Source organism: Mirounga angustirostris, unplaced genomic scaffold (assembly GCF_029215605.1).
Source record: "Mirounga angustirostris isolate CCGP_5_RB_7025 unplaced genomic scaffold, mMirAng1.0.hap1 SCAF_12, whole genome shotgun sequence".
In the NCBI taxonomy this organism is placed as follows: Eukaryota; Metazoa; Chordata; class Mammalia; order Carnivora; family Phocidae; genus Mirounga; species Mirounga angustirostris.
This window is the reverse complement of record NW_026991720.1, coordinates 61797801-61869889: the sequence shown is the minus strand read 5'-3', so window position 1 is coordinate 61869889 and position 72089 is coordinate 61797801. Positions and strand designations below refer to the sequence as shown.

General features: G+C 36.1%; 1 pseudogene; it reads left to right on the top strand.

Annotated features, from left to right (window-relative positions):
- Window positions 1-16846: 16846 nt before the first annotated feature.
- On the top strand, window positions 16847-43081 carry LOC123835795 (large ribosomal subunit protein uL30-like; annotated as a pseudogene).
- Window positions 43082-72089: the final 29008 nt, after the last annotated feature.

Below are 72089 nucleotides of genomic sequence, written 5' to 3'. Positions count from 1 at the left end.
CTTTTCATGCTAACTCTTCAAACACAATTTTTATATGGAGAATAAAACAACTAGAGAAGATGGTTCAAAACTTTTTTTTTTTAAGGTTTTATTTATTTGTCAGAGAGAGAGAGAGAGAGCGCACAAGCAGGGGGAGTAACAGGCAGAGAGAGAAGCAGGCTCCCCGCTGAGCAAGGAGCCCGATGCGAGACACCCATCACAGGACCCGGGAATCATGACCCGAGCCGCAGGCAGACACTTAACCAACTGAGCCACCCAGGCGTCCCTCAAAACTGCTCTCTAACCTTGGAAAAAAGTAATAAACACCTCTGCTCTGGAAATCCCCCCAAAATTAATCTAAATAAATATACTAGAGTTGTCACTGACAATTGTATAGTACTTAATTTCCTCCTAATCAACCAAAGGGGAATTTATATAGCTATAGCTAATACCTTTTGTTTTTCCTTTATAAATACTACAGGACAAATAGAACAGTGTGTAACTAAATAAAACCAAGTTACCTTACTATCTAAGGCAGAACCAAATGGACTCTGGGATGTATTCTCAGTATCTGGGTTTCATAATCTAGCAACTTGACTTCAAAACCTATTTAAAAAACTAATATTTTATTTTTATTTATTTTTAATTAATTAATTAATTTATTTATTTTTGCTTTTGAGGTAAGCCTGTATTGCTTTAATCTTTCCTGTTAGAACAGCTTTTAATGCATCTCAAAGATTTTGGATCATGTGTTTCCATTTTTGTCTCCATGTATTTTTGAATTTCCTTTTTAATTTCTTGGCTGACCCATTCATTGTTTAGTAGCATGTTATTTAGCCTCCACGTATTTGTTTTCTTCCAGATATTTTCTTATGATTGATTTCACAGAACTTAAATAGTTCAAAATTGTATGAAACCACACTAGACTCTGAATAGCCAAAGCGATCTTGAAAAAGAGGAACAAAGCTAGAGATATCACAATCCCAGATTTCAAGATATATTACAAAGTTGTAGTAATCACAACAATATGGTACTTGCACAAAAATAGACACAGAGATCAATAGAATAGAATAGAGAGCCCAGAAATACACCCAGATTTTAAGGTCAATTAATCTATTATAAAGAAGTCAAGAATATACAATGGAAAAAAGACAATCTCTTCAACTAAGAGTCTTGGGAAAATGAGACTGCTACATGCAAAATAATGAAACTGGACCCTTTCTTACATCACATACAAAAATAAACTCAAAGCGGATTAAAGACCTAAAGTGAGATGTGAAGCCATAAAAACCCTAGAAGAAAACACAGGCAGTAATTTCTTTGACATCAGTCACAAAAACATTTTTCTAGATAGGTCTCCTCAGGCAAGGGAAACAAAAGCAAAAATAAACTATTAGGAGTATATCAAAATAAAAAGCTTTTGCATAGCAAAGGAAACCATCAACAAAACAAAAAGGCAACCAAAGGGATGGGAGAAGATATTTGCAAATGACATACCTGATAAAGGCTTAATATCCAAGATATATAAAGAACTCATACAACACCAAAAAACCCACAAATAATCTGAATAAAAATGGACAGAGGACCTAAAATGGTATTTTTCCAAAGAAGACATACAGATGACCAACAGACACATGAAAAGACGCTCAACGTCACTAATCATAAGGAAAATGCAAATTAAAACCACAACGAGGTATCATTTAAACCTGTTCAGAATGGCTAAAATCAAAATCACAAGAAATAACAAGTGTTGGTGAGGATGTGGAGAAAAAGTAAACTCTCGTGCTACATGGGTGGGAACACAAATTGGTACAGCCATGTGGGAGACATTATGGAGGTTCCTCAAAAAATTAAAAAGAGAATTGCCATATGATCCAATAATCTACTAGGTATTCACCCAAAGTAAATGAAAATGCTAATTCAAAAAGATACATGTAACTACTGCAACACTATTTACAATAGCCCAATATGGAAACAACCTAAGTGTCCATCAAGAGATGAATAAATAAAGAAGTGGCAGATATGTAGGTGTGTGTGTGTGTGTGTGTGTGTGTGTAGACATCCATACCCACACACCACACACTGGAATATTACTCACCCATAAAAAAGAACGAGATCTTGCCATTTGCAACAATATGGATGGACCTAGAGGGTATAATGTTAAGTGAAATAAGTGACACAGAAAAGACTTTCTTGCACAGACTATCAAGAATATTTAATAAGCATGAGAAATTGCCCTCTCCTAGCATAATAGGTCATTCTGGGCTCAAATTTTTTATTTTATTTTATTTTATTTTTAAAGATTTTATTTATTTGACAGAGAGAGAGACAGCAAGAAAGGGAACACAAGCAGGGGGAGTGGGAGAGGGAGAAGCAGGCTTCCTGCAGAGCAGGGAGCCCGATGCGGGGCTCGATCCCTGGACCCTGGGGTCATGACCTGAGCCGAAGACAGATGCTTAATGACTGAGCCACACAGGTGCCCCTCTGGGCTCAAATTTAAATTGTAATGTGGCATATTTGATATACCAAAATAACTGCACTTCAAAATTCCTAGCTTTATCACAAGTTAAATAACTTTTTGTTTGCTCTCAAAAATGTAATCTTCTCAATTAAACACATATGAACTACCAAGAAAAGGCATGGAGTTCCCATTAAGCATTCATGATGTTAATCTGCATTATGTGTTTTCATTTTGTTCAAAGTTGTTATAGTTATAACTCAGGTAAACTGGGTTATGATTTTGAATAAACAGATGGCTGGTAAAAAGGTTATTTCATTTCCCTATCTCTAATTATAAAACATAAAAAGCACGCACCTCTAACATGAAAAATATATACCTTTATTTTATTGAAGGAACAAGGGGATTCTTGGATCAATGATTTTCTATCTATTCATCCCACTGGGATGATTCCAGTTAGTTTTGCTCTTTATTAACTCCACCTTCGCTTGAACTGAATTTTTTCCTCTTGCATATAAAGTAATAAATAATACTTATGAGTACTGTTAATGTAAGATTATCAACATTTTTATGTTTGCTTTTAGTTAGAACAGGACCATATTTTTTATTATTTATTTTTGTTTTATATTTTAATATATATTTCTGTTTGTTTTGTATAATTAAAAGCTAATTGCTAGAAACAGTTAAGTCCAGGCCCTACCTAAATAACTTGACTATTTAATAAAAGCTATGGGAAAAAAACCCAAAAGTAAAATGTAGTTTGTCTAGGCTAGATACATATTCTCAATTTTAATATTCTCTTTTACTCCTAACTTTCTAACAGGCTAAGAATTATATAATATTTTGAATAACAGAGACCATCAAAAGTGCCCATTCATAGAATACTTCAGGCTTATACAATGAGTATATAATGTAACAGTTCTCTCACTTACATAGTCAATGAATCTGAGCTTCAGATTTAGTTCACTGCATTTCCCATTCTGTGCAATGAAACAGAAAGGACCCAGACACCACTAGAATCTCTTACCTTAACCTATTAGTCACTTGTGTGACTCCAGGCCTACACTGGCTAACACGATGGCCACCGAGCACATGAAATGCAGCTACTCTGAAATGAGATGCACTGTTGAAGTACAAAACACACAATGGATTGTGAAGACTTAGAATGGGAAGCAAAAGTGAAATACCTCATTTGTAATTTTAATATTGATTACATCCTGAAACATTTGGGATTTATTAGTGAAATGGAATAGTTTATTAAAATTAATTTTACCTGCCTCTTTTTACTTTCGCATTAGCTACTAGAAAATTAAAAATGATGTATGTCACTTACATTTGAGGCTTGCATTATATTTCAAATTAACAATGCTGCTTTAGAGGATTCTCATTCACGTTTCTGTTCTTCGCTTGCCCTTTATAAGAACTATGATAGTCCTGCCTGCAACCTTGGTTTCTAAGCACAATTATGGTTCTCCACTTTGTTCCCCTTTCAATATTTCCATCCTATATTTTCCCCAATTATCCTCTGTTCATGGTGTTGTATCCATAGCTAAGTCTGAAACTCCACTAAAACTGGGAATGGGGTTGTGTCTGTTCCCTTACAGTCTTGCAAAATGCAGTATACTCACAGCCTGTAAGGGCATTTAAGATGCTAGCTTGCTGATTATTGCCACAGTTAACTAAAAAACAAATCCGGGCACCTGGGTGGCTCAGTCAGTTAGGCGTCTGCCTTCGGCTCAGGTCATGATCCCAGGGTTCTGGGATGGAGCCCCGCATCAGGCTCCCTGCTCAACGAGGAGTCTGCTTCTCTCTCTCTCTCTCTCTACGTTTCCCCCTGCTCATGCTCTCTCTCTACCTCATTATCTCTCTCAAATAAATAAATCTTTTAAAAATAAAAAGACAAATCCTCAACACCAAGAATTTTACAGTTAAAATAACCAGTCAGCCTTTGCGTTAGAATAAAGTATCCTCAGTAGATGGTTTTAAAATGCCACAAGAGTTTTTTCCACCTTATCCAAAGTTAGAAATTCACACACTTAAAAGGAAACAAAAGCAGCAAATGAAAACTAGTTTTCTGGGCCATTTTAGGAACTGAACATTTTCCTAACTCATTAAAGTCTAGTAAAAATGTACTTACAGTTTTGTATTTAAAAGCTATCTAAAATGATTTAGAAACACTATGTATAAATACTACAGAATTTATCACACTGATATGAGAGGGTTTTTTGTTGCTGTTGTTTTGTTTTTTTAGTTTGCCTTCTCTTTTGATTTACAATTGCCTCTTAGGATAACAAGAACCAGGTATACATAATCACAGGGGGAAAACACTATCATCAAAAAAAAAAAAAAAAAAGACTTTTAAAAGACCAGCAGGGGGCGCCTGGGTGGCTCAATTGGTTAAGCGACTGCCTTCGGCTCAGGTCATGATCCTGGAGTCCCGGAATCGAGTCCCGCATCGGGCTCCCTGCTTGGCGGGAGCCTGCTTCTCCCTCTGACCCTCCCCCCTCTCATGTGCTCTCTCATTCTCTCTCTCTCAAATAAATAAATAAAATCTTAAAAAAAAAAAAAAAAGACCAGCAGGGTCCTAATAAAATGATTCTGTTCTGTGGCAAAATAAAGTTGTTTTTTTTTAATCCCCATCAGACACAATTAACCCAGGGTCTTTTATGACACCCACTTACAATGGAGGATCCACAAGTGCAATGCTATTTCTATAAGGACAGTGCTATATCACCCACTCTATGTGGCCATATGGGGTTAGAGCACAAATAAAATGTCTAGTCATTATATTTCAGACACTGGTAAAAAAAAAAGCTATCATATGCATACATACATTTAATTTTCTCCTTTTGTGCCACATCTCGAATTTTTTTCACTGGGGTGATATTGTGCAGAATATCGACTTAGTAAGTGGTTTGAAGAAAAAAATAGAGGTAATTCTAAAAAAAAATTTAAGTTCACTTTATCCAAGGAAATTCCTAAAAAAGAATCTTGTGGAAGAAATTAGTCTATCAGATTTTAATGACTACTGCATAATACTTGGGCTATAACTTGCAACTCATTCAAGATTTAGTCACAATTTGGCACGAATGCATACTAATTTATTAATGAGATTAGACTGTTTCTCCTCTGTTTTGATATTCTCGAACTCTTAAAAATATGTAAACCACAATATCACTAATTGTTTTTGAAGAAAAACTAATTTGCATGTGACAGCAAAAGTGTCTTAAGGAGACAGGGTCAACTTATTCTCCAAGAAAGAAATGATAACATGAAGCCCAGCAGAAGCTAATATACCACATAGCCAATAAGCGTAAGTTTCAGGGTCCCTTCATTTCCATGTCCCTTTCAAAAGCCTGAATGTAATATAGTAGTAATTTTGAATACTTTTTCTTAAAAATAGTCTTGAAATTACTTTAGCCTCAGACCCTATGAAATCAAGAACCACTCCAGATTCTATGTTAAATCACTTTTCCCCCCCAGAAAACATAAAGCAATCGAATTCCTAACACTAACAAAGCTACTACCCAAGACTGCTATATAATTTTGTGGGACCCAGTACAAAATGAGAATGTGGATTCCTCTGTTAAAAAATTAAGAAGTTTAAAAGAGCCACAGGAGGGTATGAAAACAGAGGTGGAGTCTTAAATAACTGTAAAAGTCACACTTCCATAAAGCCAGCCCTGGAAATCATGGATTCTGCATAGGTATGTGGTAGATGGGGTAACAGTGGCCAGAAAAAGCTACCGAACAGAAGAGAAAAGGAAAAAAAGTCCAGTACACTGTACCCGCTATACCATTATTTGAAAAGAAAGCCAAGGTTACTTCTGATACTTAACCTTTTTGGAGCTTATACCATCTCTGACATTTCAGAGTCTATGGCATCCTCAAAAATGTTGTCGGACCTCTCCTTCCACATCATTTTTCAAGTAGTTGCAGACTAATGTATGTACATATAATAAAACAAATTATTTGAAAAAGGAATACTGCAAGCTCCAAATTTCATTAGATTCGAAAAACATTTCCAGAATATAATAATAAACCTAACAGGATAAGATTTTAAGAAAAAAGGAATTAATATTTGTTAAAAATATACACATGGGTGATTAATACAGACAATCACCATGAGTCTTGCAATCTTTCTTTTTGTTTGGCAATCATAAATTAAAAAGTGTCAAGCAAAATGCAATTCCCCATACTACAAATGCATATGCACAATTTGCACACACACCATGTATAAAAATATGTAATCTTTTTTGCATGACCCATTTTTCTTTTTTTTAAAAAGATTTTATTTATTTATTTGAGAGAGAGAATGAGAGCGAGCATGAGAGGGGGAGGGTCAGAGGGAGAAGCAGACCCCCCGCTGAGCAGGGAGCCCGATGCGGGACTCTATCCCGGGACTCCAGGATCATGACCTGAGCCGAAGGCAGTTGCTTAACCAACTGAGCCACCCAGGCGCCCATGCCTTGTCATTTTTCTATCCTATATTGGATTGATGACAATGCTACTTGTAGACAATAATGTATATCTAAAATATTACTCCATTTGTTGAATAAAACTCATACAGGTATGCTGATAGGAAAGGATGAACAGCTCTTAAAACAATTTCATCAAGCTCAGGATGTTAATTCTACCTTTTTATCCAAAACAGAGTAAGAAATACTATATTTTCAATGAATTATCTAAATTTTATCAGTAGCCAGTTTCAACAATTTATCCTGTAACTAAATTTACATCTTTAAGTGAGGGGATTCCAAATTTTGTATGAGTTGCAGTTATGACTCATCTTGAAATATGACACGTTATAATATAACTAGAGCGCAATTTACTTGTGCCTTCTGCAACTCTGCACTCAAGTCCAACTACACTCTGAATGGTTTATACCTGGTTCAACCAGAGCAGCCACTAGCAACACATGTAGATATCATGACAATGTCAAATCACCATAAAAGTTTCTAATCTGTATTTATCTTGCTGTAAACAGTAACAGTTTTCTGTCAACCACTATTCTATGGGTATTTTCTCAGTGCACCCTTCCTAGTATCCAGTATCTGTGCAACAAAAATCCTATACTAAATAGATGCTCATATACTAGCTAGTGGCATACTACACCAAAAGCAAAGGAGCGGAATAAATGCAGGATGTGGAGCAAAGTGTTCTAAAGCAGTATCTGTAGATAGAGAAAAACCATTGTGAAGACTAGCAATCGAGCTTTTCAAAAAATGTCAGATCCTTGGGTGAAAGGAGCAATCTTAATAGTGGTCTGCTTGCTTTTCTAGTTCACTCCAATTCTGTTAAATATTAGACATTCATAGGGTTAATATTAATGTCTGCTATTTTAACATTTGATAAACGTTATAAACTTAGTAGACCATCTGGCCACTTTGCACTCAAACCTTTTTTACTTCTTGGCTTTTTGGAGCCAAAGCCCGGGTTTCTCCTTAATAACCAACAATGTTACAGTTTTCTCCTGGTGCTTCTGATTGTCTTAAAGTTATAAATGTAAAGTAGAATGGAACATGGATGACACATTTAGAAGAAACGGAAGGATTTCTAAACAAAGATATTAAATGGTTTGTTCACAGAAATGTGTTTGTCCACTCTAAGTCCCTCAGGGCCCCCTCAGTCCAATACATAGCCCTGAGGCACCTCCGGAAAAGAAAGAAAAATCCCAGGCTTCAGGCGGTTCCTGATAACGCCAGCTACCCCAGCTGCACTAGTAATACAGATTAATAATCCCATTTAATTAGAGTTTAAATTCAAAATGTACTGGAGATATTAATGTAGAAGGAATACAAGATCTGGAAGTAGGAAGGCATTCTTTGGGGATGAAATTATCAGTTTCATATTAATTGACATAGTGTTTTACTATCTTCAAAACAGCAACTAATAAAATAAAAACTTAATAACTGAGAGCATATTGCAACACTCAAGAAAATCCTTTAAGAGATCTGATACTGAGAATTAATGTGTAATTTGATGTTCCATTAATTCATAGTATTGAAATACAAGCTGTAGTATATTGAAAATAATCTGTTCATCAGAACGACTAATGCTCCAATTCTCCAATGTGCCAGAACAGGAAAAACAATCCTTTGTGAAGCTAGTTCTCTAAGAGAAGGCACTGTCCTCAATTTTTCTCGCTTAGGCTGTTGATACTGGTAAATGCTCGGGCATATAATTAATTAGGAGGACTTGCCCTCAGTATCAGATCCATACCTGGGCTCATTTACATGTTTTTTTCTTTCTCTTCTACCCATGCTAGCTTAACCTACTGAGTAATGACATCTTTTAACCTATTAAGTTATGATTAGTATTTTCTATTATGAATTAGAGATATATTTTTCTGGTTTCAACAGAAATACATGCACATTGTGTGATATTTGGGAAAAAATATAAAAAATGAATCTCAAGGGGTGTCTGGGTGACTCAGTTGTTAAGCGTTTGCCTTCGGCTCAGGTCATGATCCCAGGGTCCTGGGTTCCAGCCCTGCATTGGGTTCCCTGCTCCACAGGGAGTCTGCTTCTCCCTCTCCCTCTCCCACTCCCCCTGCTTGTGTTCCCTCTCTTGCTGTCTCTCTCTGTCAAATAAATAAATCTTTAAAAAAATAAAATAAAAAATGAGTCTCATTTCTTTGTGTCTTCCTCAATTTCTTTCATATTTTATAGTTTTCTGAGTACAGATTCTTTGCCTCTTTGGTTAGATTTATTCCTAGGTATCTTATGGTTTTGGGTGCAATTGTAAGTGGGATCGACTCCTTAATTTCTCTTTCTTCTGTCTTGTTGGTGTATGGAACTGGAGGGTATTATGCTGAGTGAAATAAGTCAATCAGAGAAAGACATGTATCATATGATCTCACTGATACGAGGAATTCTTAATCTCAGGACACAAACTGAGGGTTGCTGGAGTGGTGGGGGGTGGGAGGGATGGGGTGGCTGGATGATGGACATTGGGGAGGGCATGTGCTATGGTGAGTGCTGTGAATTGTGTAAGACTGTTGAATCACAGACCTGTACCTCTGAAACAAATCATACATTATATGTTAAAAAAAAAAAAAAAGAAGAAGATAGCAGGAAGGGAAGAATGAAGGGGGGAAATCGGAGGGGGAGACGAACCATGAGAGACTATGGACTCTGAGAAACAAACTGAGGGTTCTAGAGGGGAGGGCGGTGGGAGGATGGGTTAGCCTGGTGATGGGTATTAAGGAGGGCACGTACTGAGAGCACTGGGTGTTATACGCAAACAATGAATCATGGAACACTACAGCAAAAACTAATGATGTAATGTATGGTGATTAACATAACATAATAAAATAAAACAAATGAATCTCAAATAATTTAATCTCTTAGAGATAATGACTTTGCATTTTAGTATAGTTTTTACATAATTTAAATCAATATTGAATTTGTTTTATCTCCAATTCTAATTTCCACTTCTCCTTTCCAACAAAAGCAAACTATAACATACTTTCTGCACCGTACATAATACTAAGTATTTTGCAAGGTCATCTTAAACAAATGTCCCTCAACAAAACTATAGATCTCCCCTCCCATATTCTTGAAATATAAAAACAAATGTGACAGACTCTATTTAAGTATATATCTATTTTTATTGATTTGACTTTATTAATTTATTGGAATGTGGTAGGCTCTTTTGAGCTAAATAATTAGCACTCAAAAACTTCCCCCACTGATGTCATTTGCTATTGCTTCTCTTCTGATTTCTTCAAGAATTCCAAGACCTACGTAACTTTTCTTAGATCTCTCATTGTTTTCCTTAAGTTGTTCTACTTTTGCTACTGGAAAGACTCTGCATTCATAACATTACTGATCCTCAACATTATTGACCAAATTATAGTAAAACCAATTTGGATTCTAATATGTCAGCCTTTTCCTATTTATTTCCCACACATGCCTCAGATTATTCATTTTAATTTTTTTTTATTTTTGTTTTGAATTTCAGGAGGAGATCGTTGAATGAATCATACTCTTCAGTTTATGCTATGCATATTATTGGTTGATATGAAACCCCTCACATTTTTCCTCTAAACTTCCAGTTTTAGATCTCAATCCCCTGTCACCATCTACCATAACCATTTAATGTTTATTATGTGTACCTTGATAAATATTTGTCTTTGAAAACATGTGTTACTTGATGCATATCAGAATTTTTTATTTATTAAAAAAAAAAGTGTGCAACGATTTCTTACTATTTTCTTCCCTCCACTCACAACTGAGTTTCAAAAATCAATTCATAAAACCAAGGTACATCTAGTTCTTTACAACACTCTATGCAGTTATTTCTATCCCTTCATACATATCCATCCTTTGGGTGATGGATCCCTATTCTGTCTAACTGTTTCTGATAGCACAAGCAGTGCTATAACCGAATACATTTATACAAGCTCCCTGGTGGGTCTATTAAGCTCTCTAACCTCTAAACAGAGTAACATTGCTGGGTTATAAGATTTTGGCATGTTAAATTTTATGAAATGCTGTCTGATTCCTTTCCAGGGGGCCTATATTAGTTTACATATAACCAAAAGTGCATAAAGACTCCCTACTTCCTAACTAATCTAAGAACTCAATTTTCTAATGTTTAAAAATCTACTCAGCATAAAGTATACCAGGTATTTTAAACTGCAATTCTTTCATTACTGATGACCTTGCATTAGCCTGTTTATACATATGTTCATATATTTTATATACTTTGCTCATTTTTCTTTTGGGTTTCCGCCTTTATCTTTTTTGTGTCAAGTAGTTCCCTCGGTACTTCTGGACATTTGTCTCTTGTCTTTCTCAGCTTGGCCTGCTACAACAAAATACCACAGGCTGGGTGGCTTAAACCACAGACGTTTCTTTCTCATAACTGGTCTACTTGAATGCTATTAAGCTGATCAAAAACATTTCTAAAATTTCTAATTCCTACAGAAAATAATTTTCAAAAGTATGTTCTTCCTCCAAATGTTCAAGCTGACTCAAAGTTTGTCTATGGTTGAAGTTTTCTGTTCATTCTTCATCAAATGAGGAGAGCTCTACTGATGCCCAGTCATTACTAATAAGTAGGGTGTGTGGTCTGACCTTGGTCTTCTGTTTTTTTTGACATCAAATAACTGAATCCACTTTCCTGGGCCAAATCTCAGTGAACAGAGAACTTGGAAGAAGTCTTTGTTAGCCTCAGATGGGACTGTCACAGGCTTATTCAACTACCACTTTGCTTTTTAACAACATATGAGATACATGAAAAACTATAGTACTTAATATGAACTGCTACTATTTTACCTCTTTGATCATACTTTATCTACAAATATGGTCGAGTAGTTTATGTTTCATCCCATTCTCTGCCTACTGACAACTGTTTTCTAGAACTTTAATTACAAATGAGTATAAAAGACGGTATGGAGACAGGGGCAGAATGAGGACAGTAGCCCTACTGCTGTTTAAAAAAGCCGCACCATAAGGCAACCAAATTGGTAAAGAAGTAAAACTCGAATTATTTGCAGATGGCATAATACTATACAGAGAAAATGCTGAGCACTTCACCATGAAACTATTAGAAATAATAAATTTAGTTAAGTTGCAGCATACAAAATTAATATGCAAAACTTTGTTACATTTCTATACCTAACAACAAAGTAACAAAAAGAGAAAGAAAACAAGTCCATTTACAATTGCACCAAAAAGAATAAAATACCTAAGAACTAAAGAAAATGGAAGACTTGTATGCTGACAACTATATGACACTAATGAGTAAATTGAAAATGACACAAACAAATGGAAAAATATTCTATGCTCATGGATTGGGAGAATATTGTTAAAATGTATATATTACCCAAAACAATCTACAGATTTAATGGAATGCCTATCAAAATCCCAATAGCATGTTTCACAGAACTAGAATAAACCTAGTTTGTATGGAACCATAAAAGACCCTGACTAGCCAAAGCAATCTTGAGCAAAAACAACAAAGCTGCAAGTATCACAATACCAAATTTCAAGATATACTACAAAGCTGTAATAATCAAAGCAGTATGATACTGACACGAAAACAGACACACAGATCCAACAGAACAAAACAGAGCCCAGAAATAAACTCATACCCATATGGTCAATTAATCTACAACAAAGAAGGCAAGAAGACACATGGGGGAAAGACAATCTCTTTGATAAATGGTGCTGGGAAAACTGGACAGAAGCATGCAAAAGAATGAAAGTGGACCACATTCTTATATCATACACAAAAATAAACTCAAAGTGGATTAAAGATCTAAATGTGAGACCTGAAACCATAAAACTCCTAGTAAAAAATACAGGCAGTAGCCTGACATTAGCCTTAGCAACATTTTTCTAGATATGTCTTCTCAGGCAAGAGAAACAAAATCAGAAATAAACAATTGCAAATACACCAAAATAAAAAGCTTTTGTGCAGCGAAAGAAACCACAAACAAAATGAAAATGCATTCTACTGAAAAGGGGAAGATATCTGCAAATGATACAACTGATGAGAAGTTAATATCCAAAACAAACAAACTCAACACACAAAAAAAGAATTTAAAAATTATGTCCAGGTAAAATATGGGCAGAGAGGGGCACCTGGGTGGCTAAGTCGGTTAAGTGTCTGCCTTCGGCTCAGGTCATGATCCCAGGGTCCTGGGATCAAGCCCCACATTGGGCTCCCTGCTCCGTGGAGAGCCTGCTTCTCCCTCTCCCTCTGCCTGCTGCTCTGCCTGCTTGTGTGCATGCGCTCTCTCACTCTGTCAAATAAATAAATAAAATCTCAAAAAAAAAAAAAATGGGCAGACAACCTGAACAGACATGTTTCTAAAGAAAATGTAGAGATGGCCAACAAACACACAAAACCATGCTAGCCATACTACTTAAAACAGCTCCACTAATCATAAGGAAAAAGCAAATCAAAACCACAATGAGATATTACCTTAGATCTGTCAGAATGGCTAGAATCACAAAAACAATAACAAGGGCTGGCAAGGACACAGAGAAAAAGGAACCCTCATGCACTGTTGGTGGGAATATAAATTGGTGCAGCCACTGTGAAAAAGAGTATCTAGATTCCTCAAAAAATTAAAAATTGAAACTACTACATGGTCCAGGAATTCTACTATTGGGTATTTACCCCTCCCCCCAAAAGAACCCAAAATGCTAATTTGAAAAGACATATACACCCCTATGTTTACTGCAGCATTACTTACAATAGCCAAGATATGGAAGCAACCTGAGATTTCATCGTTAGATGAACGGATAGAGAAGATGTTGTATACACACACACATACACACACAAACAGAATACACACACACACACACCACACAATGGAATACCACTAAGGCATAAAACAGAATGAGATCTTGCCATTTGCAAAAACATGGATGCATCTAGAGGATATTATGCAAAGTGAAAGAAGTCAGAGAAAGACAAACACCATATAATTTCATTTACATGTGGTATCTAAAAAACAAACAATATAGGCAGAAACAGACCCATGAATAGAGTGAACAAACTGGTGGTTGCCAAAGGGGAGGAGAATGGAGAGATGGGCACAATGGGTGCACAGGAGTGGGAGATACAGGCTCCCAGTTATGTAATGAATCAGACATGAAGATAAAAGGTACAGCAGAGGGAATATAGTCAGTGGTACTGTAATAGCGTTGTATGGTGACAGATGGGAACTACACTTGTGTTGAGAACATAATGTATACACTTATCAAATCACTCTGGTGTATACCTAAAACTAATACAACACTGTATGCCAACTACACTTCAATTAAAAAAAATTACTAAGAAAGTAGACAGATGGTTGTCCATCATTTTCTTCTGTCAAAACTTTCATTTCTGAACTGGGAGTAGAGGAAAGAGAAAAGTACATATGATCTTCCTTCACACCAAGATGCATGTTCTATTTCATGCAGTATGGTGTGAGTAGACTTGGCTTATGTTCCAATTTTAGTTAGAAAAGCCTTTCAATTAGAAATTTTTCTACACTCTATTAATAGCTCTTTATTTTTCATCCTTTTTCTTTTTTTTTAATTTTTATTTATTTATTTGAGAGAGAGAATGAGATAGAAAGAGCATGAGAGGGGGGAGGGTCAGGGGGAGAAGCAGACTCCCTGCCGAGCAGGGAGCCCGATGCAGGACTCGATCCTGGGACTCCAGGATCATGACCTGAGCCGAAGGCGGTCGCTTAACCAACTGAGCAACCCAGGCACCCGCTTTTTCTTTTTCTATATGTATATTTTTGAGAGAGAGAGAGAGAGAGCAGGGGGAGGGGCAGATGGAGAGGGAAAGAGAGAATACCAAGCACGCTCCACACCCAGTGCAGAGCCAGATGTGGGGCTCAATTCCACGATCCTGAGATCATGACCTGAGCCAAAATCAGGAGTTGGACACTTAACCAACTGAGTCACCCAGGTGCCCCTCTTTTTCTATATTTTTATCTTAAGTCTTTAGTGTGAAGCTGGAGAAGGCTAAGAAATAATTGATAGGTGTAGCCCCATTTTAATTAATACTTAACAGCCTATGCTTTATTCATTCTTCTCCAACTAGACATAAGTTCCTTAGACCACAACCTAGTGCAAAATAATGCACATAGGCTACCTCATTTTATTGCACTTACCTTTATTGCACTTAACAGATAATACCTCCTTTTTTAAAAAATTGCAGTTCTGAACCCTGCATCCATCAAGTGCCCTGGTGCCATTCTACCAATGGCGTTAGCTCACTTCATGCCTCTGTCCCATTTTGGTAATTCTCACAATATTTTAAACTGTTCAGTTATTATCTTATTTGTTACAGTGCTATGTGATCAGTGATCTTTAATGTTATTACTGTAATGGTTTGGGGATACCACAAACTGTACCCACATGTGACAGTCAACTTAACGGACAACTGTTGTGTGTGATCTGCCTGTTCTACCAACTGACCATTCCCCATCTCTCTCCCTCTCCTTAGGCCCCCATTCCCTGAAACAACAATATTGAAATGAGGCCAATTAATACTACTACAACGGCTTCTAAGTGTTCAAGTAAAAGAGTCACGTGTTTCTCACTTTAATCAAAAGCTAGAAAGGATTAAGCTTAATGAGGCAGGCATGCCAAAAGCTAGACCTCCTGTACCAGTCCATGTGTGAATACAAAAGTTCTTTTTTTAAAATTTTATTTATTTGAGATAGAGGGAGAGAGGGAGAGAGAGAGATCGCACAAGTGGGGGGAGAGGCAGAGGGAGAGGGAGAAGCAGGGTCCCCACTGAGCAGGGAGCCCAATATGAGACTTGAACCCAGAACCCTGAGATCATGACCTGAGCCAAAGGCAGATGCTTAACCGACTGAGCCAGCCAGGCACCCTAAAAGAAAAGTTCTTGAAGGAAAAGTGCTACTCCAGTGAATACACTAAGAAAATAAAACAGCCTCATTGCTGATACGGAGAAAGTTTCGGTGGTCTGGATAGAAGATCAAACCAGCCTCAACATTCTCTTAACCCAAAGCTTAATCCAGAGCAAGGCCCTAATTCTCTAATACTGTGAAGGCTGACGGAGGTGAGGAAGCTGAAGAAAAGTTTGAAGCTAGCAGACATTGGTTCATGAGGTTTAAGGAAAAAGTCCACCACTGTAACATAAAAGTGCAAGGTGAAGTAGCAAAGGCTGATGGAGAAGCTGCAGCAAGCTGACCAGAAGATCTAACCAAGATAATAAGTGAAGGTGCTACACTAAACAACAGATTTTCAGTGTAGATGAAACAACTTTATATTGGAAGAAGATGCCATTTAGGAATTTCATTGCTGGAAAGGAAAAGTCAATGCCTGGCTTCAAAGCTTCAGAGGACAAGCTGACTCTCTTGTTAGGGGTTAACGCAGCTAACTGTGACTTTAAGTTGAAGCTAAAGCTCACCATTCAAGACAAAGCTCACCATTAAGACTTATTCTTAATCTACTCTGCCTGTGTTCTAGAAGTGCAACAACAAAGCCTGGATGATAGCACATCTGTTTACAACATGGCTTACTGAATATTTTAAATTCACTGCTGAAAACTACTGCTGAAACAAAAAAGATTTCTTTCAAAATATGATAACTCACTGACAATGCACCTAGTCACCCAAGAGCTCTGACAGTGATGTACATTGACAGCAATGTTGTCTTCATGCCTGCTAAAACAGTATCTATTCTGCAGCCCATGTCTTGAGGAGTAATTTCAACTTTCAGGTCTTATGATTTAAGAAACACCTTTCATAAGGCTATAGCTGCCACAGATACTCATTCCTCTGATGGATCTGGTCAGGTAAAGTTAAAACTTTCTGGAGAGAATTTCCATTCCAGACATCATTAAGAACACTTGTGATGCACGGGAAGAAGTCAAAATATCAACATTAACAGGAGTTTGGAAGAGGTGATTCTGATCCTCATGGATGACTTTGAGCGGTTTAAGACTTCAGTGGAGGAAATAACTGCAGATATGGTAGAAATAGTAAGTGAACTAGAATTAGAAGTGAGGCCTGAAGATGTGACTAAACTGTTGCAATCTCATGATAAAATGTGAACAGATGAGAAGTTGCCTCTTACACAGGAACAAACAAAGTGGGTTCTTGAGATGGAATCTACTCCTGGTGAAGATGCTGTGACGATGGCTGAAATGACAAAAGGATTTAGGGTATTCCGTAAACTTGGTTAATAAAAGAGCAGCAGGGTTTGAGAGGACTGACTCCAATTTTGAAAGAACTTCTACCCTGGGTAAAATGCTATCAAACAGCACTGCCTGCTACAGAAAAATCATCTGTGAAGGTGAGAGTCAACTGATAGAGCAAACTTCACTGTTGTCTTTCTTTTTTATTTTACTTGCTACAGCCATCCCAACCTTCAGCTACCACAACCCTGATCAGTCAGCAACCTTCAACATCAACCCTCCATGAGCAAAGGAATACAACTTGCTGAAAGCTCAGATGATGGTTAGCATTTTTTAGCAATATTTTAAGATTATGGTATGCACACTTTTTTTAGACATGACATTGGACTTTTAATGGACAATGGTATAGTGTAAACAAAACTCCGATATGTACCAGCAAACAAAAAATTAATTTGACCCATTTCATTGCATTTTTACTTTATTGTAGTAGTCTGGAACTGAACCCACAGTATCTCCCAGGTATGCCTGTACTCCTCAAAGCAATTGGTCTAGAGTTATACATGTTACAGGCATTTCCAAATTAGGCAAAAACAAAAATTTCTATCTAAAGCATAAGAAAAAAAGGAGGGAATTAAAATGAATTCAGAGAAAAAAAAATGAATTCAGAGAAAAAAAAATGAATTCAGAGTACAGTTGAAGTTATAGAGCTTGCTTTTAAATTCTCAGGCTCTTACAGATAGTGCTGTTTTATTAGACTGAGTTGGTGTGGTTTATAAATGGGGCTATGATTTCTACACCTGTTCTCTTGAGAGCCATAAAGCCATTATTTTTAATCAAGTATTTATATAATTCCTCTTTGAGCTTGGGGTCTAAACGAATGGTTGTCTATGATGATGAAACGAAACTGACTTTGCTCTACCAGAAAATGTATAACCGACCAAACACTAAAGTACAAAAACTGCACGATGATGAAAAAAAAAAGCATCAATGGTAAACAAAATAGCAACACTAAAAGCTCCCATGCTGTGGTCTCAGAAAAGTTTTATTTCCTAGGAGTTCTTAACTCTGGAGTGAAGATATAATTTTATATGCTTTGGATTATTCGAAATGTCCACAAAATCCTTTTGTTGCTAGAAAACACTTCTAGAGCATAGATCACCTGGTCATGGCTCCTGTTTTTGTGAAACTCTTTAAACCAGCTCACCTTAAAAGGAGATACTTTGAGAAACAAGGCACAAGCGCTATGCAGGAACACCAAAGCCAAGTGCAATCAAAAAAAAATCAAGAGTTCTTTATTCAGTCTGAGAAAATTTCTACAGACACAACTGAAATATGTCACTGTCAAAGAGTTGGTGTTCCAACTATCACTGCTTATCATAGCCATGCATGGTTACATAGAATGTAAGGACCAATGACTTTTCTTTAATCACTATGTAAAATTTCTTCTTTTACACTTAATCTTTTACAAGAGAATAAAGGAATTCAGTTTTTCTGACTTTCCAAAAATTTGGCATGTACTACTTTTTTCAAGTTGCAACATAGATAATAAATAGCACAAGTTTCAGCCTAACTGATTTGCTTCACTGGTAGACCATAAAAAAAAAGACAAGTAATGAAAATATGTATAGAGATTATATTAAGTACAAAATGAATGGTATATCTAATTAAAATAACTTTGGGTATAATAAATAAAAGAGAGCAAGAAGATGACAGAAGGGAACTGACACTGGTAGAAAGAGCTATCTTCAAAGCATAGTGCAGTGTTTTACTCTAATAATTTTACACTAATAATTCTATAAATTAATATGTATTATTCTCATTTTAGAGATAACTACAAAAAGATTCAAAGAGAGTAAGGGAGGGGTGCCTGGGTGGTTCAGATGGTTAAGCAGTCAGCCTTTGGCTCAGGTCCTGTGATAGAGCCCCACGTTGGGCTCCCTGCTCAGCAGCGAGTCTGCGTCTCCCTCTCCCTCTGCCTCTGCCCCTCTTCATGCTCTCTCTCTCTGTCTCAGATGAATAAAAAAATCTTTATTTTTTTTTTAAGATTTTTATTTATTTACTTGACAGAGAGAGACACAGCGAGAGAGGGAACACAAGCAGGGGGAGTGGGAGAGGGAGAAGCAGGCCTCTCGTCGAGCAGGGAGCCCAATGTGGGGCTCGATCCCAGGACCCCGGGATCATGACCCGAGCCGAAGGCAGACGCCCAACAACTGAGCCATCCAGGCGCCCCTAAATAAAATCTTAAAAAAAAAAAAATCAAAGAAGGTAAGGGAATGGTTTAAGGTCATATGTATTGCCTGGAGCTGTCTGCCCTGGAGTCTATACAATTTATTATGGAAGACACATCAATCCTATATGGCAAGGGAAGCAGCGTGTTTACTCACTAAGAGATTAATTGCAGAGGGCCTTAAAAATTGAACAATAAAAATTTGGCATTCATCATAAGAAAATAGAGATCCAGCAATTTAGAGAAAAGAATAAAATGAATCAGTATTTAAAAAAATAGAAATATAGCCAAACATTGAATTACCATGGTAAAGGAACAGAGGGTAACAAATGAAGAAGCTGTTTTAGTCATTAGATGGTATACAATAAGGATTAGAATGACAATAGGGGGGAGAATGCCCTATTTGTGATTAAACAAAGCCTATAAAGATGTATTCCCTATTGGCTTGCTTAATCATCTCCATTGCCCCAATCATCTTGATGAGAAAAGGGCTGTTCTGCCCAATGTTGGACACTGGAAGAACTGAAGCCAAGTCTTTACCTCCCTTCCCACCATCGATGCTGGTGGGAGAAGCAGTTGAAGAGGAACTGGATGTCTGTCAGTGGAGATGCACAAGCTTCTATCAGAGTAGCTGGAATATTACACCCATGGTTACTTTACTTCTACTATCAACAGTCTTAGAGGTGGGAGGGCCTTTAAAACAACTAGTATACAAATTACTTCTAGTACATGCTCACTCAGCCTCTTTTTGAGCACTTCCAGCTGTGATTCTCATTTTGTGGTGGGGTCACTTCCATGGTTAGGATGGTCTCTCACAGTTCATGCTCAAATAAATGGCAACAAAAAAAAGGAAAGGTCATGCCAAGCAAATATACTGTTTGGACCTTGTCTGGATCCAGATTGGAAAAAACCGATTGTAAATAGACATTTTTGAGATGACTGGGGAAAATTATGAGTTTAATATTTTTAAATTATTTTATGTTAAATGGTGTTATGATATGGGGCTATATTTTAAAAAGTCCTCTGGGATGGATATATACTAAGGAATCAATATTTATAGGTACGAAAATATAATCTCTGAGGTTCTCTTTAAAATACTCACATATGTACAAGGTGTTGGGAAGAACTATGGACTTTTCTGCCCTTTGTTATTTGAAAATTTCCAGATGTTAAAAAAAGGGACCTAACAATAGTGTGTGTGTATGAATACATATTAATGAAGACCAGGTGCACACTGATTAATCTCACTTATACAGATAGATCCAAAGCATTACTGAGTGTGCTGTTTGGACGTGTTTGTCTAAATTTGGAAGGTAGCTCTCCAGAATATTTTCAATGACTGACTGTATGTCCTGGAATTCTACATGATTTTTAAACTTCACTTCTGTCTCCCTTTTATCACATTTCAACAATGTATATGTTTTTATTTTACAATCACAGGATACATAAAAAGAAATGTATAAAAAAATGCATGAAGGGTTCTTTTATTAAACATAGTACTGAAAGTCCTGGTCACAACAATCAGACAAGAAATAAAAGGCATCTAAACTGGTAGGGAAGAAGTAAACTGTCACTATTTGCAGATGACATGACATTATAGAAAACCCTAGAGTCTTCACCATAAAACTACTAAATCTAATAAATTTGAATAAAGTTCCAGGACAGATATACAGAATATGTTTCATTTCTATACACTAAAAAAAGTTAAGAAAACAATGTCATTTACAACTGCACAACAAAGAATAAAATACCTAGGAATAAATTTAACCAAGGGAACTCTATGGTCAACTAATCTTCGACAAAGCAGGAAAGAATATCCAATGGAAAAAAGTCTCTTCAACAAATGGTGTTGGGAAAACTGGACGGCAACACGCAGAAGAATAAAAGTGGACCACTTTCTTACACCACACACAAAAAGACTCAAAATGGATGAAAGACCTTAATGTGAGACAGGAAACCATCAAAATCCTAGAGGAGAACAAAGGCAGCAACCTCTTTGACCTCGGTCATAGCAACTTCTTACTAGACACATCACCACAGGCAAGGGAAGCAAAAGCAAAAATGAACTATCAGGACCTCATCAAGATAAAAAGCTTCCTGCACAGCAAAGGAAACAATCAATAAAACCAAAATGCAGATTATGGAATGCAACAAGATATTTACAAACAACACATCTGAAAAAAGGTTAGTATCCAAAACTACCAAAGAACTTACCAAACTCAACACCCAAAAAACAAATAACCTAGTTGAGAAATGTGTAGACGTGAATAGACACACTTTTCCAAAAAAGACATCCAGATGCCTAACAGACACATGAAAAGTGCTCAACATCACTCATCATCAAGGAAATACAAATCAAAACCACAAAGAGATGCCATCTCACACCTGTCAGGATGACTAAAATTAACAACACAAGAAAACAACAGGTATTGGCAAAAGCAAACTATATGGTCTGCAGAGAAAGGGGAAACTTCTTGCACTGTTGGTGGGAATGCAAACTGGTACAGCCACTCTGGAGAACAGTATGGAGGTTCCTCAAAATGTTAAAAATAGAACTAAGTGGAACACCTGGGTGGCTCAGATGGTTGAGCCTCCAACTCTTGGTTTCAGCTCAGGTCATGGTCTCAGGGTCATGGGATCAAGCCCTGCACTGGGCTCCATGCTCCGAGCTCTGTGCTCAGCAGGGATTCTTCTCTCCCTCTCCCTCTGTTCCTCCCCCTGCTCACATGCACTCTAAAATAAATAAATAAATCTTAAAAAAAAAAAAAAGATAGAACTATCCTGGGATCCAGCAATTGAACGACTAGGCATTTACTCAAAGGATACAAAAATACAGATTTGAAGGGGGTACACACACCCTGATGTTTATAGCAGCATTATCGACAATAGCCAAATGATGGAGAGAGCCCAAATGTTCCACTGACTGATAAATGGATAAAGCAGATGTTGTGTGTGTGTGTGGTATATAATATATACCACACACACACACATATATATATATAAAATAGAATATTAACTCAGCCATCAAAAAGAATGAAATCTTGACATCTGCAGTAACATGAATGGAGCTAGAGTGTATTACACTAAGTGAAATAAGTCAGTCAGAGAAAGACAAATACCATATGATCTCACTCATATGTGGAATTTAAGAAAGGAAACCAGAAAAATATATGGGAAGGGGGGAAAGTCAAAAAGGACAGAGGAAAAGGAGCCGTAAGAGACTCTTAACAATAGAGAACAAACTGAGGGTTGATGGAGGGAGGGGAGTGGGGGATGGGCTATATGGGGGATGGGTATTAAGGAGGGCACTTGTTATGATGAGCACTGGATGTTGTATGTAAGTAATGAATCACTGAATTCTACTCCAGAAACCAATACTGCACTGTATGTTAACTACCTAAAATTTAAATTTAAAAAATTTAACCAAGGAGATAAAAGCCCTACCCTAAAAACTGTAATATACTGTTAAAAACAAATTGAAGACACAAGCAGATGGAAAGATATTCCATGCTCCTGGTTTCAAGGAATATCATTAAATGTCCACACTACCCAAAGCGATCTACAGATTCAATGCAATTCCTTTCAAAATATCAATAGTATATTTCACAAAACTACCATAAATAATCCTGAAAGTTGTATGAAACCAAAAAGATCCTAAATAGCCACAGCAATCTTGAGAAAGAAAAACAAAGATGTAGGTATCACAATTCCAGATTTCAAGCTATACTACAAAGCTATAGTAATCAAAACAGTACTGTACTAACCAAAAACAGATCAACGGAACAGAATAGAGGCCTAGAAATAAACCTATGCTTATATGGTCAATTAATCTATGACAAAGGAGGCAAGAAGATAAAGTGGAAAAAGCTCTCTTCAATAAATGGTGCTGAAAAAGCTGGATGGCTACATGCAGAACAATGAAAGTGAACTATTGTCTTACACCATCCACAAAAATAAACGCAATGAATTAAAGACCAAATTGTGAGACGTGAAGTCATACAGTTCCTAAAAGAAAACACAAGCATTAATCTTTTGCACATGGACCTTAGCAATATTGTTTGGGTCTGTCTCCTCAGGTAAGGGAAACAAAAGCAAAAATAAACTACTGGAATTATATCGAACTAAAAAGTTTTTGCACAGTGAAAGAAACCATCAACAAAACCAAAAGACAATCTACTGAATGGGAGAAGATATTTGCAAATGGTATATCCAATAAAGGGTTAATATCCAAAATATATAAGAAATTCCTACAACTCAACATAAAAAATAATAATAATCTGATTTAAAAATAGGCAGAGGACCTGAACAAACAGGTTTCCACAGAAGAGAAACAAATGGCTAACAGACACATAAAAAGACGTTCAACATTACTAATCATCAGGAAAATGCAAATTGAAACCACTATGAGATATCACCTTAGTCCTATCAGAATGGTTAGTATCGGAAACACAAGAAATAACAAGTGCTGGTGAGGATGTGGAGAAAAAGGAACCCTCAGGCACTGTTGTGGAAATGCAAGTTGGTGCAGCCATCCTGCAAAACAGTATGGAAGTTGTTCATAAAATTAACATTTGAAAAACCATATGATCCAGAAATTCCATTGCTGTGTATTTACCACCCCCCAAAATGAAAACACTAATTTGAAGAAATATACAGCCCTGTGTTTACTGCAGCACTATTTTCAATAGCCAAGATACGAAAGCAACCTAAATGTCCACTGATAGAAGAATAAAGAACTGGTATATACACATACAATATTACTCATCCATAAAAAACAATGAGATTTTTGCCATTTGTAACAACATGGATAGACCTAAAGGGTATTATGCTAAGGGAAATAAATCAGACAAAGAGAAATACCATGTGATTTCACTTACATGTGGAATCTAGAAAACAAAATGAACATACACTAACGTAAATAGAGAGAAATGCATTAAAAGTTAATTTTTAAGCTTATTTTGCCATATTTGCCTTGTTGGCTACAGCACATTAAAAAAAAAACCTTTAATAATTAATGGCCATTTTTCAATGAAAAAAATTTTATCGGAAACCTCAATTACAATGGAGTCAGGAGGCCAGCAGGGAGAGCATTCACCCCCTACCATTCCTAGCCAATTGCAGACCCAAAAAAGAAAAGATGGGCCTTGCATTTGGATACTACTTTACTATTCCAGCAGGAGGAAGAAAGGCTTTCCTCCACCCCCTGGCAACAGTCCAGCCAATGAAAGACTATCACAACTCAGCCAATGAAGAGCCATTACATTTTGAGCTCCCAGTTTACTTCAGGGGACTTCTTGTGTATAACAACCTTCCCAACTTCCTCCTTTCCTCTATAAAGGAACTTTCCTTTGTTCTGTGGTCTTGTATATGATTTTGCCTTAGCTTGCTTCTCCTAAACTACAGTTCTCTGCTGTTGCTGAATAAACCCATTTTTTGCTAGTGAAATAACCAGTAGTCTTATTTTCAGGTTAACAGAAAAGGCACAGATCAGGAAAGAATTCCCAACTACACCTTTCACACAATCTCATTTGCTACCTGATTACTGACATTTTCTAGTGATACTTTAGTCATGCCTACTGGTATTCAGTTTAGGTGCAAAGAGAATGTATGTCATCGCTGTAAAGCTAGTTGTTTTACCTGTCACAGAAAAATGCGAAATGATACTGTCTGTATATGAATCAAAAAAGAGCAAAGTTTCCCAAACGATCATTTAGAAGGAATTTACTTGGAAACATTGTTTATAGGCATGTTAAAAAAAAAAGAAAAGAAAGAAAAGAAAAGAAAAGAGAAGAGAAAGAAAGAAAGAAAGAGAAAGAAAGAAAGAAAGAAAGAAAGAAAGAGAAAGAAAGAAAGAAAGAAAGAAAGAAAGAAAGAAAGAAAGAAAGAAAGAAAGAAAGAAAGAAAGAAAGAGAAAGAAAAAGAAAGAAAGAAAGAAAGAAAGAAAGAAAGAAAGAAAGAAAGAAAGAAAGAAAGAAAGAAAGAAAGGAAGAAAGAAAGAAAGAAAGAGGGTTTTTGGCTTCCAATAATCTTCTGGAGATTTGTTCTAATTTCACTTACACAATTTTCATTCAGTTTCCCTTTCTATTCAGTATCTGGCCAGAGTGAAGACTTCAACATTTGCAGATAATTGGTTTTTCTGAAGTGTAAGGCTGGGTAATACGTTTCCTTCTCCCTGATAACAGTGTTCTTACAGCCACTCTCCTTGGCTATTTTGTTACTCCTAAGTTGTTTCTCAGTAAATGAGGAATAAATATTTTCCTTTGTTCTCAGTTTTCTTCCAGTATATTTTACTTTTCTTCTTTTTTCTGTTAAAGCCATTATTATATTCCTAAAGGCTTGGGATCTTTACTTACTAGTTTGCCAGACATTTTAAGCTACTGATGATCTGAGCCTACCAACATAAAAAATTCAAGTCCATCAGTAGTGTTAAGACAGTACAATGGGTAATAACTTTGTATAATAAATGAAGTCTGCTATCCTCTCTTGGGACAAATATGCTACTAATTCATAGTAGGAGAACTGCAAAAATGTTTCTCCCATGAGCTGTTGCATTTTTAGTCTCTAGGTTATATTGTTGAGGAGGCTGACAGAAGGACAGGGAGAAGAGGGTGTCATCTTTAGTTCCAGAAAAGTCAAATTACATGACTACAATGAATCACATGGATGAAGCTGAGCTCACTGGTAACTAGCACCAATTATGAAACCAAACTTACCCAATGCTCTTTATCATTCAAATATTGCTTTTGAGGGTCAAGTACTATTGTGACCTTTATTTTTCTAGTTCTTCAAAAGTATGCCAGCCCAATTTTTATTTTTTTGAAGACAATGTCATTTGATATTTTATTTCAGTTACCATGTCTACACTTTTTACATAAAAGAAAAAAGGCATTCTGGGGCAGAACAGAATTGCAAAGCTAAATATTTTATTTCAGTAGAGACTCAGGAAAAAGCCATGATACTTACTTCCTTTTTACTTTATTTTTTTCCACTTAAAATACTGTGAGCCACAGAGCTATGAGTTCTTCTACATTAAAGTGAAATAAAACATCTGATAATGAACGAAAATGTCTACAAAATGGCAACAAGGCTTCCTCACATTCTTAATATATTCTTCTGTCCCTCAGTGATGAGGTATGAATGCTTAAAATTTGACTTCCTGAGGAGACAAGTGAAAAACCTAGAGACACATAAGGAGCAAAATTCCAGGAAATATTATCAAAGCTTCCACATACTTTCCACTTTAAAACAACACAATCTTTACTTTATATACCCTTGTCACTAACATGTCATAGACTAGAACCTGTCTGGAGACAAAACAATGAGAAAATTACATATCTCAGAGTCTGAATTTAGGCTGTAGCAAAAGTAAAACAAAATCCAACATAAAGATCCTTTTGTACTATACAGTACAGGTCCAAATTTCTACATTAAGGAAAGCTGGTCTTATAATTAATAATTTACAGTCAATTGTGTTATGGCTTCTGCCCTGATGTTTTCTTTTGAGAGATTCAAAAGAAGAAAAGTATAGTATCCATTTATTTAAAAAAAAAAAAAAAAGTTTAAAAAAAATTTTTTTTTGAGAGGGAGAAAGCATGTGCAAGCCAGGGGGATGGGCAGAGGGAGAGAGTGAGGGAGAGAGAGAATCTTAAGCAGGCTCCACACTTAGCATACGGCCTGACCCGGGGCTCTATCTTATGGCCCTGAGATCATGACCTGAGCCAAAATCAAGAGTCAGATGCTCAATTGACTGAGCCACCCAGGCGCTTCACAGTATCCTTCCTTGCATATAATTTCACAAATACAGACCTCTCACAACTAAGTATGGCTGACTTTTTGAATTCCCTTAATGCTGTCCACATTTCTGGGAAATGGAACTTCTAGATACACGATGAACATCAGGTGAAAAATTCTCCTTGATAAATTGTAAAAATTCATTTCTTCTATCACAAACACAATTCTAATTCCTTACCCAGATTTATAATTAGATATACCTTAGAATCATTACTCTTCATGAAATTTTCCCAAATAAATGTAGCTGATTGAAATTTCTTCTTAAAATTATGATTGAATGTTTACTTATTTAAAAACAAAACACTTCTAAGCTTTTCTTTTTTAAGATGCTTTCTCTGATCTTCCAAATTAATATTAATAATTTATTTTGAGGCAGAACACAAGAAACACTCAAGTAAATGAAGTTTTTAGGTTGCTTTTGGGGTCTTGCGGGGGTGGTGCGTTGTTTTTTTGTTTGTTTTTTTGTTGTTGTTTTTGTTTTTACAAAACAAATAGAAATTAATCAGTTTATCTTTCTTCCTTTTTTGCTTTGACTCGAGACAAAATCTTTTCCAGTGTAAAGTACATAGCCAATTCTAACCACGGTTTTAAAGTCATATGTAAATTTCCAGTTAAGAAATAACTTTTTTTTAAAGATTTTATTTATTTATTTGACAGAGAGATAGAGAGCACAAGTAGGCAGAGTGGCAGGCAGAGGGAGAGGGAGAAGCAGGCTCTCACTGAGCAGGGAGCCCAATGTGGGGCTCCATCCCAGGAACCTGGGATCATGACCTGAGTTGAAGGCAGACGCTTAACCAACTGAGCCACCCAGGCACCCCAAGAAATAACTTTTTAAAATGGAATTCTCAATGGTAACTCCACCACTGACTTTTCATCCAAGTTCTCCATCACTCTGATATTTTTCTTGCTGGATCATTCACACACTTTGCATTAACATTCGCTAAAATAAAACAGTAAACTATCTTCCAATTACTATGTAAGAATAAAATGACTCAAATGTGCTCTAATGGAGTATATTATTTAGTCATTTTAAAGGATTTCCCCTAATTTAGGTATATGTCATGATCAGCAAGAAACAAAATATTATATTACCTTTAACTTGAGCCAAACATTCAAACAACATTTGCAAAACAAATTAATAAGCTTCCGGGGCACCTGGGTGGCTCAGTCATTAAGCGTCTGCCTTCGGCTCAGGTCAGGATCCCAGGGTCCTGGGATTAAGCCCCGCATCGGGCTCCCTGCTTGGCGGGAAGCCTGCTTCTCCCTCTCCCTGCTTGTGTTCCCTCTCTCGCTGTCTCTCTCTCTGCCAAATAAATAAGTAAAATCTTTAAAATAAATTAATAAGCTTTTTTCTTCCAACTTTTGATTTTATTTTCTTGACGCCAGTGAGATTTAAGAGTTAGAAAATGAGCAGAAAATATTCAGTCAGGAGCATGTTATGTCATAAGAAGTTGTCAAAGAGTAGTTCATATTTTGGGTAAGAGAAAAGTAACTCATAATTAATGTCTGAACAACTCTAAAAGCAGTACATGTTCATAACTTACTCTTTTTAAGAAGATACAACCTATAAGGTGTCTTTGTAAAATCATGAAAAGGAACAACTCGGAAAGGTTTTTAACTAGATACACAATAAGCATTAAATAAATTAAATTTGTTTCTTGTCCCACCATTCTTAAACAGCGGTAACACAAAAACATCAAAAAAATTGTTTCTAGCATCTAAGTTTTACTATATACAATAGTACTAAAATTATGCATTTATAACATGCCCATAAAACATTTATTTCCTTCTGATTTATTTTTTTTCCTTTTGTTACAGAAAGATGTCCTCAGGTACTTATTCAAATGAACTAATTTTCAACTGCCATAAGCTAAAATGTGAAAATATTGACATATTTGAAAAACAGCCTTTACTATACATTCTATTTAAAATCACATTCACTATTCCTAAGATATTAGAAATTTTCTATCTGTGCAAAACTGGAAGATACATTCTGAGAAGCGAGAGAAGCATTTGGGCAAATCAGTCTTATGAAGAATATTAAATATAAACTGTACCAATATAAACTGCATTAGTCAGGCTTAGTTTTACAAGAAAGTTTTCAAAAGATCTGTGCTTTAATTGTCAAAATTTTGCTGACAACTCAAAAGGGAATTTGTATTATAAATGTTGTGTTAAAAAACAAAGGATTCAAAGGTTGTAATAGTGCTAATGAACAGTTTAATTTAGAAGACTGATGTGCGTGGGTAGGCAGGAGGGAAAGGAAGGGTAGGGAAGGTAGAGGATGGCTGAGGGCAACTGAGGTCACAGCCTGTCTTCAATACAAACCTCCTACTCAAGAGTAATAAAGGAGAGAAAATGTATTCTCAGAATTACAGTTTCTCCTCTAGACCTTATTTAATGCTTTATATCTAAATGTTAAAGAACCAAAAAAATTAATAGAGAAATACATGAGAACATTAAAATATATGGGACATACATTTCAATTCAGTTGGTACTCAGAATTTTTAAAAACATGTCAACATGAAAATTGCTGGCAAGGTCATAATTAAGCTATTAAATTATCAAATTAAACTCCTTGTTTAGGTAAGACAGGGTTACACAAGCAAACAAAAATGAGACTCACACTAGAGTAACAAGATGTTTTCAAGGAAAAGTACTTGTGGTTCCCATGATGACTGGCACTGACTCTAAAATCATTTACTTTTAAAAAACATTTGAACTGCATTTTACTTTAGTTGAACAAATATGTGAAAAGTTCAAACTACACTTCGATTTTCATAATAATTAAATTCAACTACAATTGGATATTAAGATCCAATAATCTATACATCAAAGGCTTGTACGATAATTATCATGTTCTATAGCTTGTACAATCAGGTTGATACAAAAAAAGTTAAAAAAAACTATGTTCAAATTCCTCTTATAATTTAAATACAAACATTATCGTCAGCCTAAAATTAATCACCAGGAAAAATTTAATCCAAGTGACGGCTCTAACATTTATCTACATAGAATTCTCATTTTAGTTTTTTAGTAACTGTATTTCTTAAAATACAAAGGATTTTGGAATGCTTGAAAAATAAGGATATATGTAGCAGTCATCTTCATAACTCTTCAGAAACCTAGTCACATTTAATCAATGATTTTCTGATAAGTTTATCCAAGTATAACTATATTCTTTAAGGCCATATTGATTTTAAATCTTAGTTAATTCATGGAGAATTCCAAATTAAGAATGCTAGGACTTAAATCTTTTTAAATATGACAGACTTCCATCTGTATACAATATCAAAAAAGAAGGCAAAACACTTAGTACCAAGGAATTAAACCTCAAATTTATTCATAAATAATTCTGCTTTATTTACCAAAAATGCAGAAAAAGTGACTAGGTAGTGTTGAAGATATTAAGGATTTAAATTTAAGGGGAATAAATTTGAAAAAAATCAATGTCATAGCTTTCTCAACTTCTTCACTCCCTTTTTACAGTAATTTATAGGAAATGTAATTACAAAGAACATTGTCTTTGATTAGATTAAGGCATCCATTTCTGTTCTGGGTTTGTCACTGACCTGTTGTGTGCTCTTGGGGAAGTCACTTTGCTTTTCTGTGTAATTAGGTAATAATCATTATAAATTTATTCTGACCCTCTCAACTGACCTAACAATAGACGATTAAGGGAAAGTGGTTTAGAAAAATAACAGACAATTCATTTTTTTAGTATATTTTTATCAGGAAATCAGTCAGTCAAACAGATAACTGGATAAAATTGGGTTAGCTTACATGGTAATGAAGGATTATCACATCCTGAGAGTTTGGTATAGGCTAATTTCATTCTTTCAGGACCCTAGAAATGATCAGAGGGAATTGCCTGTAATTTCAGTTTGATTACAGAATCTACCAACCTACACTAAACGAAGTCCAATAGGATTATTTCATTCCAAATTAACTAAAAATCAAGCCAGCAACTTTATTTTTACTTTTAAATAGTATGGGTTTGGGTGCCTGGGTGACTCAGTCAGTTAAGCATCTGCCTTCGGCTCAGGTCAGGTTCCCAGGGTCCTGAGATCAAGCCCCACATTGGGCTCCCTGCTCAATGGGAAGCCTGCTTCTCCCTCTCCCACTTCCCCTGCTTGTGTTCCATCTCTTGCTGTCTCTAATAAAAAATAAAAAAATCTTAAAAATAAATAAATAAAAATAAATAAATAGTATGGGTTTACTATTTATTTAGAAACAATGCTTTTTCTAATTGCTAAGTTATATATATGTACATATTTGTACAATTTTTACAGCAATGTGGAAACAAATGTTAATCAACAGTAACTTATATTTAGCTGTTAGTTTAAACTAGATGGTATGTAAAATCTGCCCCCCAATTTTTTTGGTAACAGTTAACTGGAAGAAACATGATATCATATTCACTAAAAAATCCCTTTTACCTTGATTTAGGAATGTGAAGATTTTAGTGTGGGTCTCTGAGTGGAGACTCTGACATTTGGGAGGGTTATTTTTCCCCCTCCCAGAAGAAATGTGAATTATTCTGGATCACAATGATATCATAAAGGATTTTGTTTTGTACTCCTTAGGAAAGAACACATAGCTAGAGTAAACATATGAGTGAGTTGGCATTCTCAAGGGCCTAAAGAGCAAGGCTTATGTAAAACAATGTTGTTGGTTTTTTTTTAAGATTTTATTTATTTATTTGAGAGAGAAAGAAAGAGAGAGAGAGCACATGAGGGTGGGAGGGTCACAGGGAGAAGCAGACTCCCCGCCGAGCAGGAAGCCCGATGTGGGACTCGATCCAGGGACTCCAGGATCATGACCTGAGCCAAAGGCAGTCGCTTAACCAACTGAGCCACCCAGGTGCCCTATGAAAAACAATGTTATAAATATCAACAGTAATGGAACTATATTAAAATTTAATGAACTTGAATTTATAGCAGAGGGAAAAAATTAATGTAGATTTCTGAAAATTCTTTATCTCTCATTATTTACTTTATGCAAATCTATATGACAAAGCATCTTTCATAAGTACTTGAAGGGGGGATGAGAAGAGGAACCTTTATAGTTCTATGGTATGTATAGGAGACATAAATCTATAGAATTTTAAAATTTACTGGTAAAAATATCAGCAAAGAGGGGCTGTCCATAGATTCTTCTTTAAGAAAGGCAAATTTACTTTGGTAAGCCATGATATCTGTCTAGCACTGTATTAGATTCATTTACACTTAGTAACTCATTTTCCCTTCCCTATAACCCTATTGGAAATATTTTGGGGGACATATTTAAACCTCCAGAAACATTTTACACCAGCCTTATCTTATCTGTATGGTTATCAAGCTTTCATATCACAATATCTTAAGAAACACAAACAGGTTTGAGAGATTAAGGTGACAAGCTTTCAGCAGGAAAAAAAGAAGATATTAAGTTTTTCACTCTCTGTAATTTGTTTGCTTAAAAATTTCTTTTTTCATCTTTTCCTGTCTTAGAGCTCACCCATTCTCTAGGGTTCCTTCTTTCTCCCCTATTATAAGGCCACCATTTTGAACTGTATTCTGTAACAAATTCCAAACACCAAGTAATTTGGGCTCAGGGGAAATGATGCATAAAGATGACTGCTAGACATATTTCTAGCATGGCTAAAATACTCCTCAGGTTTTGTGGGGGGGTTTTAAAGATTTTTTTATTTATTTGAGAGAGAGAGGGAGAACACGAGTAGGGTAAGAGGCAGAGGGAGAAGCAAACCCCCCAGCTGAGCAGGGAGCCTGATGCAAGGCTCAATCCCAGGACCCTGAGATCATAACCCAAGATGAAGGCAGATCTAATCAATCAATCAAATCAGGCACTCCAAAAACACTCCTCAGGTTTTTTACAGTGAGCTATATTGTTAGTATGATGTTCGTGATCTGGTTCAAGATCTCACATTTCCTAAAAACTCCAATAGCCATATGCTGTAAGTTCCCCAAATCTAAAATATAAATAGAGAAGTTTGTTACTCATATATAGTAAATAAAGCTACACTTATAATGAAATCAATTGGAGAGAGAGGTTAAAGTATTGACCTGGCTAACCATTAGAATAACTTCATGATTTTTTTTTAAAAAAGGCAAAGGCCTAGAATCTACCCATGCTAATTAAATCACAATCTCTGAGGGAGATGTTTGGCTATTAGTAATTTTTCTAAAATTCCTAAGGTGACTGCGATGCTTAGCCAAGTTTGAGAGCTACTGATATTGAATCAAAAGAGATTACCTATCCTTTAGGAACTTTAATATTTGAAAACTGTGTTTAAGATGATCAACAAAGTACAGAAATCAAGGGGTAATATGGTTTACTAAGTGGGAATTTGGAAACTGAGACTGAAAATATAACCAATTTCTTGAGTTTCGAAGTAGTGGTGGTTGGTTAAAAATATAGAAAGAGTTTTTAAAGATAAGAGAGATTTTTAACATATATAAATGCTTATGGGAAAGATCCAACAGACAGGGAGAGATTGAGGTTATGAAACACAAATGAGAAAAATCCATCCTTAAGGTCCAAGACTAAATGAACAGTCGAGATCCACAGGAGAAGAAACGTACACTATAAACAAAGATATGTCCCTTCCTTCCTATAACAGAGAAAAAAGGAGTCCAAAGCAAGTGTACAAAACTCAGAGAAGGTGAGAGCAATCCAATAAAATAATTTCTCCTTTTCCTCTAAAGTTGGATCTAATACTACCTGTGGGGAAAAAAATAAATCTGCCTGATAAGTAATAAATATTCTCTAGGTATTAACTGACTTAATTCTTAAAACAACTCAATGGCATAGGTACTGTTGCCCTTAGTTACAGATCAGAAAACAGGCAGAGAGAGGTTAAGCAACTTGCCTAAAATGGCAGGGGCAAAATGGTCTGTAAATTAGACTCTGAAGCAGGAGCTCTTAGCCTCATATTACTATATAGTTTGTCAGCTAAGGTTCCCACCACTGCACAGACTAGGGTGAATTATTTTCCTCTCATATCAGACAAACCTCACTCCGTTTCTACTCTTTAATTTATTCACCTTAACAAAGTTACTTAACCTTTTTTAGATTCATATTATTAGCAAAATGAAGATAATAAAACCTTCCTCAGAGAACTGCTGGGAAGAAAAATTAAATTCCATTGCATGTTATAGATATTTATGTACTTCCAATATTAGCAAGGCACAGCTCTGAGTACTGAGTGCTATAGCAATCTGGAAAGAAATTTTTTTCGTAGAGTTTATGTCCTAAAAGAAGAGAAGCGGCACAGCAAGTGCACAAATCTCCAATCTCCTTCATCCACAAGTGCTGTTTCTATTTTGCATTGTTAGCCCTTTTGAGAAACATAGCCTTAATGATTTTCAACAAAGCAACCAAAAGCACAGAGTAAGCATTTGTGATGCTAAAAAAGAGGCATCCTCTCAATAAAAAAAAAAAAAAAAAAAATAGGTAATATCTTAAGATTTTGTGAAGAGATAATTAACAATAGCCAAAAGAGGGGTTCAGGAAAAGATGGAAGAGGACTAGGGGACCCTATTCCAACCAGTCCCCGGAATTGAGCTGGGTATCTACCAGACCACTCTGAACACCCATGAAATCAGCCTGAGATGTAAGAAGATAGATCTGGATCTCTACAAACAGAATATTGCAGGCGGTTTGTTTCGAGGTATGAAGCCGGGAGCTGTGATTCCATATGCACATATCCAAAGATAAATGGAAGGCAGAGGGAGCTGCCATAAGCGCTGGCGCTGGGAAGGTGAAATAACACAGCGCAGAAGTCTCCAGTGCTGGGGACAGGGCACAGACTCGCAGGCTGGTAGTGGCAGGGAAAGGACTTTAGGACAGCCCCCTGGACTGAAACCTGGAGCAGCAGGGCCCAGCATGCAAACTGGGGGCGGCTGGCGATTTTAGAAGCACAAAGGGCAGAAACATGCCCCCGCATCCCGACCTGGAGGGAGCACTGGGAGTGCTGCTGAAGGGCACACAACCCATGATGCTGCAGTTTATAGCAGCAAAGACAGAAACAGAGATAGTGTGGCCTGGAGAGCTCACTGAAGAACAGACTGTGATATCTCTGCTCTGAGGAAGAGGGTTGGACACAAACTCTTCTGATCTGACTCTCAGAAGAGACGCGGAAAGCCGCCAGGGAAAGACGGCAGAGAACAAAAGACCCAAAAAACCGGTTTTCACTGAGCCCATCCCCACCCCCCACAGGGGGCAGGGCAACTCTGCCCAAACAGGGTTGCCTGAGTAACAGTGCGACAGGCCCCTCTCTCAGAAGACAGGCTGGGAGAACAAGAGGCTGGCAACTCAAAGGTCCCTATAAAACAGGTGCATCTTGCTTGGGTTGTGGTCAATAATTTGGACTCTGTACATTCCATCAACCACCCCTCAACAGAATGACTAGGAGGAGGAACCCCCAAAATAGGAAAGACTCAGAGACTATGACTTCTGCCGCAGATTTACAAATGGATACAGATATAACCAAGATGTTGGAAATGGAATTCAGGGTAGCAATTGTGAAGACAATAGCTAGAATGGAGAAGTCGATTAATGGCAACATGGAGTCTCTAAGGGCAGAAATGAAAGCTGAACTGACAGAACTTAAAAATGCTATCAATGAGATCCAATCTAATCTAGATAATCTAACAGCTAGGGTAAACGAGGCAGAAGAACGAATTAGAGATCTAGAAGACCAACTGATAGAAAAGAAGGAAAAAGAGGAGGCCAGGGAAAAACAACTCAAAATCCATGAAAATAGAATCAGAGAAATAAGTGACACCATGAAACGTTCCAATGTCAGAATTATTGGGATCCCTGAGGGGGTGGAGAAAGAGGACTAGAAGATATATTTGAGCAAATCATAGCTGAGAACCTCCCAAATCTGGAGAATGAAACAAACACTCATGTCCTAGAGGCAGAGAGGACCCCTCCCAAGATCAAGGAAAACAGGCCAACGGCCCGGCATGTAATGTAAATGTAAAACTCGCAAATCTTAGAACCAAAGAAACCATCTTAAGGGCAGTTAGGGGGAAGAGATTCCTTATGTACAGAGGGAGGAACATCAGAATAACGTCAGACCTATCCACAGAGACCTGCCAAGCCAGAAAGGGCTGGCAAGACATATTCAGGGTAATAAACAAGAAGAACACGCAGCCAAGAATACTTTATCTGGCAAGGCTGTCATTTAGAATGGATGGAGAGATGCAGAGCTTCCAAGACTGGAAGAAACTGAAAGAATATGTGACTGACCACTAAGCCAGCCCTGCAAGAAATATTAAGGGGGGGGGGTGTTCTATAAAAGGAGAAAGACCCCAAGAGTGATACAGAACAGAAATTTACAGAGACAATCTATAGAAACAAGGTCTTCATAGGCAACATGATGACAATTAGTTCATACCTTTCAATAATCACTCTCAACGTGAATGGCCTAAAGGCTCCCATAGATTGGCAAGGGTTGCAGACTGGATAAAAAGACAGGACCCATTCATATGCTGTCTCGAAGAGACTCATTTTGAACCTAAAGATACATCCAGACTGAAAGTGAAGGGATAGAGATCCATCTTCCATGCCAATGGGCCTCAAAAGAAAGCTGGGGTAGCAAGTCTTATATCAGACAAATCAGATTTTAAACTAGAGACTGTAGTTAGAAACACAGAAGGACACTATATCATTCTTAAAGGGTCTATCCAACAAGAAGATCTACTATGCCCCCAACATGGGAGCAGCCATCTACATAAGCCAACTGTTAACCAAAATAAAGAGTAATATTGATAATAATACATTAACTGTAGGAGACCTTAATACTCCACTCTCAGCAATAGAGAGATCATCTAAGCAGAAAATCAACAAAGAAACAAGAGCTTTGAATGACACACTGGACAGATGGACCTCATAGATATATAATAGATATATACAGAACATTCCACCCTAAAACAACAGAATACTCATTCTTCTCGGGCACACATGGAACTTTCTCCAGAATAGACCACATACTGGGTCACAAATCAGGTCTCAACAGATACCAAAAGACTGAGATTTCCTGCATATTCTCAGAGCATAATGCTTTAAAACTGGAACTCAATCATAAGAAAAAATTTGGAAGAAATTCAAACACTTGGAAGCTAAAGACCACTCTGCTCAAGAATGTTTGGGTCAACCAGGAAATCAAAGCAGAACTTAAACATTTCATGGAAACCAATGAGAACGAAAACACATCGGTCCAAAACCTATGGGATACTGCAAAGGTGGTCCTAAGGGGGAATTACATAGCCATCCAAGCCTCACTCAAAAAAATAGAAAAATCCCGAATTCACCAACTAATTTTACACCTTAAAGAACTAGAGAAAAAGCAACAAACGATGCCTAAGCCACACATTAGAAGAGAAATAATTAAGATTAGAGCAGAGATCAATGAGTTAGAAACCAGAAACACAGTAGATCAGATCAACGAAACTAGAAGCTGGTTCTCTGAAAGAATTAAGATAGAGAAACCACTGGCCAGACTTATCTAAAAGAAAAAAGACCCAAATTAATAAAATTATGAATGAAAGGGGAGAGATCACTACTAACACTAAGGAAATAGAAAGAATTATTAGAAATTATTATCAACAACTATATGCCAATAAACTGAGCAACCTGGAAGAAATGGATGCCTTCCTGGAAACCTAAAAACTGCCAAGACTGAAACAGGAAGAAACTGACAACCTGACTAGGCCAATAACCAGTAACAAGATTAAAGCAGTGATCAAAAACCTCCCAAAAATAAGAGTCCAGGGCCTGATGGATTCCCTGGGGAATTCTACCAAACATTCAAAAAAGAAATAATATCTATTCTCCTGAAGCTGTTTCAAAAAATAGAAACAGAAGGAAAGCTTCCAGACTTATTCTAAGAGGCCAGCATTACCTTAATCCCCAAACCAGGCAAAGACCCCATCAAAAAGGAGAATTTCAGACTGATCTCCCTGATGAATATGGATTCCAAAATCCTCAACAAAATCCTAGCTAATAGGATCCAACAATACATTAAAAGGATCATCCACCACGACCAAGTGGGATTTATTCCCGGGATGCAAGGGTAGGTCACCATTCGCAAATCAATCAATGTGATAAGAGGAGGGAGACACATTAATAAGAGGGAGAAGAACCATATGGTCCTCTCAATTGATCCAGAAAAAGCATTTTGACAAAATACAACATCCTTTTCTAATTAAAACTCTTCAGAGTATAGGGATAGAGGGAACATTCCTCAAGCTCATAAAATCCATCTATGAAAAACCCACAGTGAATATCATCCTAAATGGAGAAAAGCTGAGAGCCTTTCCCTTAAGATCAGGAACACGTCAAGGATGCCCACTCTCGCCACTATTGTTCAACATAGTACAAGTCCTGGCAACAGCAATCAGACAACAAAAAGATATAAGTATTCAAATTGCAAAGAAGTCAAACTCTCTCTCTTCACAGATGATATGATACGTTATGTGGAAAATCCAAAAGACTCCACCCCCAAATTACTAGAACTCATACATCAATTCAGTAATGTGGCAGGATACAAAATCAATGCACAGAAATCAGTTGCTTTCTTATACACTAACAATGCAACTGTAGAAAGAGAAAGTAGAGAAACAAATCCATTTACAATAGCACTTTTTTTAAAAACCATAAGATAGGGCGCCTGGGTGGCTCAGTTGGTTAAGCGACTGCCTTCGGCTCAAGTCATGATCCCGGAGTCCCGGGATCAAGTCCCACGTCAGGCTCCCTGCTCAGCAGGGAGTCTGCTTCTCTCTCTGACCCTCCCCCCTCTCATGCTCTATCTCATTCTCTCTCTCAAATAAATAAATAAAATCTTTAAAAAAAATAATAATAAGATACCTCGGAATAAACCTAACCAAAGAGGTAAAGGATCCATACTCTAGGAAATACAGAACACTCATGAAAGAAATCGAAGAAGACACAAAAAGATGGAAAAACATTCCATATTCATGGATTGGAAGAATAAACATTGTTAAAATGTCTATGCTACCCAGAGCAATCTATACCTTCAATGCCATCACAACCGAAATTCCAATGACCTTTTTCAAAGTGCTGGAACAAACAATCCTAAAATTTGTATGGAATCAGAAAAGACCCCGAATCGCCAAGGAAATGTTGAAAAAGAAAAACAAAGCTGGGGCATCACGTTGCTTGATTTCAAGCTATATTACAAAGCTCTGATCATCAAGACAGCATGGTACTGGCACAAAAACAGACATATAGACCAATGGAACAGAATAGAGAGTCCAGATATGGACCCTCAACTCTGTGGTCAAATAATCTTTGACAAAGCAAGCAAAAATATGCAATGGAAAAAAGACAGTCTCTTCAATAAATGGTGCTGGGAAAATTGGACAGCCACATGCAGAAGAATGAGATTCGACCATTCTCTAACACCATACACAAAGATAGACTCAAAATGGTTGAAAGACCTCAATGTGAGACAGGAATCCATCAAAATCCTAGAGGAGAACACAGGCAGTAACCTCTTTGACATCACCCACAGCAACTTCTTTCAAGACACATCTCAAAGGCTAGTGAAACAAAAGCAAAAATGAATTTTTGGGACTTTATCAAGATAAAAAACTTCTGCACAGCAAAACAAAGAGGCAACCCACAGAATGGGAGAAGATATTTGCGAATGACACCACAGACAAAGCACTGATTTCTAAGATCTGTAAAGAACTTCTCAAACTCAACACCCCAAAAACAAATAATCAAGTCAAAAAATGGGCAGAAGACATGAACAGACACTTCTCCAAAGAAGACATACAAACGGCTGACACACGAAAAAATGTTCTTCATCATTAGCCATCAGGGAAATTCAAGTCAAAACCACATTGAGATACCACCTTACACCAGTTAGAATGGCAAAAATTGACAAGGCAAGAAACAACAAATGTTGGAGAGGTTGTGGAGAAAGGGGAACCTTCTTACACTGTTGGTGGGAATGCAAGTTAGTACAGCCACTTTGGAAAACAGTGTGGAGGTTCCTCAAAAAATTAAAAATAGAGCTATCCTATGACCCAGCAATTGCACTGCTGGGTATTTACCACAAAGATACAGATGTAGTGAAAGGAAGGGCCATATGCACCCCAATGTTCATAGCAGCAATGTCTGCAATAGCCGAACTGTGGAAAGAGCCGAGATGCCCTTCAACAGATGAATGGAGAAAGAAGATGTGGTCCATATATACAATGGAATATTACTCAGCCATCAGAAAGGATGAATACCCAACTTTTACATCAACATGGATGGGACTGGAGGAGATTATGCTAAGTGAAATAAGTCAAGCAGAGAAAGTCAATTATCATATGGTTTCACTTATTTGTGGAACATAAGGAATAGCATGGAGGACATTAGGAGAAGGAAGGGAAAAACGAAGGGGGGGAAATCAGAGGGGGAGACGAACCATGAGAGACTATGGACTCCAAGAAACAAACTGAGGGTTTTAGAGGGAAGAGGGGTGGGGGAATGGGTTAGCCCAGTGATGGGTATTAAGGAGGGCATGTACTGCATGGAGCACTGGGTGTTATATGAAAACAACGAATCGTGGATTGCTACCTCAAAAACTAACGATGTATTATATGGTGACTAACATAATAAAATTAGATTTAAAAAAATAGCCAAAAGAAACTTAATGTAGCCATATTAATTTCCAAACAAGCAGACTTTAAGAATCATTATTGGAGATATAGAATAATAATTCATAATGATAAAGGAAGCTACCAAAATTTTAAATTTGTTTGAATATGTTAACATGATCTCAAAATATATAAAGTAAAAATAGAACTGAAAGAAGAAACAAACTTATAATCACTATGGAAGACTTAAACATAGTACTAGCAGTTCATGATAATCAGAAGCTGAAAGGATATGGAAAATCATTAAAGATATTCATTACATAAACAGTAGAATGAACATATTTCACATATTTAGAATACCACATCCAGCAATGAAGATTCACATTTAAGTGGTAATTAAATATTACTAACACTGGCAATGTCATAATGCAGGCATCAATAAACTTCAAAGGATTTAAATTATTCAGAGTATGTTTACTAACCACAGTGAAAGTTAGGAATTAATTAAAACAGAAAAAGAGAACATGCACATACATGTTGTGCACATATATCAGGAAATTCCTGATTTCCTGGAAATAAAATATTTCTCTACAAGATGCAAGAAATAGAAAAATGGAAACATTATAAAATTCTTTGAACTCAAAACATTTCAAAATTTGTGAGAAAAAATATGAGATATGGATAAAGCAGCTTTAGAGAGAGAGTGGTAGCTTTATTTTATTTTTGAGACTTGAGCAATAATTTGTTGTGCTGTTCTGCAATACTTTAATTTGCTTTTAGCAAATTATTCTTTAAACAATTTATTTAAACTAAATGTAAAATAAAATAAACAGTTCATCCATTTCTTCTACCCCAGAACCCCTGCCTCTGTTCTGGCACCCACTAATCTGTTCTACCTATGAGCCTTTTTTTTTTTTTTTAAGATTACATTAAGAGGCATCATACAGTATCTGTCTTTCTCTGATTTACTTCATTTAGCCTAATGCCCCTGAAGTTCATCCATGTTGACTCACCAAGAAAATAAGAGAGGATTCAGTAAATAAAAAGAGAAATGAAAGAGATTTATACCCCATACTACAGAAATACTAAGGATCTTGAGACTACTACAAACAATTCTAAGCCAAAAAATTAGACAACCTAGAAAAAAATGGATAAATCCCTAGAGACATACAGCCTACCAAGACTGAATCATGGTGAAACAGAAAATTTGAACAGACTCATTACTAGTAAGGAGATTGAATCAGTAATCAAAAACCTCCCAATAATTTAAAGTCCAGGACCAGAAGGTTATCACTGGTAAATTCTACCAAACATTGAAAGAATACATACCAGCCCTTCTCAAACTCTTCCAAAAACAGAGAATAGGGGGGAACTCATCCAAATTCATTTTATGAGGCCTGCATTAACCTGACACCAACATCAGAGAAGAACACTAGATGAAGTGAAAATTACAGGCCATATTCCTTATAAACATAGACGCAAAAATCCTCAACAAAATATGAGCAAACTGAATTTAACATTTTATTAAAAAGATCATGTACCCTGGTCAGGTAAAATTTATTGCAGGGATGCAAGGATGATTTACCATTTGCAAATCAGTTATTGTGATACACTGCATTAACAAAATGAGGGATAAAAACTATATATGATCATCTCTATTTTTTTTTTTTCTGGCTGTGCCAGAAACCCTTAAGAAAAAACAAAAGAATTTTGCAGAGTTGAAGATCAAGCGTCTGAGAAAGCAATTTGCCCAAAAGGTGCCTTTTTAAAAGGCAGGGAGGAAGCTTATCTATGAAAAAAGCTAAGCATTACCACAAGAAATATAGGCAGATATACAGAACTGAGATTCGAATGGTGAGGATGGCAAGATTCTATGTACTTGGGGAACACAAATCGGCACTGGTCATCAGGATCAGAGCTATCAATGGTGTGAGCCCAAAGGTACAAAAGGTGTTGTAGCTTCTTTGCCTTCACCAGATCTGCAGGGGCACATTTGTTAAGTTCAACAAGGCTTCAGTTGACATGCTAAGGATTGTGGAACCATATATATTGAATGGGGGGACCCAAGCCTGAAGTTGGTAAATGAACTGATTTACAAGTGTAGTTATGGCTAAATCAGTAAGAAGCACATTGCCTGACAGATAACACATTGATTGCTCAATCTCTTAGTAAATATGGCAGCATCTGCAGGGAGGAGGATCTGATTCATGAGATCTCTTGACATGAAAACATTTCAAAGATGCAAACAACTTCTGATGGCCCTTCAAGTTATCTTCTCCAAGACAGGGAATGAAGAAGACAACCTCCCATTTTGTAGAAGGTAGAGGTGCTAGCAACAGAGAAGATCAGATCAATAGGCTTATTAGCAGGATGAACTAAGGTATCTACCATGATTCTTTTTGTAATTTGGTCAGTTAATAAATGACTACTTTCAGATTGAAAAAAAAAATTGATATGACCATCTTAATAAAAAAAGAATTTGACAAAATTCAATATCCATTTATGATAAAAATCCTTAGCCAAATGGGTACAGAGAGAACCTATATCAACATAATAAAGGCCATATATGACAGATCCACAGCTGACATCATACTCAGCAGTGAAAAGCTGGGAAAGTTCTTCCTCTAAGATCATGAATACATGTATAACTTTAAATGTGAGTACTAGAAAATAGGAAGCATGAAGATAAATTATGTATGCTTTTCCTTCAAGAAGGTGGAAAGAGGAAAGTAATTCAAATCTAAAAATATAAAAGGGAAGAAATAATAAAAAGAATAAGTCAATAAAATATAATGCAAACATTCAAAAGAAGCAAACTTTAAACTTCTGAAGACATGAATAAAATTGATTAGTCCCTAGCAAGATAGAGTAAGGAAAAAATTAGAATAAAACAAACAACAAAATCAGGGACAACAAATGGTAATACAGTAGCATTTACACTGTTCCTAGCTGCATCAAAAAAGATCATAAGAGATTATGAACAACTTTTTAGTAATAAATTAGGTTATTTGAATGAACTGCAAAAATTCCTCAAAATAAAACTATAGGAAGAGAAGAACACATAGAAAACCTGAATTACTTGGTACCAAGTAAAGAAATTAAACCTGCTATTGAAAACATTCTCACAAAAGTGACCCTAAGTCTAGATGTCTTCATCAGTGAATTCTTTGAAATATTAAAGATATAGATAATACTAATGTTACACAACACTCCTTCTGATAATAGAAAGAGAACATACCCTAATATACTTTAATAAGCCAGAAGAAACTTGCTACCAAAACATGATAAAGACATTATAAGAAAAGCAAAGTACTAAGGAATCTTTCTCAAGAATATAGACAAAAATCCTAAATAAATTATAAGCAAGTCAAATTCAGTGATAATGAAAAAGAAAAATAAATGGTACACCATGACCAAAAGGGACTTATTCCATGAATTAAAACCTGGTTTAATAATCAAATCACTATGAAAGTTCATATCAATGGAAAAATAAGGAAAAACAAGTATTTTCATAGACACAGTAAAACAATTTCATAAGAGTCACCACCCATTTATGATTTTTAAAAAATCTTCTTGCCAAACTAGAAATAGAAGGGAATTTACTTTACCTTATAAAGAATATCTCCAAATTCTAACATGAGTGGCAAAGCAAAAAAAATTGAGGCACAAGAGATTATGTACTGTATGATTCCATTTACATAAATATAAAAACAGGTTAAAATGTGGTTTGAAGTCAAGAGATTGATTACACTTCCAAGATGAGGACTTCTGACTTGTTGATAATGTTAAGTTTATTGGGTGGATGGTGTTCTGCTTGCAACAAAAGTTAAGATATATGTTTCTGATATTCACTTTACTGTATGCATATTATACCTCAATAATCAGGAGATAGGAATGAGACAATGATGTTCATCATCATCACTTATCTTCAATATTTACTGGAAACCCCAGCCAATGTAATAAGGCAAGAAGAAAAAATAGCATTAAGGATTGGAAAATAATAAAACTATTATTAATAGTGACATAATTGTACACTTAGAATACATAAAATAATGTTTAGAAAAAATTTAGAACTACTAATCAAATTAAGAAACTTGACTAGATACAAGACCAATGTACTAAATTGTATTGCTCATAGCAGCAATAGAAATTAAAAATGAAATAATCTACAGCAGCATTGGAAGTCAAATATTTAGAAGTAAATCTAACAAAGGCTGTGTGAAAATGACACTAAAAATTAAATTGCATCATTGAGGAATATTAAAGAAGAGCTAAATAAATGGAGGGATATATTATGTATTTGGTTATATGACTCAGTAATGTTTGGATACAATTCTTTCGAAATTTATCTATAGATTTAATGAAACCCTGACTCTATATTGATTTCCAATGATCCTTATCTCTTGATATTAATACCCCTTTGTAATGGCCTCCCACATAATACCAAGGTTGGTCTGTGTGACCAACAGAATGCTATAGAAATGATAGCATATCACTTCAGAAACTAGTTTATCAAAGATTCCACAGCTTCCATCTTGGTCACTTTCTCTCACCATTCTCTCTCTTGGATCACTTGCTCTGAGGAAAGCAATCTACCTACCCTGCCTTGAGATCACTCAATCACCCCTGTAGAAAGGCCCAGCTAAGAGCGAGGAACTGAGTGAGTTAACAGTGAGTCTTATAGAAAGCGGATAGTCCATGGGGCACCTGGGTGGCTCAGTCATTAAGCATCTGCATTAGGCTCAGGTCATGATCCCAGGGTCCTGGACTGAGCCCCACATCAGGCTCCCTGTTCGGCGGGAAGCCTGCTTCTCCCTCCCTCACCCCCCCGTTTGTGTTCCCTCTCTTGCCGTGTCTTTCTCTGTCAAATAAATAAAATCTTAAAAAAAAAAAAAAAGAAAGTGGATAGTCCAGCCTCAGTCAAGCTTTCATATGAATGCAGCCCCAACAGATATCTTGACAACCTCCTGAGAGATACTATATCAGAACCACCAGATAGCTAAGTGTTTGAGATAGTATGTGTTGCTGTATGCTGTTTAATTTGGAGGTGATTCATTGTGCAGCAGTAGATCCTAAGTGGTATGAATCCCAATCTAAATCTCAGGAATTCTGGTGGAAACCAGATGATCCTAAAATTAATATAGAACAAATCTTTTGAAGAAAAATCTTGAGTACTAACATTACCAAATATCAAAACTCACTATAAAGCTATATTAAGACAATGTGGGATAGGCACAAGGATAGACTTCCCAATGGAAAAAAAAATGGAGTGTGCACAAATTTGTCTATACATTCCAGTCACCTAATTTATGACAAAGGTAACTCTGTTGTACAATGGGAAAAAGGCATCTTTTCTACAAATGGTATGAGATTAATTAGATGTTCTTATGAGACAAATCTACCTGGACCCATCCATCCTTCACAAAACACAAATCTAGATTGACTGCCAATCCAATCACAAAAGTTAAAACCATACATATTTTAAAATAAAATATGAAACATCTTTATGAACGTGGTGCTGGTAAATATTTTTTAAACAAGGGACTAAAAGGGCTGTTTAGTGACTGAAAATTGTTTATTAAAAGACAACAAGAATAAAAATAAATGCATCATATATAAAAATCTCTTACATACCAACTCAACCGAAAACTTGTGCCAAAGACCTGATAGCCCACAAAAGGAAGTATCTTCATGGCCAGAATGCAGGTGAAACCGTGCACATTTTTTTTTCATAAGGAAATAAAAACCAGAATTCATTTATCATTAGATCTCTATTAGAAAGGCTAAAATCAATTTTTAAAAAGGTAATACCAAGTGTTGGAAAGGATGTAGAATAATGGAAGTTCTCAAAAATTTCTGTTGAGTGGGTAAACTGGTGAAATTTTGGAAAATTTTGGCAGCAGCTGCAATAACAGAGCATAAGCACACCCTGGGATGCAGCAGTTCTTTAAGTATATATGCATGCATGTAGTTCCATATGATAGTGAGAGTTAACACTCTACAAACTAGGAAAAAAATATGGTGGACTCCAACGTAACATTGAGCAAAAGAGTTAGACACAAAGATGTGCATGAAGTGTAAGTCCACTTACATAAAATATGAAGACAGGTTAACCTAATCTATTTTAGAAAGTAGAAGAATGGTTATTCTTGCATGATGGGGGCTTCCCAGTTTAATTGAAAATGTTCGTTTTATGAAAATTAATTGAACTGTTTATGATATACGCAGTTTTCTGTATGTATATTATACCTCAAGAACATTTTGTAGAAGCTAAAAAATTGCATATAATTTCCTTCAGTTTCACTCAAAACCAAAAGAAAAAAACGCACTGGTACTTCTAACTAAAAATATAGACTCCTACCTTGTATTATTAAAAACATATAAGTGTTTTAGCCTTATTTTTTAGCCAATCTTATAAAGTTAATCTACGTCTTTCTTAATAAAACTAGCTTCAAAACTCTACAGAAAATGTTTTCAAATTCAAAGAATTTTAAAGTAATCATTTCCTCATTAATTATCCTTTCAGCATCTATAAAAAGATAAATGATCAGTTTGAAAAAAAAAGCATGGATTTGGTCTGACAAACAAAAACATAATCAGTGCCAAACAAATTATCATGTCTCCTCTTGGAAATTTTCAGTAGTTCTTTACTACCTACAGAAAAATCTATTTTTTCAATATTTTTCAAATAATAGTTCCTAAAATGACCTTCATCTGTGTTTGCAGTATTAATTCACTCTACTCTTTATTTCATTCATTTGTATGTTAAGAAACTACTGATTGAATGAGTATGTCACAGACACTATTTTAGAAGTTATCTCCATCGAGGTAAACAAGGCAGTCAAGTCCCTTCATCCAGTGGAATTACAATCTCATGGAAATGATTTATAATAAGGAAAAATTATGCATATGGGTCTACACTCCTCATCCCCACACCAACCACTCATTCAGCTAGTGGAAGAAATTCAGAAAATGCTCTTGTTTCCCACCCACCCCAATCTATGCAGCTGAAACTGACCCAAAGACATACTCTAACCTGGACTGGATTATAATGATTCTGTTGATAGGTATTGAGTCAAAAGTTACTGCTAGTTGCCTTTATTTATCCTTACTCTAGATGCACTCCAAGGTGTAATGTAAAAAAAAAAAAAAAAGTGTACCATCCAATAAATACAACCAAAAACTTGTTAAGTTACTAAATGGATTATGGTCTTCATTCACTGAAAATCCACATCAATCCTACTGCAAAGAAAAGTCATTGCGGACCTGAAGTTATCAGATAAGTAACCCTGAAGACTATACGCTTCAGGCTATGTCAACCTATCTTGTACCACATTATTTTAAAGTATGCTATTTCCATTACTGTACTAGTCATCTTGGGTTGCCATGACAAAACACCATAGTCTGGACAGCTTAAACAACAAACGTTTATTTTCTCACAGTTCCAGAGGCTTGAAGTCCAATATTAGGGTGCAAGTATGGTCAGGTTCTAATGATAGTTCTCTTCCTGGCCTGCAAATGGCCACCTTCTCCCTATGTCCTCACATGGAGGATAAAGATATCCTTCTCTTTCTCTTCTTATAAAGCCACCAGTCCTATAGGTTTAAGATCCCACCATCATGACCTCATTTAATTAATTCCTAAAAACCGTATCTCCAAATATAGTATTATTAGCATTGGTCACATTATGAGTTAAAACTTTAACATATGAACTTCGGCGGGGACAGAGTTTTGTCCCAAAGCAATTATACTTTTTAAGTTTAGAATCTGGAGATAAAGCCAGTGATAAATGATAGTAGCAATGTAACTATATTCATATTTTTTATAGACCCAACTGGTAATTAGCTTTGACAACTACTTGGAAATAAAATAACCTTTATAAAAAGAATATTAGATAACCTCTGGAAACATGGCCAATTGATCTTGGCTTTAGTTTTTTTGTTTTGTTTTGTTTTTTTGTTTTTTTTTTTAAAGATTTTATTTATTTATTTGAGAGAGAGACTGAGAGAGAGAGAGCATGAGAGGGGGGAGGGTCGGGAGGGTCAGAGGGAGAAGCAGACTCCCTGCCGAGCAGGGAGCCCGATGCGGGACTTGATCCTGGGACTCCAGGATTATGACCTGAGCCAAAGGCAGTCGCTTAACCAACTGAGCCACCCAGGCGCCCCTTGGCTTTAGTTTTGATCAAAACATCCCTCAGCTTGATTAAACTTTAGACAGGTTCCTTTGTGACTCTAGCCCTCTAACATCTCTTTTTTTCTTTAGAAAATAAAAGTTTTCTTACTTTGGAACACAGGAATACGGTTTTTTACTTTAGAAAACCTGCCATTGGAAATTCATTCTCTGCCCCTTTGAAATATAAATCTTCCAGCATCTTGCCAGTTTTATAACACAAGAACATCTTTCTCAAAGACCTAGGAGCCAAACCCTTTGAAATATAATCATCCAGAAAGACGGTGTTTCAGGTGGTGGGTAGAGCTTAATTTCCATAATCCCCAACTGGCAAACACAATTAACCTAATCACCTTGATGAACCTCCGTACTAATGTATCCTCCATTAGTTTTTCACTAGCTCACCCCAGTCCTTAAAAATTCTCCAGCCTTTTGAGCAGAGTTGAGTTCAGTCTTCTCTCCTACTGCAATAGTCTTGACCTCTATTTCAATAATCTTGAATAATGTTTTCCTTGCCTGTTTAACTTATCCAGTGCAGGTTTTGAGAGTTCTAAATAAGGAATAATCTGTAAGATAATAATATTCTGTAATAAATATATACACCATACTAAATCCCATATTTTTATCTTGCTGAGCAGTAAATTTTATAGCTGTTGGAAGTATACAAACCTCTAACTTATTTTTAACTAAGAAGAAAATGAGGCCAGCAGAATGAGAATGGGATGAAAGAAAGCATGCCACTGAGCTGAAGTTTTCTCCTTCGCTTTGAGAAGGAAGCTGAGCTAATCAATCAGTTATGCTAGAAAGGCTAACTAGGTAACTTTACTCAGGGAACAGAAGGAAGAGCCAGAAGACTATGACAACTGTTTTCTAAGACATGATTCTTTATAGGGTCTGTTTATTACAACCTAACTATACCTATTGTTCTAATTTTAATACTAGATTTTTAAATGGAATCATTTGTAAAAGGAAAATAAGTCCTCTTACTACATTTTCTATAAAGAATATTTATTAATAAAAAAGACTTCATGCTCTTAATTTTTGTGTTTTTAACCAAAAATTTATAAGTTGTTTGATCTAGTACTATTATTTGTTCAAAAGGGCTTTGTTGACTAAAAAAAAAAAAAGACAATTTCTATTATTTTTTTTTTTCCTGCTCTAAGTCTTGTCCCAACACCAGAAGTATATTTACTTATCCAAAAGGGAAAAAAAGGAAAGTAACAAAATAGAGATAGACTTAAAATAATAAAATATTGCTTTAATCTTATTGTCTCATTATTCACAGCCATGTAACGACAGACAAATAAGCTTCCAAGTTAAACATAAGAAATAAAACAAACCAGTAACTTATAATTTTCTTAAGAGATAGAAATTGCTGAGAAGCCTTTTATATTTCAAAGGAAAATATAAATCTGACATGAGTATGATTTTATACATTTTTCTGCAAAATATTCATTAAATTATTCTACACAATCTCACATTTGTCATAAGGTGTGGCTATTTCCTTAACCATGTTTAAATGCCATCTCAACAAACAATCTTATCTTCCAAACTGCTTTTTTGGTTCAGGTTACATTTTGGCAGTGAGGTGTATCTCAGCTGCTTCTCCATGGAAAGCTCTATGTTAGCTCTTTTCGTTGATCTATAAGCATCTTAGGTCAAATGAATTAATTCATCCACTGTGCTTTTAATTTTTAAATTGCCATTTGGCATATTTTTCCAATTAAATTATTAAAAATTATGGGCCCACAATGTCCTTCAATGTGCATTGCACATAATCAATGCATACTTGAGGAAAATGCTCATTAAGTACAAACTTCTGTATCCTATAAATTATTTTTTGAAGTCCTTCGACTGCCTAACAGACCAATTGTAATCTAATGTTTATTTCCATTTTGCTTTGCATAAGGAAGGTACACAGGTATATGTTAGAGTGAATTGACTTTGTTCTATCCTACTTCTCAATTATTTTCTCAGCAGCACTTAAGACTAGTCATCAAATGGTTTCCTTTATAGGGAGGCTGCTGTTAAATTATTTTCAAAGGAAATTATAAGCAGTAGAAATTGTTAATATAAACTATTCAGAAATGCAAAAAATACTATCATTTGATTAGAAAGGTTCCTAAAGTGGGTTTATTACTGTTATTAGTATTTCAACATTGAAGCTAGGGGCCGACAATATTAAAGATATATACCCTAAAATGTTCAAAAATGATTTTGACCCTACCTGGAGGGAGGTTTGCGATTGGGACACATCAGTAATCTCGGCACCACATCAGTAGATAGGGACGTAGAAAAGCCACATTTAAGAGGTTAAAAGAAGTCTCTTTATTATTTGTACTTAATGAAGCCGTAATCTATAATCCAGTTGCACACTGCTGCCTTTTTATAAGTTGTCCTCAATTATATAAAGTGGTGTTCCTAGGGGCGCCTGGGTGGCTCAGTTGTTAAGCGGCTGCCTTCGGCTCAGGTCATGATCCCAGACTCCTGGGATCGAGCCCCACATCGGGCTCCCTGCCCAGCGGGAAGCCTGCTTCTCCCTCTCCCACTCCCCCTGCTTGTGTTCCTGCTCTCGCTGTCTCTGTCTCTGTCAAATAAATAAATAAAATCTTATAAAGTGGTGTTCCTGAAGAAAAGAGTTTTAAAATGAATTCCTTACCAGGAGACAAAACTGATGCTAATAGAATTCATTTACTTGGACAGGAATTTTTCAGATTCAGTAAGACTCCAAAGCAGGTTATTTTATACTTTAAGCTGAATTCCACTGGCATATCTTAAAAAGAGACCTAAACAGGGGCACCTGAGTGGCTCAGTTGTTAAGTGTCTGCCTTCGGCTCAGGTCATGATCCCAGGGCCCTGGGATCGAGCCCCACATCGGGCTCCCTACTCAGCGGGAAGCCTGCTTCCCATCTCAAACTCCCCCTGCTTGTGTTCCCTCTCTCGCTGTCTCTCTGTCAAATAAATAAATAAAATCTTTAAAAAAAAAGAGAGAGACCTAAACAGGCTTTTCAAATTGGTGACATATACAACTGTAACAATTCTCTGTAGTGCCATATATTTAAACACCATAGGACAAGGCTTGGTCCATATAACCTGAACAATACTATGGCACTGTCTTAGGTTTCACTCTCTTTCACATAAATGTGAAAGAGAAAAAATACCATTAGGCATAGACCTCAGAAATGGGATATGGTCACAACGAGAGAGACCAGAGCCCTTAAAAAAAAAATGACCTCTTTAGAATGAACAAGCCAAGTGGTAATTTTGAAGATAATTTACACATAAGTTTGTAGCATATCCACTTAGAGTAAGTTCGTTAAGTCACAAGGCATTGAGAATATTGGATAGAAGAGATAAATATTAGTAAACTGAATATCAAATGAATTTCACAGACAACTTTAATCCCCCCATTCCAGGTCCTGTGAAGCCCAAATTATTCCCCATGTGGCTGAAAACTCACACATGAGGCTTATTCTCTAATTCTAGTCATTGATGTAGCTGACAACAGGACAACACTGCCTACCACATCAACTCAATTTGATCTGTTCTTCCTCTCATCCTAAATGTTCTTTCTTTCCTTGAACAAGCCAAGCTCTTTACCACAACTTTGTCTTGGTTCACGTTAATCCCTCTGCCTAGTGTAGTGGGTTAAATTGCACAGATGTAACCAAGAATTTCAATGGAGTTCATCCTGGATTCAGGGTGTGTCTGAAATCCAATGACAGTTTCCTTACAAGAGAAAGGCAAAGGGAGACTTGTGACACAGAGACACTCAAGAGCAGAAGACAATGTGAAGACAGAGGCAGAGATCACAGTAATGCAATTATAATCCAAGGCACATCGAGGATTACTGGCTGCCACCAGAATCTAGGACAGAGGCATGGATCTGTCTCCCCCCCACCCCCACCCCCCACCGAGCCTCCAGAAGGAACCGCCCTGCTGACACCTGGATTTTTTACTTCTGGCCTCCACAACTGAGAGAAAATACATTTCTGTTGTTTTATGCCACCAAGCTTGTGGTTGTTATGGCAGCCCTTAGAAACTAAAACACAGGGACACCTCCTTTTTCTTGGGTGGTCTCTGCTTCAGGTCTGCCTCAAGGCCTCTTCCTAGAGGGGCTTTCTTGGATGATGTCATTAAAATACATCTCTAAACCTACTAATCTCTATCACTGAATCCTATTCATTCTTATAGCACTCACCAAAAGTTACAGTTATATATTTATGTGTTTATTTATTGCCTGACTTCTGCACTAAGCTATCAGCTCCATAAAGGCTCTGTTCTCTGAAGTTGATTAAACACAGTCTGTCCAGCAAGTCATACATGCTTAGCACACAGTTGGGTTCAAAAGTTGTTAATACATAAATGTCTTAAAAGTGAATAATCTACCAATGTAATTGAGCCCTTTAACCAGTTTCTAAAAATAAAATTAAAAGACACATAAAACATTCATGAGCACAGAATTTACTAAAGAATATAAGGCAAAAGAAATGGATTAGATTTTCTACTGCACAATAAAAAAAAACTTGAAATCTTAGATATTTGTTTTCAAAATTCCTTCTGGTAATGCCACAGCTTTTGGTTTCTCTTGGCCTCCCCCCATGCAGTGCTCAGTCTCATGTTTTTTCCCAGACTCATGTTCTTTCTGGCCTCTTCTCCATTATCTCATCTCTCCTCCCTCTTGGAAACAAAAAAGAAATTCCTATTTTATACAGATGGGTTTTATACTCTAAGCTTAACCCTGAACATAAGCTCCCAGTGTGTCACCACCTAAACCATTTTCTTATGTTTTAAAAACATTTACAGAGTGCTACTTACACATCAATGACTATTCTGTTAGGGGAAAAAAAATGTTCACAACTTAGAAATAAGGCAGAGAGAAAGCAGCAAATCTTTCTAATTTTACATTGGAGCACTGTTTAACCAGCCCATCTAAGGATTGTTTAATTACCTATGAGACAGTATCTTTGACTTCATATATATTATTAATTAAAAGCCCAGAGAAGGCAAACTTAAAGTTAACTTGTAGATTGTTGTCTGATACAAACATAAATGATTCCTGTCAGGGAGAAAATGTCCCCAAAGTTATAGCCATTGCCCTGTAGAACATTAACCCATTAGGTATCTAACCTAGCCATTCTTGCTCAATAATCCTTCTCTAACACCAACATAGCTCTCTTTCCAATACCAGGTGCATAGATATGGGGCATGTGCTCATCCTACAGAACTCTCATATATAGGATATACAAGATACAGAATATTCTATATACAAGAGTTCTATGATGGACTTCTGAAAATGGTAGTTTAGCAATCCTAAGTGTTTCAAAAACATTAACTCGCCAATTATTTATCAAGCTTTTTTTTTTTAAGGAATAAATTTTTCCCTTTTAAATAGAGTTGTACTGCCAGCTCTTAGGATATTAACTTAATAGCACTGCCCCCCTCCACACACACAAGACCTAACACATAGCATGAAAGATGTTAGAAGATTAACACAAAAGATAAAATGCTGTACAGGATTTGCCTTTGCTTTCCCTCTGGGTAACAGACCACATTTTTCCCAACATTTTCACCTTTTTTTTTTCCAATTAAACTCAAAGTTATTAAAAAAGCAGTCACACAGAAGTTAGATAATTATTCTCTCATTGAAACTAATAACATATTTCACAGACAGATTATTAGTGTGGCCTGTATTCATCATGACGCTGCTTAACACTCTCTGAGCATGCACAACTAAAACAATCTCTGGGCAACGGGTCTCTGTGGAGATGGCACTAGGTCAGGTACAAAATGTATGGCAGACCATATTCTTTAAATATCTCCCTCCATTCTGGGGAACATCCCTGAAGCATTAAGTCAAAATAATATCAAGTAAAGCCATTCATAATTTATGATCATCTACTTTAACCATCTTGAATATTTACACTAGAATAGTCCTAAAAACTAAGCTTCTCAGGTTACATGTATAAGCATATACACATGCTTACACATATGAACATACATATGTACGTGCCTACATTTAAATTATCACAATTATATTAAAGAGGTAATTTGTAGTTATATTAACTTACAATAGACTATCAATTTGCTTTTTGTTAAACTTGAAGATTTGACTACAGAAAAGGTACTTTAAATAATAATGTCTTTGATTCTCTAAAATTTTTACTGTGTATATCAAGGTGACACACTGAACATGAAAATATCTATGACCCTTCACTCAGCATTTGTTTTTTAATAGGAACATCAAAAAACATAATCTGATAATATTAGGATACCTGATAAAAAGCTGACATTAACAAATGAGAGTATGTATGCGTATACGTGTGTATACACATACTATCTATCTACATCTATTCTGCTACATACAGATTACAAAAGGGTGAAATTTAAAAATTTATTTATGAAATATGTTTTATAGTACTTTTTTTTTCTGTTTCTTGAAATAGTGTTTATTTTCCTTTTTCTCTCCATCACTTTCTGCTAATATATTTGGTCACTTGCTCTATGCCATATTTGTTTTGTGGCATGGCTCAGCAAAAGAGGCTAAGCTCTTTACTGGTCAGAGTAGAGGGAGTCTGGGGTCCACTGTGTGGTTATCTCATGTGTTTTATTATGACTGTGGTTAATCACTGTAATACTAATCTGGATGCCTGCTCTCAAGTTGAAGTATTAGGATAGTAGGTTAGTGTTAGGATAGTGGGTACTGGGGTGAGTGATATGAGGTATCTAAGTGGAGATGTCAGGCAATTGGATGCCTAAGTTCCAGGTTTTATTTTCCAGTTTTTAAAAAATGTTTTGAGTTAGAAGATAAATTATCAGATTTAAGCATGTAGGTTGGTATTTACAACCACAGAAGTAGATAAGAAAAAAGGATAGAAAGCTCAATGTCCTCCAGTGTTAAGAAATATTTAAATGACAAAACTGGATGTTAATAAAGAGGTTATTTAACTCTTAAATTGTCTTACAGCAAATGCACTATTCAAATAACAGTCCTATCTAGTGATTCCCACCCCTGCCTACAAGTGGGATCAATGGAAATAAAAAAATAATGTCATTCCTCTGTTTTCTAAAAAGAGGAAAGACTGATGGAGGCACTTTTCAATTCAATCCACTTTTCAACTCACTTCTGGCTCTTTGACTTCAGATTATTGCAAGGAAAACTAAAGGATCAAAATCATGGGTTTAACAATAACAAAGACAAAACTGCTAACATTTGTTTCTTATTCAAACAAATATCTTAAAGTGTGAATGGTAAAAATGAACAATATTAAGAAAACTGAGTCCCAAGATTATGGGCAGAAATATTACAGAATTAATAATGACTAGTGTTTCTGAACATAGGCTTTAGATGGGTATAGGACTGGGTTTCAATCCTGACACCCTTAGATACTCTCTAGCTCATACAAGTTAGGTAGTCTTTCAAAGCTTTTATTTTCTTATTTGTGAAATGCTAATAATTCTTATTTGATGGGATTGATATAAGGATTAATTATTGTGACAATGTCTATAAAATACAGAGATTCATTAGAGTCCACAGAACAATTTTAACTTTCTTTAAGCTTTGTTCACAAAAATACCAGGACCAAGAGATAACTCAAGTAACATGACGCAAATCAAGACCACACGTAAGTCCTAATTCTCAGTGATTCTACTAAAATTTCTTAATACTCTATTTAGAACAAGACTTTATCTTAATTATCTCTACTATGAAGGAAAAAAGGAGGATACAAAATTACGATAAACTTGTTATAGAAAATGTTTCTTTCACTTAAGGAAAACTATGATTCCTTCCATTTTTATACATAATATCTGACTGTATATGCCACCCTGAAATATACAGAATAAAGAAGAGAAAAACTGAATTTGAAATTGTAAAATATTTACATTATTCTGTTTCTCCATCCATGAATCTCTTTAAATTGTCTCAGCGATCTTCAGAGACAATCACTATCCTGATACTTTGCTTATCTTTAGATCTCCTGGCCCCTGAAGTACAAAAGAACTGACTCTTTCAAGATAGATTTTGATTATTTATGTTCCTTTATAGATAAAACAAGTCAGGACTATCATAACAATTCTGATACAAAGTCTAAAATATAAGATATCCATCATCCTAAAGAAATACACTCAACCAAAAATTCCTCAAGGATTCTGAAAATCCCTTATCACACTTATCTTCCCAGATAAGATTTCTAGTTATATCACATATATCATATTCCAAAAATCAGTGAAGTGACATTTTTATATATTTCATTTTCCAACATGTATTTAAAAGATAAGACATCCAACTAAGATTATGGAATAGGCTGATATATTCAACATATGAATCCTTTTGCATATTTTGGGGCAAAATACTTTATCATTATGATGGCATGCTCTTAGCAATGGAACTATCATAGATTTATCAACAAAATAGATTAAAGAGCAGCTGAAGAAAACTTTTATGTATTCAAAAATCTATACACTGGTTATCCTAATCCAACAAGTTTCTAGAATTCCTGTTTCTGAAATGTGATCTTGGCTAGTTCAAAGAATTATTTGCCATCTCTGATAAAACCCTTATGTCAACTGACGATATTACCATCTGGCCTGGTTTCAACAAACACATTACTGGGTTTTACCAACTGGATTTCAGAGTGACCAAGTTCACTAAACTTCAAACAGATCAAATCGGTATGAAAAGGGTTCCACGCTCAGTCACTATACCAACCGATAAAGCACCTCTTATACAGACAGAACAGCAGAAATAGGACCCTACAAGAGAAGGATAAAAACTGTTGCCTGTTCCTGAAGGCACAAAACCACCAGTGACCTTGGAAGTTGCTTCCTGTCACTGTTTTTATGGGAGCCATTTGAAAATTGTCATTTGCAAAACTTCCATATAGTCTAACAATTGTAAATGTTCAGTGGTAGTACACTGACCCAACTGAATCAGAACTTCAAATCAGGCAAATTAAGTCGGATCATCAAAATTGATTTGTGTAAGATTAATTTCAGCACAAGTCAATCAAGACTATCCAATTTTAAATTCTGATTTTAGTTTTCTCTAAAAACTAATATCCTTGAATGCCTCTCCTTTGCTGAGTATATCTTAGAACGATTAAGAAAAGGGATCCTAGAAAATTTATTCCTAGTATTTCCCTGGAAGAATACAATACAGGAAGAATGTAGAAGAGGGTAGCAATGATTTCAAGTTTACAACACAAGCCTAGCAAACCAACCAAGTGCTAGTCTATACATTGGATTGTAAAGTTTCTAACCTCTTAAAAAACATTGTTCTGCTTTATTCATGATAAAAGAGTGATAAATACCAAAGATTTAAAACATCAGTGAAACTCAGTGTTGTTTTTCACCATTGTTTAGAACAATGAAAAATGAGAAAAAGCCTTAATATCCATCTACCAAAGGATGATTAATCCAGGCAGTGGAATGCTACACAACAGTGAAAATGAAAACGTTGTAATTGAAAGGAACAAAGTAGACTGAAATTCTTAAAATAGTCAACATAATATTGAGTTTAAAAAGACATATAACAGGAAATACAGGAGCAGCCAGTAGGATCCCATTTAAGTAAAATGTCATTTTTCATAAGAAATCTGGATGGGTATATGCTAAATTTGTAGTAGTGCTCCTCTAGGGAATAACATTTAGGTGGAGGGACTAACTTTCAAATGTTTACACCTTTTACTTGGTTTGACTTGTTACTAGTATTTCATTTTTATATAATATAGACATATTTTAAATTTTTTATCAAAGTATAATTGATATACATTATATTAGTTTCAGGTGTACAGTATGACTCCATATTTGTATAGATACTTGACCCTTGTAAAACACCAGTTGAATTGCACAGATATGTGCATTTTTTGATACAGTACTGTAAATGTATTTTATCTTCCTTCTGTTTCTCTTAATTTTTTTTCTATAGCTTACTTTATTGTAAGAATACATTATATAACACCTATAACAAAAAAGAGTGTTAATGGACACTCTTGATTATTGATGAGGCTTCTAGTCAGCAGTAATCTATCAGTAGTTAAGTTTGGGGGGAGTCAAAAGTTGTAGGTGGATTGTCACTGCACAGGGGCAGGGTAGGAGGGTTAGCTCACCTAACCCCCATATTGTTCAAGGGTCAACTGTGTGTTAAATGATCACCACAGTAAGTCTGTTTACATCCATCACCGTACACAGAGGGTTTTTTCTTATGATGAGAACTTTTAGGATCCACTCTTAACAACTTTCAAATATGCAATGCAGTATTATTAACTATGGTTGCCATGGTATACATCACATTCCCTTATCACTGGAAGTTTTTACCTTTTGACTATCTTCATGCATTTTGCCCACCTCTTCCAACAGCTCTGGTAAACACCAATGTATTCTATTTATCTAAGAGTTTCGATTTTTTTTTAAGCTTCCACACATACGTAAGATCATACAGTATTTGTCTTTTTCTGATTTATTTCACTTAACATAATCTCCTCAAGGTCCATCAATGTTGTCACAAATACCAAGAGCTCATTAAGTTTTACACCTGTATAATATTCTATCATATATAGATACATTTTCTTCATCCATGCATGCTTTTTCCCTCAGACTTGTTAGTACCCTAATCTGTACTATGAGTCTCTGAGATTGTTTAATATACAATTTCCCAAAGTAGATGGGTAGGATACTGAAGCTGTGCCTTGAAGGGTACGTAGAATTTTTTCCCCCAAATAATCCTTGATTTAAAAAAAATATATTATAGTATAGTATAGTAAACAGAGTATTAGTTTCAAGTGTATAATGCAGTGATTCAGCAGTTCTATATATTACTGTGCTCATCAAGGTAATTCTATTTCTAATCCCCTTCATCTATTTCACCCATCCCTCTACCCACTTCCCTTCTGGTAACTATCTGTTCTCTAGAGTTAAAAGTCTGTTTTTTAATTTATTGTTTTTCTTTGTTCATTTTTTTTCTTAAATTCCACATGAGTGAAAGTATATCATATTTGTCTTTCTCTGACTTATTTCACTTGACATTATACTCTCTAGCTCCATCCATGTTGTTGCAAAAGGCAAGATTTTATTCTTTCTTAGAAGCTGAATAATATTCTGTTGTATGTATGTGTAGGTTTATGTGTGTGTTCTTATCTACTGAAGGACACCTGGGCTGCTTCCATAATTTTCCTATTGTAAATAACACAACAAACAAGGGTGCATTTACCGCTTCAAATTAGTGTTTTTGTATTCTTTGGGTGAATACCCAGTAGTGCAATTTACTGGGTAAGGGGGTAGTTCTTTTTAATTATTTGAGGATCCTCCATACTGTTTTTGACACAGGCTGTACCAATTTCCATTCCCACCCCAAGTATAGGAGGGTTACTTTTTCTCCACATCCTCACCAACACTTGTTGTTTCTTGTGTTTTGATTTTAGCCACTCTGACAGATGTGAGGTGATATCTCACTACAGTTTGGATTTGCATTTCCCTCATGAGTGATGTTGAGCATCTTTTCATGCATCTGTTAGCCATCTGGATGTCTTCTTTGGAAAAATGTCTGTTCATGTCTTCTGCCCATTTTTTTTTAAATTTTATTATGTTATGTTAGTCACCATACAATACATCATTGGTTTTTGATGTGGTGATCCACGATCCATTGTTTTCGTATAATACCCAGTGCTCAATGCAGTACATGCCCTCCTTAATACCCATCACCGGGCCAACCAATCCCCCTCCCCCCTCCCCTCTAAAACCCTGTTTGTTTCTCGGAGTCCATAGTCTCTCATGGTTCATCTCTCCCTCCAATTCCCCACCCGCCGCATTTTTCCCTTCGTTCTCCTAATGTCCTCCATGCTATTCCTTACGTTCCACAAATAAGTGAAACCATATGATAATTGACTTTCTCTGCTTGACTTATTTCACTTAGCATAATCTCCTCCAGTCCCATCCATGTTGATGTAAAAGTTGGGTATTCATCCTTTCTGATGGCTGAGTAATATTCCATTGTATATATGGACCACATTTTCTTTATCCATTCATCTGTTGAAGGGCATCTCGGCTCTTTCCACAGTTTGGCTATTGCAGACGTTGCTGCTATGAACATTGGGGTGCATATGGCCCTTCTTTTCACTAAATCTGTGTCTTTGGGGTAAATACCCAGGAGTGCAATTGCTGGGTCATAGGGTAGCTCTATTTTTAAATTTTTGAGGAACCTCCACACTGTTTTCCAAAGTGGCTGTACCAACTTGCATTCCCACCAACAGTGTAAGAGAGTTCCCCTTTCTTCACAACCTCTCTAACATTTGTTGTTTCTCTCCCTGTCCATTTCTGCCATTCTTACTGGTGTAAGGTGGTATCTCAATGTGGTTTTGATTTGAATTTCTCTGACGGCTAATGATGATGAACTTTTTTTCATGTGTCTGTTAGCCATTTGTATGTCTTCTTCAGAGAAGTGTCTGTTCATATCTTCTGCCCACTTTTTGACTTGATTATTTGTTTTTGGGGTGTTGAGTTTGAGAAGTTCTTTATAGATCTTAGAAATCAGCGCTTTGTCTGTAGTGTCATTTGCAAATATCTTCTCCCATTCTGTGGGTTGCCTCTTTGTTTTGTTGACTGTTTCCTTTGCTGTGCAGAAGCTTTTTATCTTGATGAAGTCCCAAAAATTCATTTTTGCTTTTGTTTCACTAGCCTTTGAGATGTGTCTTGAAAGAAGTTGCTGTGGCTGATGTCGAAGAGGTTACTGCCTATGTTCTCCTCTAGGATTTTGATGGATTCCTGTCTCACATTGAGGTCTTTCATCCACTTTGAGTTTATCTTTGTGAATGGTGTTAGAGAATGGTCAAGTTTCATTCTTCTGCATGTGGCTGTCCAATTTTCCTAGCACCATTTATTGAAGAGACTTTTTTCCATTGCATATTTTTGCCTGCTTTGTCAAAGATTATTTGACCATAGAGTTGAGGGTCCATATCTGGGCCCTCTATTCTGTTCCATTGGTCTATATGTCTGTTTTTGTGCCAGTACCATGCTGTCTTGGTGATCAGAGCTTTGTAATATAGCTTGAAATCAGGCAACGTGATGCCCCCAGCTTTGTTTTTCTTTTTCAACATTTCCTTGGCGATTCGGGGTCTTTTCTGATTCCATACAAATTTTAGGATTGTTTGTTCCAGCACTTTGAAAAATGCCATTGGAATTTTGATTGGGATGGCGTTGAAGGTATAGATTGCTCTAAGTAGCACAGACATTTTAACAATGTTTATTCTTCCAATCCATGAGCATGGAATATTTTTCCATCTTTTGGTGTCTTCTTCAATTTCTTTCATGAGTGTTCTGTAGTTCCTAGAGTATAGATGCTTTACCTCTTTGGTTAGGTTTATTTAGAGGTATCTTATGGTTTTTGGTGCTATTGTAAATGGAATCATTTCTCTAATTTCTCTTTCTACAGTTGCGTTGTTAGTGTATAAGAAAGCAACTGATTTCTGTGCATTGATTTTGTATCCTGCCACATTACTGAATTGCTATATGAGTTCTAGTAATTTGGGGGTGGAGTCTTTTAGATTTTCCACATAAAGTATCATGTTGTCTGCAAAAAGAGAGAGTTTGACTTCTTCTTTGCCAATTTGAATACGTTTTATTTCTTTTTGTTGTCTGATTGCTGTTGCTAGGACTTCCAGTACTATGTTGAACAATAGTGGCGAGAGTGGGTATCCTTGACGTTTTCTTTTCATGTACCTATTGGCCATCTGTATGACTTCTGTGGAAAAATGTCTATTCAGATCTTCTACCCATTTGTAATCAGATTTTTGGAGGGTTCTTTTGCTATTGAGTTGTAGAAGTATTTTATATATTTTGGCTATTAAGCTTTCATCAGATATAGGATTTGCAAATATTTTCTCCCATTCAGTAGGTAGCCTTTTGATTCTGTTGATGATTTCCTTTGCTGTGCAGAAGGTTTTCAGTTTGATGTAGTCCCACTCTTTTTTATTACTTTTGCCTTTGAAGTCAAATCCAAAAAATCACTGCCAAGACTTATGTCAAGGAGCTTATTGCCTATGTTTTTTTCTAGGAATTTTATGGTTTCAGGTCTTATATTCAAGTATTTAATCCATTTCAAGTTAATTGTTGTGTATTGTTTAAGCAGTGGTCCAGTTTTCATTCTTTTACATATACCTGTTTAATTTTCCCAACACCATTTATTGAAAAGATTGTCCTTTCCTCATTGTATATTCTTGGCTCCTTTGCTGTAAATTAATCAACTATAAATGCACGGGTTTATTTCTGAGCTCTCTTTTATGTTCCACTGATCTATGTGTTGTTTTTTTTCATGCCAATACTCTACTGTCTGGATTACTATAGCTTTGTAATATATTTTGAATCCATGGAGCATGTTGCTTCCAGCTTTGTTCTTCTTTGTCAGAATTGCTTTGGCTATTTGGGATCTTCTGTGGTTCCACACATATTTTAGAATTGTTTGTCCTATTTCTGTAAAAAATGCCATTGGAATTTTGGTAAGGAATTTCAAATACATAGATTGCTTTGGGTATTATGGACACTTTAACAGTATTAATTTTTCCAATCCATAAGCAGGAATATCTTTTTTTAAATTAACATATAATGTATTCTTTGCTTCAGGGGTACAGGTCTGTGATTCATCAGTCTTACACAATACACATCACTCATCACAACACATACCCTCCCCAATGTCCATCACCCAGCCACCTCCCCACCCCCCTCCACTTCAGCAACCCTCAGTTTGTTTCCTGAGCTCATAAGTCTCTTATGGTTTGTCTCCCTCTCTGGATTCATCTTGTTTCATTTTTTCCTCTCTTCCCCTATGATCCTCTGCCTTGTTTCTCAAATTCCACATGAGTGAGATCATATGATAATTCTTTCTCTGATTTACTTATTTCACTTAGCATAATACCCTCTAGTTCCAGCCATGTTGCTGCAAATGGTAAGATTTCATTTTTTGATGGCTGCTAATATTTCATTGTGTGTGTGTGTGCATGTGTGTATACCACATCTTCTTTACCACTCATCTGTCGATGGACATCTGGGCTTTTTCCATAGTTTGGCTATTGTGGACATTGCTGCTATAAACATTAGGGTGCAGGTGCCCCTTCGAATTACTACATTTGTATCTTTGGGGTAACTACCCAATAGTGCAAATGCTGGTTCAGATGGTAGCTCTATTTTGAACTTTTTGAGAAACCTCCATACTGTTTTCCAGAGAGGCTGCACCAGCTCGTGTTCCCACCAACAGTGTAGGAGGGTTCCCCTTTCTCTGCATCCTTACCAATATCTGCTGTTTCCTGACTTTGTTAATTTTAGCCATTCTGACTGGTGTGAGATGGTATCTCATTGTGCTTTTGATTTGTATTTCCCTGATGCCGAGTGATGTGGAGCATTTTTTCATGTGTCTGTTGGCCAATCGGATGTCTTCTTTGCAGAAATGTCTGTTCATGTCTTCCATGAGCAGGAATATCTTTTCATTATTTAAGATTTTATTTATTTGAGAGTCTGAGAGAGAGCATTAGCATGGGGAGGGGCAGAGGGGGAAGCAGCCTCCCCATTGAGCAGGGAGCCCCACATGGGGCTTGATCCCAGGACCATAACCTGAGCCAAAGGCAGATGCTTAACTGACTGAGCCATCCAGGTGCCCCTCATTATTTGTGTCTTCATGTTTTTTCATCATTGTCTTAATAGTTTTCAGTGTAAAGTTTCAATTCATTAGTTAAATTTATTCTTATGCATTTTATTCTTTTTGATGAAATAGTAAATGAGGCTGTTTTCTTAATTTCTCTTTCTGGTAGTTCATTATTAGTGTATAAAAATGAAATAGCTTTCTGTAGGCTGATTTTGTATCCCACAACTTTGCTGTATTATTAGTTCTAACAGTATTTTTGGTTGGAGTATAAGGTTTTCTACATATATTATCATGTCATCTAAAAATAGTGACAGTTTTACGATTCCTTTCCAATTTGGTTGCATTTCTTTTTCTTGCCTGATTGCTCTGGCAAGGACTTCCAATAGTATGTAGAATAAAAGTGTTAAGAGCAGGCATCCTTATCCTGCTTTTGATCTTAGAGGAAAAGCTTTCAGTTTTTCACCATTTAGTAGATTAGCTATGGGCTTGTCAGGCTTGTCATATATGGCCTTTATTATGTTGAGGTAAGCTTCCTCTAAAGTAGAGATATTTTTAGTAGAAGTCATTACAGCAATTTTATCTAGCCACTGAGAGATGTTATCAGGATAAGGATGTTGTTATTAGCAAGTTACCAAAAAAATCTCGTAACTTTGTGGTGTATGTGGAAGGCAGGGACTGGATATGTACTGATTAGTGCTATACTCTTAACTCATTACCCAGAATAAAGTGTTACTCTGTTAAAATTTGTTCATTTATTAAAAACTCTGTCATGACAGAGGATAGAAGGAAAGAAAAACAATAGATGGATCATACTAGGAAAAGAATATGGTTAATTTATCAAGGAAAACTGAGTTGGAGGGGTGCCTGGGTGGCTCAGTCATTAAGCATCTGCCTGCAGCTCAAGTCATGATCCCAGTGTCCTGGGATGGAGCTCTGCATCAGGTTCCCTGCTGGGTGGGAAACCTGCTTCTCCCTCTCCCACTCCCCCTGCTTGTGTTCCCTCTCTTGCTGTGTGTCTGTCAAATAATTAATAAAATCTTTTAAAAAAAAAGAAAAAGAAAACTGAGTTGGATGCAATATTAAATAATGGCTAAAATTTTCTGAGGAAATTACTTAAATCATACCTAAGTATTATTTTTAAAATATTTCTTTACATTCAATTACTTTAAATAGATATCAGTGTTAGTAATCTTGATATAGTTTATACCTATAAACTTAAGATAAATTATATAAAAACAAATGATTAATGTAATTTATTAGAATTAGTAAAGCTATTGGAGCTGGGGGATAGCATGACCTCTCTAGTTACATGTCTCATGATATATTCTTTGAGAATCTGTTCTTATATATGTCATAATTACTCATGTGCTAACAACCCTAAGGAAATGTGCCTTTTAATATGATTTCTTTGAAACCCAGAAAGCCTCTAAGAAATAATTTTCTAATGGTGAATGAATAGGTATGGTGTTAAATAGTGAGACTATGTTTTGGAAGGAGAATCTGTTAAGAACTTTCAAAAACCACGACAAAGCTAGTTAGCTTCAAGAGCACTTCTAAAGCTAGAAATAATGTCATTATTTATTGGACCTCCTGAAAAGTGACCCATGCCTATTCTGTGTTGGTGAATTCTGACACGTGAGGCAAGGGATCCAGCAAGACAACTGAAAACAGAGGTGGACCAGTGAAGCATAAGGAGTGCATTTTTACAAGCTGAGAGGAATATATTCATTTTTTAGTAAGACATAGAACATGTCATAGTTTCCTGGTTCCTATCACCCTCTTCTGTCTGTTTAGTAAGTGAATTACCTACTTTATTTCCTCTGGCCTAGGAATTGGACTATTTTTTTACCCAGTGTTTTTTTCTTGGTCTACTGCAGAAGTAAATATACTTTTATAGAATTTCCCCCATAATCCTTTCTGTAAATGAAAACCTTTTTCTCGATGTTTTTTTTTTTTTTTTTAAAGATTTTATTTATTTATTTGAGAGAGAGAGAATGAGAGAGAGCACATGAGAGGGGGAGGGCCAGAGGGAGAAGCAGACTCCCTGCCGAGCAGGGAGCCCGATGCGGGACTCGATCCAGGGACTCCAGGATCATGACCTGAGCCGAAGGCAGTCGCTTAACCAACTGAGCCACCCAGGCGCCCTCGATGTTTTTTAAGATTGGTTACTGCCAACAACAAAGACTCATTTCACTTTCCACCTCATTTGTACCTACAGGGAAAATACATACATACAAAGGATAATGAATGAGGCAAGTAAACACACTTAAAGAATCACTAGGAAAAGACTTCCCATACACAAAAATACTTATATAAAAACTACAAATTTTAACTGGGTTTTTTATTTCTAACACTTAAGTTACTATTATCATATGGAATATGGAATAGACTGGCTAGGTACTTGACATCAAAGCAATAGCTCAGCTGGGATGTTTAATAAGATAACCAAGCAAGGCAGACCAAATCATTCATAAAAAGCTATGAAGAGAAATGTGTCACACATTTGATTTTCACCAAAAAAAAAACTAAAAAAAAGTCAAGAAACCACAAATTCCTCAGTTACATGAAAATACTATTCATACTACCTTCCAGCAAGGCAAAGAACTGGTTAGCATATATGATTAAAATATGGATATGGAGAACGACAGTCATTTGCCATAATAATGGATTCAAGGCCATGTGTTATCCGTCATCATAAACCAAGCAATTACATGAATCAGATATTTTTCTGGAGCTTACTTTAAAAGGTTTTTGATTTTACGAACAATGACATGTTTATCTTTATATCCCAGGGCCTCTGGCACAGTGGCTGGTATATAACATTGTAGGTGATCAATCAGCTACTCACAAAATGGACAATGATACTTCATTTGGAACAGTAGATGCAATTCCTGTTATCTCTACATAACATCATTAGATCACTCTCCTTCCCACTCTAAGACCTTTGGAAAGGAGATAAAAATCAAGCAACAAAATTAAAATATGGTTATATCAGACAATTTCAGAAGAATAGCAGGTAGTAAAGAGAAGGATATTTGGCCATGAAAGGGTCCAGAAAATAAGGAAAAAAAAATCTAGAAATAGAAAAATGAAAGGAAAGGGGGATATAGGAATACTAGGTAGTAGGAGTAAGGAGTAGTTCCTATGTTACAACTGTCAAGAGCGGACATTAGTGAAGGATTAGGGTTAAAATGGAAACCTTCAGCTAACCAAAGAAAGAAGAAGCAAAAACCAGAATACCATAGGTTATAGAGAAAAATGTAAGAGCATTCAGAAAAATTAGTCTGATACATATTATTTATCAAAATATTGCAAATAGCCTAAGGCCCTGAAGGCTTGTTTTTCGTTTTTTTGTTTTTTTTACTAACAGTTTAGTATATAAAGTTTTTTCTTAAAAGAAAAAATGTAGCATTTTTTATGTAACTTCTAAAAAATGACTAATCATATTGATTTGGGAAAATATTCATTCCTTGAGAATAGCAGCTGTGAGTACTTTTATTTTTTCAATAGTTACCAAAAATAACTTCAAAAGACTCAGATGACTGAGAAGACAATCTTCATTATTTTCAAGGAATACAGAGCACAGACGTTCTAAACTGTTTTGTAGATTACCCTGTTTTATGTCCTCTCTCCATAAAAGCATCTCTAATTTTATTTCTAGATTATCTTGAAAGTTTGAAGAAAAAAAAAGAACAGTATTTCATTAAGTTTTTGACATAGAACATAATATCTACACTGATTTTAGTGGGACTAAAGAAAGGAAGGCTGTCTTAGAGGCTGTGTTTCCTGGCTAGTGTCAGGACAACACTGGACAAATTATAAGAACTGATTTGATGAATTCAATTTCTCCCCTCCCTATTATTCATGAAGAAGTGTAGAAATTAAAGAGAAGCAAATAGGCATAGCACCTTTCATCGTCTGTTAAGACAATTTTTAACATACCCCAGGGCAGGGAAATGCAGATGCTCTTATGTTATAATAAGGCCAGAGTTATTAGTTATTTGTTTGTTACAAATAAGGTCAAAGTTATGTTAATAGAAGGAATATGAATTTCTTCCAGAGACCAGATGGGGACCTTTAGAAATAAATGAGTCATCACAGTGGGAGGCGTGTTTGATTTGATATTTGGGTGAAAACAAGCTACAGCCTGGAGTGAAAACCCCTGCTCCACAATATCATCTATTTCCTGTCTAAATAAAAAACAAAGTCTTCATTACATATCTCTAACACAGCCCAAAGACACAAATCCTAGCACAAAGTGTTGCTCTCTGCAGGGCCAGCCGGAAACTATCAACATAGGGGAGAAAAGCTTTTAGCAACCGCTGTAGGCTGCAAAATTTGAAAGACACAAGGGATAACTGGGAACAGAGGTGTTGAGTAATCCCATGTATATGTGTGTTTGGGGTGGGGTAGGGGGCCATCCAGACCAAAGGGAAAGAGGTTAAAGGGAGAAGACTGAGGGAAAGGGACAGAGAATAGAGAAATTAAAGTTTAATATGTTCAGGTGTGAGATGTACCCATTCCACACCTCAAAACCTCTTCCAACTAAGTGATCCTGATGTGACAAGAAGTCAGGTAGCTAAGCACCTTATCTTCCATCTACACAACTAATTACAACTAAATTCGGTCAACTACCTGAAGCCGAGAGTAAATTCCTTATATTTCTCTTAATGTTCTATATATTCATTTTGGGAATAGGAGCTTACAGCAGAATCTGGAGTACAGAGGTAATAGCTCCTGTGCCATGGCCATCAGTGGACTTTGGCAGCATCCTTGATGTGTTTTACTAGCAATGGGATCTACCCACAAGGCCAAGTTAGGTAGATCAGTCATCCCTTCTTTCCCCCTCTTTCTAAAAAGTGGCTCAGGACAACAGAGGCATGTGGATGGGAGAGAAAAGGAAAGAGCACTACATGGATTACAGAGAATGTTATTTCTCTTGAAATAGGGCCATCCTCAGTATCAGATTCCTCAAATGTAAAACAGTGATCACCACAAAATTTCTTCCCTTGCTATAGCCTTTCAAAGACCACATATGTTTTGCAAAAAGAAAAAAAAATGATGATCTACATCGAAAAATGAATTATACTATAAAATCTTAAAGATTCTTAAGGATTGAGAGCAAAAAAAGATATAAATGTATTAAGAAAAAAAGACAAAATGAAAGTGACAGCTGTAATATTCTCTAGGTTTTCAGGAGGTGATAGTTTTTTTTTTAAAACGTTTTTTGTTTTTTTTTTTAAATATTTATTTACTTATTTATTTATTTGAGAGAGCGAGAATGAGAGAGAGAGAGTACATGAGTGGGGGAGGGTCAGAGGGAGAAGCAGGCTCCTCGCTGAGCAGGGAGCCCGATGCGGGACTCGATCCCGGGACTCCAAGATCATGACCTGAGCCGAAGGCAGTCGCTCAACCAACTGAGCCACCCAGGCGCCCAGGAGGTGATCGTTTTTAATAGTACTTTCAAGTTGCTCCTATGTGTTATTAATATTCTATGAGAGATTATACCTGGTCAGTGGCTTCAAGGCAAAGACCTTAACATAGCGCACACTCTTTAACATCTGATTGCTAAAATACCCTAGAATGGAAAGAATATCAAATAGACAAGAAAGAGACTAGCAAATTAAAAAATGTGAACAAGCAGTTTTATAAAGCTCCCCTCAAGTTCATAGAAATCCCAGTGCCTAACAGAAGAAATATTTGGAATTTCTGGTAAAATTAAATATAAATACAACCTACAGAGTCACTATCTTTTCCTTATATGGAAGATATAAAGCATTGACATAGAATATATATAGATATATCTATATATGTGTAACATGCAAAAAAAAAATTCAATCTGGAACTGTATTTTAATGTCTCAGCAGACAAACACCATTTTAAGTAAAACCTCAGGGTTAAGGTTTCTCCGACTTAACCATGAATCAAGCAGTTAGAATAAATGAATGGCGTGCCTATGGTTGTGACAGGATGGAAGCTCTTTTTACTGGAGAAAACAGGTAAGGGAGAGGGAAACAAAGTTCAAAGTTTCTTAGCTTTTTTTTTAAAGACTTAACAGTTAAAAAAATCTAAAATTAAATTTTATATCTATAATTTCTGTTGTCATGAAGTACAGTTTGAAAATAAACAAATTTGACAAAAAATATTTTTAAATCCAGATCATTTAAGAAGCAGTACAGTATGGCCCATTTCACACTCTCCACTACTGTAAAATAAATTTTTACTCTCTCAGAAAATGTGATTACTTCCAAGGCTGTCATACATACTAACTTCTGAACTGTGCTTTTACTCTTCAGGTGCTAAGGATACCAATAAAAGTAGTCAGAATACCAATAAACGAACAACTGAGGAGCAAACCATAGTTCTCTTAACTATAGAGAACAAAATGAGGATTGCTGGAGGGGAGGTGGGGGAGTGGGGTGTTGTTAAATGGGTGATGGGTATTGAGAACACGTGTTGTGATGAGCACTGGGTATTGTACTAAGTGACGAATCACTAAATTCTACTCCTGATACCAATATTACACTATACGTTCACTAACTAGAATTTATTTTTTTATTTTATTTTTTTAAGATTTTATTTATTTGACAGAGAGAGACACAGCGAGAGAGGGAACACAAGCAGGGGGAGTGGGAGAGGGAGAAGCAGGCCTCCCGCGGAGCAGGGAGCCCGATGCGGGGCTCGATCCCAGGACCCTGGGACCATGACCTGAGCCAAAGGCAGACACATAACAACTAAGCCACCCAGGCAACCCACAGAATGTAAATAAAAACTTAAAATAAAACAAAAATAAAAAAATAAAAAACTGAGGAACAGTCTCAACCTGATCCCTTAATTTTTCCCGTATCTAAGCCATATTTTTCTGAAGAAAAATGGCTGATACCACATAATTACAGCAGAAACAGACTTGAAAATCTGGGTTAATTCCTCTGAAAGAACACTTACTATTTCCTTTTTGTGTCTTTTTCTCTCCCCAAACATTCTAACTAACCATAAAATACAAATAAATCGGGCACCTGGGTGGCTCAGTTGGTTAAGCGACTGCCTTCGGCTCAGGTCATGATCCTGGAGTCCCGGGATCGAGTCCCACATCGGGCTCCCTGCTCGGCAGGGAGCCTGCTTCTCCCTCTGACCCTCCCCCCTCTCATGTGCTCTCTCATTCTCTCTCTCTCAAATAAATAAATAAAATCTTAAAAAAAAAAAAGAGGCAAAAATAATAAATAAATCAGGGAGAGTTAGTTCACTTTTATAAAATTTTTTCTTTTAACATTTTTCAAACATTACTTCAATTGGTCCACAACCTTAGTGAAATTTAAATATTTCAATGTACTCTTCTTGTAAATATTATTGCAGTTGAATATTCTACCACTTTCAACATTATAATTTCTTATTTTTCTTTCATTACTAATAGAAAGCTTCTGCAATTTGCCTGGAATTTTGTTGTTTTCATTCCTTTCTGGAAAATGCTTGCTAAATTCATTGCTGACAAAAAACTAAATACTGAAAGCAGAGTGTCCCAGGAGTGGCATGTTAATATTCAGCATTTCTGTTGAGATTCTCAATTTGTCTCTAACAACCATATGCAGACAT